The 72,089-nt window shown below is 38.0% G+C and overlaps 1 long non-coding RNA gene and 1 other non-coding gene across 6 annotated transcripts; one reads left to right on the plus strand and one right to left on the minus strand.

Annotated features, from left to right (window-relative positions):
- Positions 1-557: 557 nt before the first annotated feature.
- LOC149080712 (uncharacterized) lies at positions 558-37,588 on the minus strand. Of its 5 annotated transcripts, XR_016193371.1 has the most exons (5): positions 27,136-27,609; positions 22,030-22,086; positions 12,631-13,430; positions 2,720-2,838; positions 558-2,205 (listed from the first exon to the last, which is right to left on the minus strand). It is a non-coding gene; the product is annotated as an uncharacterized LOC149080712 (long non-coding RNA). The 5 variants fall into 5 exon arrangements; XR_016193375.1 differs by lacking the exons at positions 558-2,205; positions 27,136-27,609 and adding an exon at positions 37,504-37,588 and having other exon boundaries at positions 2,217-2,838; XR_016193374.1 differs by lacking the exons at positions 558-2,205; positions 27,136-27,609 and adding an exon at positions 36,502-36,588 and having other exon boundaries at positions 2,217-2,838.
- Positions 37,589-56,518: 18,930 nt separating this feature from the next.
- On the plus strand, positions 56,519-56,590 carry TRNAA-GGC (transfer RNA alanine (anticodon GGC)). Its single transcript has one exon. It is a non-coding gene; the product is annotated as a tRNA-Ala (tRNA).
- The last annotated feature ends 15,499 nt before the right edge of the window (positions 56,591-72,089 follow it).

Consider the following 72,089-nt stretch of genomic DNA (forward strand, 5'->3'; position numbering starts at 1 on the left):
ATACATCCACAACACGAGTTCAAATACGTAATGAACCGAGACATCTAACAATACGTAATAAAGAGCAATATGCAATGAAAAAAATGCAACAATACCACCCAATACGAGTTACAATATGTAATAAAGCGCATAACACGATGCACAAAAATTCCACAACTAAGATACGCCCACAACACGAGTTCAAACATGTGTTAAACCAATGCATTTAACAATACGTAATACGTGATGTAAAAAAAATTCCAAAATATTGCCCAATACGGAATCACAATATACCTTGCACAATACAATACTCCCAACATGCAATAAGTTAAAATATGTAATAAAGCACAATACACAAAAAGTTCCACAATACGAGAGTCTGCTGGTCTGGAAGAGATCTCAGCAAAGTTCTGACATTTATTCATTCACGTCCAAGACCATGAAGTTTTCCATCCAGATAGAAGTATTTAATGACTACTATACTTGAGCCCTCATACTAAGCAAATGAAAAATTAATCAACCGAAAATGGCCCACATACACCACCACCACCCCCCCCCCCTCTAATAACCTTGAAAATTATACAATTTCTGCTTTGGCAGAATCATTAATTGTATTCTCTAACATTTGTAATATGATAATAATAGTAAAAGAGCATAAGTAATAAAGAGGATAATAATAGTAATAATTGCAAAAGAGCCACATACCACCCAATATAATACACCCCTCCCCTCCCAACACACGATACAATGTGTAATAGAGCATAATTCCATCAATACAATACACACCCACAACACGATTGCAAATATGTATTAAAGCGCAATATGCAAAAAGTTCCACAATACCGTCAAATACTAGATACACCCACAACACGCGATACGTAATAGAACGCAATACGCGATGAACAAAGAGTTACACAATACCATCTAATGATATACATCCAAAAACGAGTTCAAATACAAAATAAACCAAGGCATTTAACAATGCGCAATACGCTATGCAAAAAAAATCCACAATTTCACCCAATACAAGATATACTACTGAATAAAACGCAATACCCTATGCACAAAACATTCTAACAATACCACCCAATAAAATACACTCCCAACATGCGATACTTGTTAAAATATGTAATAATACGCAATAAGCTCCCCAATACTGTCCAATGCGAAATACACCTGCAACATGAGTTATAATACGTAATGAACTAAGACATCTAGCAATAGTTAATAAAGAGAAATACGCAATGTAAAAAAAATTCCACAACATCACCCAACACGCCATAGGAGTAACACTACGATACGGAGTAATAAAGTGCAATATACGATGCACAAAAATTCCACAATACCGCCGAATACGAGTTACAATATGTAATAAAGTGCAAAACGTGATGCACAAAAATTCCACAATACGCCCCCAGCATGTGATGACTTAAGTAATAAAGCGCAATCCACAAAAAGTTCCATAATACCGTCTCATGAGATACATGTGCAACATGAGTTCAAATATGTAATAAAGCTCGATACTCAATGCACAAAAAGTTCCACAATACCGTCAAATACAAGATACGCGCACAACACGAGTTACAATACCCAATGAGAGACATTCAATATATAATAAAGAGCAATACTGCAATTAAAAAAAAAATCCACGATATCACCCAACACGCGATACGAGTAACAATATGTAATATAGTGGAATTATGTGATGCACAAAAATTCCACATTACCGCTGAATAAGAGTTACAATATGTAATAAAGTGCAATACGCAATGCACAAAAACTCCACAATACTGCCCAGTGCTATACACCAACATGAGATACGAGTTACAATACATAATAAAGGGGAATATCACCCAATACAAGATGCATCCTCAACATGAGTTCCAATGCGTAATGAACCAAGACATCTAACAATCTGTAATAAAGAGCAATATGCAATGTAAAAAAAAAATCCACAATATCACCCAATACGCGGTACCACCACAAAGGCCACAACAAGCAAAACGCTCAAGTAGGCTGCCGAAAAAAAGATGCCCTTAAAAAACATGGATGTCAAATATAACAAAACTAGAACCCAAATATAAGAAATTATCACGAATTATAAAACTATTAAACACTAAAAAAAGTTATAAAAATTGATTATGTCAATACCACACAATAAATAAATCAGTACATAATTTTCACATTGAACGTGAATCTTTTCCTAGCACAGACAGCATGATTCCACTACATTAGAAATAAAGAAAAAAAATCTTAGTTACCATATTCACTGTTCAACATAGGTATAATGTAATAAATGATTATATTCATTTCGGGCCCAGTCAGCCTCTCAACATAACACGTCCCCACAGCATTAAAACAAACAGTTTCCCCTACTTCCCTTACCTAGAATAATCCTATTGTTTACATTGAAGTCCTGTTGGTATAGGCTACCAGTAATTTATAACTCAAAACAACATGAGAGACCAAGAGCGACCAATGCCTCCGATTCTCTTGGCGGCTGGTCGGATTCTGTTTTATGCTATACAATCACAAAAAATACATAAACATCTGATAATACAGCTGATGGCATCAAAAAATGCAGGCACATCCAAAAGAAGGGTACTGCACTGTTCGATCACAAATCTATCCAGTGGTGATAGCTGAAATAATGCGATCACACAATGTTCAAAACAGGAGCGAGAAAATATGAATTTGGTAGATGATTTAGATAGATTTTTTAAAAGAAACAAAACAGTACCAGTTGAGTACTAAAAAACAGTTTCTAGAGATGTGGTGTGACCCTCAAAACATATTCTGTACATAAGTCTGTGAACCAAAGTTGAGGGTGGAAATTTACTCATCTTGTCCATCAAGCTCCTGATAAAAAAAAAATAAAACAAGAATAAGAAACTATTATATTAATCTATATATACATAAAATTTATTTTCTGTGCGTGTATGTTATCTATACAAATCTACAATTTTAGATCGCTACTGAATTTTACCAAATGAGACCAGACTTAAACGATAGGCTACTTTAAAAATTTCTGGGCTTCAACAATCACTTTCGGAATGTTTATTTTAGTTGCCGTAGTTCCCTAGCAAGAGTTTCAGACGTGTATGTATTGTATGTCTTTGCCACATTTTCATTCCTCTCAGTAATGAGGACTTTTGAATGAATGTCAGAATCCTCATCAGCAAAAGATGATCCTCATAGAAATCAATGTTAAAATTGCCGATTTTAACTGTAGAAATGCGGAAATTTAATGTGGTTTTCCGCCACATCAATAATTTTAAAAATTGTATTGAATTCTTGATTTTTGAAATATTGAGTTCAATTAAAGATATACGAATCCCAGAAAATTAAATATGAAGTAATTAGCCTGACCTACTTTTGAGTTGGATATCCATGCAATAACATTGATTTCAACTTTTTATTTACATCTTCTCAAGCATGAAAATTAATGTCTTTGTATTGTCTTTTTATATTCAACTGCATAAATTCATATAGTTTAGGATATTTTAAAATTAATTATGGGCTCGTAAAGTACATTAAAGAAATTCCACAGCTGTAATTAAGTATTTTTTAAAGCAGAAACAAGCAGGTGGATGACTTGAAGTTCAAGGGGAGGCAAACAAAATACCTATAGCACCCCCTCAAAAAAGGAAAAAATACAGGGTGTTTAAAAAAGAATCACCCAATTTGAAATGCTTATATTACGAAAAATTACTTTTTTCTTTTTTTAAGCGGCATCAGGTATTTAGATCCCCCCCCCCTCCAGTTATCCATCTGCCTATTTCTGCTTCAAAAAATGCTTAATTGAAGCTGTAGAACTTCTTTGATGTACTTTATGGACCCATAATTAATTTTAAAAACATCCTAAACCATATGAATTTATGCAGTTGACTATTAAAAGGCAATACGGAGACATTAATTTTCATGCTTGAGAAGATATAAATAAAAAGTTGAAATCAATGTTATTGCATGGATATCCAACTCAAAAGTAGGTCCGGGGTTAATTACTTCATATTTAATTTTCTGGGATTCGTATATCTTTAATCGAACTCAATATTTCAAAAATCAAGAATTCAATACAATTTTTTAAATTATTGATGTGGCAGGAAACCCCCCACCCACTAAGTTTCAGCATTTCTACAGTAAAATCAGGAATTTTAAAACTAATTTCTATGGCGATCATCCTTTACCTGAACCCTCAAAGAAAAGTTGAATTGATGATTCTGACGTCTATTCAAAAAGCCTTATTACTGAGAGTATTGAAAATATGGTAAACCATTATAAAGGCATAAACTATTATACATATATACATGTACTAACAGGATTAAAGTGACAAACCGTTATAAAGGCATATACACGTCTGAAACGCACTGCTAGGGAACCACAGTAACTAAAATAAACATTTCGAAAGTGATTGTTGAGGGCCCAGAAACCATTGTTGCCCAAGTTTTTTGCCTATTTTTGGCATTTGCCCTGCTCTGGCTAACTTTTAAAGTCCTATAGTTCATGTTGGGCCTCACTTGTATATATGCAAAATTTGGCGGCGACGGATCTGAAATTGCAGTTATATATAGAGCATGCACGTGCATGCACACACACACACAGACAGAAAATCAATTATATATATATATATATATATAGGTACCCTTTACATTTATTTTATATTACATGGCTAATCATAAAGGTTTTTTTTTTTCTTCACAAACCAAATTAAAGGTGCTCAATATGTCGCCTTGGGATGCAAGGCATATGTCTATACGGGAGTCAAATTCGTCCCAAACTTCTGCAAGCATGTTTGTATCCACTGCTTCCACAGCTACTGTTATGCATATCTTGAGTTCGGCTAATGTAGCTGGAAGGGGAGAAATATAAACAGTCTTCTATAAACCCCACAAGAAAAATCGCACAGTGTTAAGTCTGATGATCTCGGAGACCAGTGATGTTTAACTGAATCTTTAGGTCCCTGGAAAATTAAGTCATTCGAATCGGTTTCTAACTGTGGGAAAAGCCAATCTTGACAAACACTGAAGTGGGTACAGGGAAGAGCGTTAGCGCTACCTGTCGACAACTGTGTGAAATTCAAGATTTCCCTCTTTCTACACTGGATTAAAAGCTGAATAGTTATGATTTTTTGAATTCGGATAATTCTTTTTGAAACACCCTATATATTCATTTCTACATTTCTTTAAATCTAGATTTGTTTCTTTCATGAGTCACACAGGAAGGCGTCCAATTTTTTAACTTGGACACAGTTTGTATGTCCCTCAAAGAGGGAGGAGGGAGATATACCGTGATCCAAAAAGCCTCATTGAAGAAACCCCTGGCAACGCTGGTTATTCGGTTGTTATATAGCTAATCTACTATATAATCAGGGTGATCATACATCCCAGATTGAACAAATGGGCCCCTGTTTAAAGAGCCTGTAGCCTGTCCCTGCATAAGAGAAAACATGCACTTCCAACAGGTTCCCCTCCTCCTCCTTGAATGGAAGGGGAGAATTTCCACTTGCCTATGCTGTCCCGAAAATTCACGGAAAACAATGCCGCGGAGTCACCTGGCAAGGAAATGAGCAAATAAGTGGCTGAACAAGTGAATAAATGAGTCATTGAGGAACAAGTTAATAAATGAGTCATTGAGGAACAAGGGAGCAAATAAGTCTTTAAATGATTTTTATTCCTTCGCTAGGACATTCAATTGGTCACTTGCTCACTCACTCTCTAGGTGGCTCACTCACTCAATCAATATATCACTCGTATTGATTGAGTGGTGATTGCATACCGCGATTCCCCCATGCTTTCAACCCTTTGGAGTCTGCAAGTCTCCTATCTATTTTTTGGGGGGTTTGCATGCTTTCTGCACATTTCTAGGGCAGTGGTTCTCAGAGTGTGCTTCACGCCTCCAAGGGGCGTCGCCAATTTTTCGTGATATTGTCTTTGGTGCGGAGGAGGGATCATTTCAGCGTAGTTCCAGTTCTACGATTTTCACTCATATAACGTTTTGACGTGGCCTCTTGAACGTTGTATAAAATGGGTTCCATTTGTGGTAAAGAATCTGTAGAGTGGGAAAAATTACCTCAGACCTACACAAAAAGTAAAGTTTTAACTTTTCTGTGTCTTTCGACTGCTATTCAGAAAAGCGATAAGAATCCGACATCATGAAGCTCAATTGGACATCTGAAAGAAGAGACGCAGGAGACCACAGAGAATGAATGCAAAGAAACAATTTAAAAGTTCCACATCCTTCGAGGAAGACCCTCATAAAATACGCATGTAGGTCTTGAGTTTCGGGAATACTAATTCCAAGGAAGTGTTCTTATTAAAAATTACTTCAGGTGAAACAGTAACAAGACAAATTTCAGAAAAAAAAAAAAAAAAAAAATCAGGGTTTATTACAAAAAAATTACTCAAAACACCGTGCTAAGATTGACATGCATTACTGTTTCTTAAATCTCAAACACTCTTATGATGTTTTTGATCAGTTTTGAATAAAGATTTGAAAATAAGTTCGTTTCAAAGTTTGTTTGAAATTAACTAGTTTTGATAAAGATTTAAAATAAAAAAATTGTGTTATATATATATATATATATATATATCATGTTTTGTTGTTCGGTTTCTATATAAAAAAAGCAAAAAGTCAACAAAGCATTGAGCTCAGCTCTTTTAAAAAAAAAATCAGATTTTTCAGAAAGAACGTTAAATGCGGGTAAAATGGTTTTTCCGCATTTAACGCTGTTCTTTCCAAAGTTTCCTCAGAGTTTTGAATATCTCTGTGAATATTGCATTAAGAAAACATGGAATTTGTTTTTGGCATCAGGAGAGACAGGACAACAACTTTCTAATTGGAAGTTATAGGACAGGGGATAGTACAAAAATTCAGATTTTTTATTTTGTGACACTGTATTTTAACTCTCAAAATTGGTACAGGGTAATTTTTGAACGCCTTTCGAGCATTTTTCGAATTAGAATCGTTCCTCTACGATGGATGGTTGATGAGATAAAGGCCGTATTAGCACTTACAGGACACCTGTATATAGATAATACTGAATTCTGATGTTATTTACAATAACTATGAATTATTTCGAAAATACTACAGTAAATAGAAATGAAACACCTTTTAAGTGAGACAATATACTGGGGAAACAACGTAACTATACCCAAAATGAGAAGCGACCAACAGCTAGACGTGTTTTGAAACTGTATGAAGTTCCTTTTTTCAGTAGCAAAGAAAAATTAAAAGATAAACACTCCTTATAGCGGGAGTTACACGCTGTTCAAGAATCGAAAAATGATGTTTATCCTAAATATTTATATTTTTCTTTGCTACCGAAGGAACTTTATACAGTTCCAAAACGCGTCTAGCTGTTGTTCGCTTCTCATTTTGGGTATAGTTACGTTACTTCCCTAGTATATTACTACAATAAAATAAATTTTCGACAATTATTTACAATACAAATACAACGCCACAACAGGCAGATTGCCCATCGAGATGGCTGACTTAAGAACATCATGGATCCCCGAGCCCTACCTACTACTGCTACACCACATGTGCACCCCCCCCCTCCCGCGGAACCCCCCAACGAATCGGTACATGCGGGAATGTGCGTGTACGTGTAGTGAAACCTGACGTGTGAAGTCTTTTGTTTCTCTGTAATGCTTGTTACGTGTAGTGCTGCCATCTGCCACTAGTTTTTCTAACTATGAGTGAAGTGTTATGATTGAATGATTTATCGTTGTAGGACTGTTGCTCTCTGTGGCGAGACTTTTTAACGGGGAGATCGGCTCGCATTTGCGTCTTGAAGTTGGGAACCACAGAAAACCAACTTCAGCCGACCGCCACTGTGGGGTTCGAACCCGGATCCTCGCATCGCGAGTCCGTCACTATAACCACTCGACCACCACAGCGGCAAACTCTTTACAATGATACTTAATTCTAATGTTCCTTATACAATCCCCAAAGCAGAATACGCCGAAATCTGCAACGTACGCGCAGAAGAATTAGTGCTACTGCAGAACAATCTAGAAGAGTTTTAAGAAAAATGTAGAAAATTTTAGCAGGGGAGCAACTAGTGGAGAGCAGTGGGGTCTGGTACTGCTAGCGCTGGACTAAAGGGTGCCCCAATTTCACCCTTTAACCTCTCCTTAAACATTAAAAAGGGGCGTAAAAGTGCCTGTGCTTGTCCCGGCCGACAATACATCTAGTTTCGGCCCTGTATGAAACTGTCATTCATAATTATTTCAAACTTACATTATTCACATAAGTTTGAAATAATTTCGCAGCAAGATCTTAAGTGCTGTGTTTTTCTGTCAGATTTTAGCAACACCTTTCAAAGTTGAGAAATACCTCAAGTTTGCATGATCATACATTCTGTTTTCAGGGGCTCGTTAGCCCAGGTCGATAAGATACTCGCCCAAAGTGCCAAAGGATGTTTAGAGGTGCCACGAGTTCGATACCCGGTTCGTCCTTGTCAGAAAACTTTCCTGACACAGGGGTACAACAAAAATGGTGACATGACAGCAGAAAAAATTGCTACCACAGGGAGTCCCCCATCGAGGGGTTAGCGCACCAACCTCTCGATGAGTATAAAAAACAAGCCTGCCATTCGAAATCGGCAATAAGTTTTAGACCCCGGTCTAATTAGCCCTCGTGTGCAGAAAATGACCGAGGTGCAATAAAAATGATCAAATGATATTCTGTTTTGAACATTGTCCCGTAACTCAGTGGTTCTCTGCATTTTGTTACCAGCGGCCCAGTCTTGCCCAATTCATGGTTCATTTGTGGCTCCCAAGAATAGTTTGGTAGAAACTTTTACTTATAAAAGAACCACTTCAAAAAATAAATAAGTATACAAATCAATATCTCCAGCTTGTCGCGACACCCCTGACAAAGGACGGAGCTGGAGGGACAACTGCCCCGGGCGGCAAAATTTAAGGGGTGGAAAATTTCAGGTGGAAACAAAGAACACTATTTAAACATTATCAAATTTTAAAATGGGTGGGGCGGCAAAAATCCTAGTTACAACCTTGCCCCTGACAAAATAGCTACGCCCCAGGAGCCACGGCGCACACTTTGAGGAAACACTGCCGTAACTCATAGTTATTGTTCCACTCGTTTTCATCTTAGCAGAACATAGTTTAGGGGGAGAGTAAGACAAAAATTGATGGAAGAAATTCACGTAAAAAAAAAATTCAAGCACTCTTAAAGCACTTGAAAATTATTATAATGTTTTCAAGGACTGCTACGATTTTTTAAGGACTTTTAAAGAACTTTTTCTAGGGGGATACGAACTCTGCCCCTATACGCCAAAGCTTGACAAATCCCAGACTCCAGGCCATCACGGCGACTAGAATATCGATATTGGCACCAAACATTCTCTGCATGTGATTGCTAGATTGGAAAATCACAGGATGACAAAAAAAATTTCCTATTTCACTGCAGTGTGCCTTTCGACATGAGAAGGAGGTGGGTAACACTCCAGTTTCCCAAACTTTTTGTTCCATCCCCACCTTCTGAAAATTTTTTTCTCTCATCACCCCCCAAGGGACGATATTGCCCATTTTGGGAAACACTGATCTAACTGATCATAATAATATATTCATAATAACTTCAATAATAATATATTCTGTTCTCATTTTTCTAATCATCATCACCGAATAATATTACCCCCCAACTACTTGAGTTGTCTGAGCAATAATTTCATGCTTGGCTTCGTTTTTTTACTAAAAAAGTAGAAAAAGTGACCTGGGCTTGAAAATACTTAATAAAAGTGACCAGTTTCTAAAAAAGTGACCCGTGCCGAGCCCTGAGAATTGTATAGCATATAGTGTTTACTACTTGAAACAGATTGAGGAACAGAACTAGAGCCCAGATTATATGCACTAAAAAAGTTGTGGAATATGCTCTAAAAATACCCGCTCAAAAATTCCAAAATATGTACGAAAAAGAGGAAAATATAAAAAATAATCACCATGCAAAAAAACATGTTTTTAAAATGAATTTCTTAGAGCACATTCAATTAAAAAAAATATCCCCACATATGTATATATTGGATAGGAAAATAACTTTTACATATTTTTTATATAGGCATTTTTAATTTCTAGTTAGTCGTAACACTGCTCAGAAACCAAACACCAGTAACTAAAGAATTTTGACGCTATTTCTAAAAAAAAAAAAATTAATATTTTTGATGGTATCTCTAAAAAATATTTGACTTTTTACCAGGGCCGGAACTAGAGGGTGGCGAGGGCAACTGTACCAGGTGGCCAAATTTAGGGGGTGCCAATTTTAGGTGGAAACAAAGAAAACCATCATAAAAAATTGTTGAATTTTAAAGTTGAGGCCAGTGGCAAACAGGACCGTAACTAAGCGGGAGCAGGCACGTCTGGTGCCCAGAGTGCTAAACCAGAAAGGTGTGTCAAATTCACCCTTTAACTGCTTCTTCTACATTACAAGGAGAGCCAAAATTCCAGCTTGCCCCAGTAACAAAATATTTAGTTGCAGCCCTGGTGGCAAAACCATGTTTCCTCTGGGCGGCAAAAGTCCTAGGTATGACCCTGCTGTTTTAGCATTAATGCACATAAATGCATAAAATCAAAGAATTCTCAGAATTAGGGTTGGCAGGTTTTTGACACGTGGCAGTTTGATGGTTTAAGTGACTATGCTATACAAAGAATAAATATTTAATATGATTGTAAAATAATTTTCTACTCTACACAAAATTTTGCACAAAAATTATATATGGTTTTTTTTTTTATAAAATATACAATTTGAATAAAGCATAGCATAAACACTGGAAGGAAAACTGTAATGATGTGACCTTTTCTAATTCAAGATGATTCTTGACCTTCCAAAATTTCTGCAACTGCTTATGTATATGTGTGCTTTGATATAAACCATCTGGTATACTCTTTTTACAACAGATAAATGTTTAAAAAAGTTTATTACATCATGTATGTAATGGTGTGATTTCTTTTATTATTAAATTATCTAGATAATCACTGAGATACTCTTATTGTGCATAACATTGAAATATATCTAGAGATCAAAATACTAAATTATAGAACTAAAATGTCAATTAGTTTGGCAATGCTAGCTTGTACATGAAGTTTAAGAAACTCCTGTAAGTCAAACTTAGTTATTCTTACTTCTGCACTATGATATGGTATATTTACTAGCATTATAATGCAATTGTTTTCCAATTGAAGCTGTATGTAAATGTGCAAAACAAATGCTTTTTGGGTATCAAGTCCTCGGCTCTGCTTAAGTTGAAAATACTCTTAAAAACTGAATTTATACATCCTGAGCTCTTAAGAAATTTTTAAATGAAAATAAATGAGTTTAATTAATGTATTAACAGATTCTGTGCGAGAATTTTTACAGGGAATAAAATTTTTGGCAGATTAAGAGAATTTAAAATATCAAAATAAATTCTCAGTAATTACAATTCCGAACATAAAACCCTTTAATCTACATATAAAAGTTTATTTTTATTTAGTATATCTATCAGGTTAAAAACTATTTGACAATATTGACAATAAGTGTTTTAATACTGATTTATAGTTTCTGAAGTCTAAAACCTAACTCTGTGCCCCTATCATACATATTTTGAATAAGCAGCTCTATTCCACTTAGCAAATTGAATACAGGTAATCAGTAGCTTATATAAAATAAACCACAAAATTATATTTTATATGTTCTAGACTCTCATGTTGAAAAATTCAATATGGCAAATTATAATTAATATTTTGTTTTAATTATTGTAATAAATTAATGTTTAAAAATAAAACATTGTAATACACAAAAAAGTAAGTTTTTCATCATTTTATATACCTATTCTATTGTGTTCAAAACATTAGGGGTCATTCAAGTATTACATCATCATCGATGGGGGGGGGGTTTGGATACATCAACTACCCTTTATGAAAATATGAGTTAGGATTCATAGGGGCAGAGCTGATGACAAAATTTTGCTGATAAGGGGGGAAAGGAGGGAGGGACTCAAAAATGGCTAAAAATTTGCTTACGTAATACTCAAACGGCCCCTTATCAAAAAGCATTCATTTAGGCTTTTGATGGTTTTAGACAGTTTTTGACAGTTTAAACCTGTTTTTTACAATTGTCATGGTTTTTGACGTCAAAAACCCAACCCTGCTCAGAATAAGTGCACATTTTTGAAGGTTTATTGACGCTCAGTTTTTTAAAATATTTTTGCAAAATATTACTCATTAATATTTTCATAACATCGTTTTTCTCCTGCAGGTTGGATGTAGTGAATTAATCAAGATTTTTGCAATGTTTTGTAAATAGCAATAGTTTTAATCTCACCGGCGGGGGAAAATAAACAATATTAAATAAATACTATGAGCAATACTATTTTGAAAAATTATTTAAAAAAAAAACTGATTGAGCTTCAATAAACCTTCAAAAATATGCACTTATTCTGAAAATTCTTTAATTTTATGCATTAATATCAATAATCAATACTAAAAAAGGCCAAAATATACAAATGCATATAACTTGAGCTCTACTCATAACTAAAAAAACGAAATCACAGAATTCCAAGACATTTAAAATCACTAAGAGCCAGAGAAGAGGGAAAAAAAAGATTAAACAATGTCATTCAAAAATATAATGATATCAGATTCCACAAATACTTACCCAGATATTGCAAAAAATCCTAATAATTAAGAAACTTTCAGAACCACAGTGATGAAATTAGAATGGTTCCACTTTGTGATCATCAAATATCTTCCCCTCTCATGAATAACAGATGAGGACTTTCGTACCAACATTTTTCATCAGCAACTCGATGGTATTTGACAAATGGAAAGAAAACAAACAATGTGAGACATGGCACCAACAAAAAACACATAGAAAGATGAAAAGAAAGCTTTTATCCATCTCCTTCATATAACAGGAGACCACACAACCCAAAAAAAACCCCACAAATCACAAGACAAGGACAACACACACATTCATCCCTTTCATACAACACAAGACATCACAACACAAAAAACACAAATCACAAGACAAGGACAACACACACATTCATCCCTTTCATACAACAAAAGACATCACAACACAAAAAACACAAATCACAATACAAGGACAACACACACATTCATCCCTTTCATACAACACAAGACATCACAACACAAAAAACACAAATCACAAGACAAGGACAACACACACATTCATCCCTTTCATACAACACAAGACATCACAACACAAAAAACACAAATCACAAGACAAGGACAACACACACATCCCTCTCTTTCACACAAAACAAAAAACATGAATCACAAGACTAAGATCATGCACACATCTATTCCTTTCACAAAACATGAGACATAACACAAGATCATAAATTCAGTATATAGCACATACATAATTATGAGATATGATCTCCTCTCATCTTTTGAATGACAATTCACATCTGGTTTGTGGATTCGAAAAACCTGAAAATAAAATGTGTGTTACAGCAAATAACTAAATACATGCAATCACATCTCAGTAACGTTATGGTCATTTGATGTATAGGAGGACAAATTAGAGCAGTAACTATGGTATACAACTCATTTTCTCTGCAGTTTTTCTTTTTCCATAACTCTGTTCTAGGTCTTGTCAGCTCACGCTTCACAAAATTGAAAATTGTATCAAGCTCATTATGCTTTTGACAATCCTTTGTCATAATAGATGAGTTTCCTCAATGCATGGTGGTGTTTGTTTCAAAAAAATTTTGAAATAATTTACCTTGAAGTTAGTAATCACTAGCTCTATTGTTCAGTGTTGTTTCCATATGAAGGTCTTTTTTCTGGATATGTAATATATACTGGATTTTTCTTGGACCTCTAAGCTGTATCAAATGTAGAGGCTAAAAGTATTATTTCCCTTCGATTTCAGTACATAATCCACATGTTAGAAATATACAGTACTTTGGGATCTACACGATTTTTATTTGTTCACTACTGTTATGAAAAATAAAGGAATGTGTGTACAGAACGGAAGATAAAGTTTATATTTGTTGTTATAATAATTATCTAATGAAACTCCTTCAAGACCATTTGTGTGTTACGCAAAAAAAATGGCTGTCTGCAGAGGTGACCGCCAAATAGAGGTGGTATGAAATAAACACATTTCAGGGAGTGTGTCAGAATAACAGTTTTCAATATCACAAAAAAAAAAAATCTTATCCTCAATTTGTTTACAATGCACAAAAAACAGATACGTTGATATAACTAAAAATACCACTACAACAGTATTTTTTCAAATCTTGTTTGGAATAACCTATAGTCTTTCTGTAATGTTAAACTTTTCCCAATATAACAATATACTTGACTATAATAAAACTCTTGGTTAACAATATTTTTATGAGGATTTTGAAATCACTACAATATTTTTTATTTTTATCCATTTTTTGCTCAAAATATCTTTCAGTATATATTTTTACTCAGTTCAGTTCTTCGGGAGGAGTCTAATAATATTGGTATTAAGCATCACCTAATCATAGAAAATGTTCGGTATTACTTCGTTTTGTGTGATACACCAAAATGTAATGCAATAAACCCCCTTTACAGAGGCAATAAATCTAACTGAATTTGTTTTATCAGCTAATCAATTAAAATATTTTTCAGTGAATAAATACTTAATATCAAAAAAAAAAGCTTTTAAGAACATTGATTTAGAAACGTTTCCAACAGCAGCATAAATTTGATGGCACATGATGATAATGTTGCTTCTTGATATAACAATATAATTCCTCTATAAAGATATTTTTTCTTGGTCCAGTATCATTATGTATATTTGGATTTCACTATATTTTATGCAGAACTCGAAATACCAGATCATGGGAATTGTCATTTTTTAATCTGTATTATCCAAGAGAGCACTGGCGTTAGAGCCGGGGGTACTCGAGCACCCACGGAAGTTTGTAGAACAGGTCCAAGCACCCACAGAATTGATTCAGAAATTGAAATTTCCTACATGTAACTCAAGACGAGCACCCACAGGTTAGAAACCCTTCCGACGCCTCTGCAAGAGAGAGAGAGATCTGTTCTTTCTTTTTAGCAAGTACTTCCGTGTTATTTCCTCACACTTTTTCACTCCCTCACTGTTGTTCTACTGAATCTCTGCCTGCTAAAGAGGGAAGAAAATACCTGCAAAGCCAAAAAATCCACATCTTGTACCCCACCCCCAGTTGCACATTGATATAGAACGACGTAGGGATTTTGATACCGTTCGATGTTGTTTACCGATATCGTTCTATGTAAAATGGCATATATTTGTCTATATAGTTTGGCGAGGAGAATCCGATGTCAAACTGTACTTGGATGGTGAACTATATTTGACCCAATATCATCCGACGTAATAGATTACGCCATGTGTGCTGACAAATTGTTCCAAAATTGTAATGTAACGTTCAGTAGTAATCGTTTCTCGCACGAAGAAGAGACCGATAATGCCTCTGGCGCATACCGCAGCCCATGCAGTAACTTTAGGCGAATGCAGTGGTTTCTCTTCACACAAATGAGGATTTTCGGAACCCCAAAATCTCCAGTTTTTTTTTTTAAATTTTAAAAAATTAAAAAAAAAGCAAAATTTTCAAAATTTCTGTACAACATTCTTACAGTTTTGCTAATAAACATACCGTTTATCGCATAATTCTATTGATCTTTGTTGTAGAGATATTTAATTTTGAAATAAGGGCTTATTTGCTGATCACCCTGTACATGCCATTAATACTGTAATTTAAGATACATTATAAACGCAAACGTTTTAAAAGCCTATTTGAGTCTCGTTTCGATAGGTGGCATGTTCAGCAACGTGATGTATCTTATAGAATTTTTGTTTCTTTTGATGAACTTTACTTTCTTTGATGATATACAGACCAAAAAAAAAATATAAGGTAACAAAAGAAATGGAATATTTGTCAAAATTTTAATTGAATCAACGATAACAACTGCTTTTCAGGGTTTATCTCAATGTAATGTCACATTCAGTTGGTCACATAATTGAATTTTTACACTTCACATAAATTACATATGTTATCATAGGATTCTATAAACACATTAAAAAAAAAAACCCACATACATACACACAGTTGTATCCGCTTATAACAAAGTTAGAAAAAACAGTGAATGTATTCAATATACGCGAATTCCATTATATCCGTACCAGCTTGGAAAATGATACGATTAAGGGAATAACACATTTTGCACGAGCGATACGCATTTTTCAGTAATCTGAACATTCTTAAAATGAATAGATTAAAATAAAGATTAAAAATTTAATTGATGATATAATATTCCATATGAATGTTATTATATCATCAATATGTGATTATATAGAAAATAATATGTACCGATTATTATTTTTCTTGATATGATTGTAAATGTCAACCGTATTGCATTTAAATCATTTTTGCCAAATAAGCATGCACAAAATATATCTTTTATTTTAGTAAGTGCATAAACACCAAACAATTTTTGGTCTTTTTTTTGAATCATTCAAAGAGAATGAAAGAATTATACAAAAGGAATTATATTATCAAATCCGGACCACAATCATCCCATTCTTTTTTGCATGCATGGTATGTATTACGAAAACTACTATATATATAGAGTAGCTTTCACATCAAAATTATACTAAATACAACATAGGCATTCTCAGGATTTTCTCAAGAAGGGGGGGGGGGGAAATCAAAATTTTTTTCTTCCAAAGGAGGGGGGGGGGAGTGAAGTTTTTACTGAAAAATAACGCTTTAATCTCGGCCAAAGCTTGAAACCCAAACCCCGTTCTCCCCTTTTCATACGCCAACGAAACATTCTGTATTTGGGGGGGGGGGGAGATCATTTCATGCCTTGACGCTGCTCAGAAAACATGTCAATTTCAATATTATTTTTGACAAACCGACATCTCTCTCTGATTTTTTTTCTTTCAAATTTCACATAAAAAAAGAAAAAATTCAGGAAATTAAGATGTCGGATAAAACAGATTTTGCTTTCGAAGCCAAATTAAACATGCAGCACAATGTTTCAAAAAGGCAACCTCACATACGTTTTCAAATAAAGAACGTCTTGGTTTTGACGTATACCGTGTACGAGCAATTTCTTTATAAAATTTAGTTCCCTTGGTAGGGTGCAATTCACATAGACTATTATTGCTTTCAAAAGAGAAAAAAAAGTTTTTCTGATACGGTCTTTCTGATCGGTATATCGATATACTGATTTCTTTTATCGTTAGAGTTGTTGTCGCTAGCCATAATTATAAATGGTCACAATTATCACCAAACACTATGCCAACGTGGCGATGACCCTAAATCATAGGAATCGATACATGAGGCCGGTCAAAGCACAAAATTTGGACATTGGCTGGGCAAACTGCCCAATTTCGGGCTTCGCCACTATTATGCAGAGTCGCAACTAGATGCTTGGTCACCCGGGGCAAGTGTGCATTTTGGCACCCCCTTGTAATGTTGAAGGTAAGGTTTGAGAATGAAATTTGCGCCCCCACCTCTGGTCCAGCGCCCAGAGCACGAGACCCGCCTGCTCCCAGGGCTCGGTTGATTGCGCTGAAAATGGGAGTGTTTGTATTCCCCCAACAGGTCGATTGCGCAGAGTCTGGAAATTGGGTTGTTTGGATATCGGGGTGAGCGCAATCGACCTATAAACGGTTTATCTTCTGCGCAATCGACTTACACCCCCTGTTCCCTAGTTGCAGCCCTGCTATTATGTGTATATATTATTAATTAACATTATTATAATAGCATAATTATTATATTTATTTATGCAGACCAAGAAAGAAATATCGTTTTATATTGGTTATCGTTATATCGAGAGGCAGCACTTTAACATTAGAGTAGTGACATTTCCGCACAAAACTTGAAAAAATATCATTGTTGAATTATTTATCGCTTATCGTTGTAGCGGGGTTTCACTGTATTTAAAAAATTTGTAAAATATAATTAAAACATTTATAATTAAAACAGCAATTGTGTATTAACAAATAGCACGAAATATTATGCAAGTCTCAAGTTAAATCTATATACATATAACTTAGAATAAATTCTAAAAAAAAATAATAAATTCTGGAAAAAAAATTTAATTTTAATTTCATCTTCCAGTCAATAAACTTTTTGTTGGATTTTAGTGGATTGCATACATTTACTTATGTGTTTATATACAGTGAAATCTCGTTACAATGACACTGATACAACGATAAATCCTACTACAACTATATTTTTTCATCTTATTTAGCAATGCCTATAGCCTAATATTAAAGTGCTGCCTCTCGATATAGCAATAACCCTTCTACAACGATATTTTTCATGGTTTCGAGAATATCGTTATATCGAGATTTCACTGAAAAATTAAAATTTTTAAAAAATATATTTGAGAAAAATTGACGTACAGCTTCACATGTTGTGAATATAAGTGTGGAAAAAACAGTTCCCCTCCTTAGAAAGATAAACAGTTTCTCTCTCTCTCTTTCTCTGTACCACCCCTCCTTAATTCCATTTTAACAATCTAGCATTCTTACTTTCAAGATACCAGTAAAAAAGCCACACCTTATCTGTACTTATTCTGTACAGACGGTATTTATTGTGATGGTCTATAACCAATTCATTGTACTGTTCAACCGAGCACTTCATTCATTTGAAGGATTAGGAGGCATTGAAGGTGTCAGTCAAAGTACAATAGGTCAAGGGGGAAGGAACAGGTCTTCCATGACCCATATATTCGTCACCACCGCTCAAGGATTGGAAAAAGTTTGACCCATATAGTCGTGATCACCACTCAAGGATTGGAAACATTATGACCCATATATTCGTCATTGCCACTTGACTGGTTAAATTTAGGCCTTAGGAAACCGTTTGTGTTTTCATTTGTGATGTGTCATGTGCGATCATTGGAGCTGACTTTTTTCCTTATTTCAACTTATTACCCGATCTTAGGAGTAGAAAATTAGTTGATTTAAATACCAAATTGGAAGTTTCGGGACATTTAAATCAGGGTTGGCAGGTTTTTGACACATGACAGTTTTTGACGGTTTAAACCGCAGTTTAAACTGTCACATCAAAAACCTCAAATATTGCTTTTCGATATAAAAATTCCCATTGAAAATGCACACGTTAATTGCATGTAATGTTTAAAGCGACTATGTTATACAAATAATAAATATTTAATAAGATTCTAAAATAATTTTCTACTCCCGACAGAATTATTTTGGACAATATATGTTTCTTTTTCTTATAAAATTTGAATAAAGCATAACATGAACATTGAAGGGAAAACTGTGGAACGATTTGACATTCTTTGATTCAAGATGATTCTTGACCTTCCAAAATTTCTGCAACTGCTTATGTATATGTGTGCTTTGATATAAACCATCTGGTGTACTATTTTTACAACAGATAAATGTTTAAAAAAGTTTATTACATCATATATGTAATGGTGTGATTTCCAGGGCCGCAACTAGGGGGAAGCAGGCGGGTCTCGTGCCCTCGACCAGACAGGGGCGCAAATTTTATTCTTAAACCTCTCCTTCAACATTACAGGGGGTGCCAAAATGTGCACTTGCCCCCGGGTGACGAAGCATCTAGTTGCGACTCTGATGATTTCTATTACTATTAAATTATCTAGATAATCACAGATACTCATTGTGCATATAACATTCAAATATATCTAGAGATCAAAATACTAAATTATAGAACTAAAATGTCATTTAATTTGGCAATGCTAGCTTGTACATGAAGTTTAAAAGTCCTGTAACTTATTCTTATTCAAACGTAGTTATTCTTACTTCTGCACTATGATATGGTATATTTACTAGCATTATTATACACTGAAGAGCCGAAAAAACTGGTACACCTGCCTAATATCGTGTAGGGCCCCCCCCGCGAGCTCGCAGAAGTGCCGCAACACAACGTGGCATGGACTCGACTAATGTCTAAAGTAGTGCTGGAGGTAATTAACACCATAAATCCGTAGGAGTTAGAGGGGTGGAGATCTCTTCTGAACAGCTATATGCTCAATAATGTTCATGTCTGGGGATTTAGGTGGCCAGCGGAAGTGTCTAAAGTCAGAAGTGTTTCTGGAGCCACTTTGTAGCAATTCTGGACGTGTGGGGTGTCGCATTGTCCTGCTGAAATTGTCCAAGTCTGTGCCAGAGTCGTATCTAGACGTATCAGGGGTCCCATATCACGCCAACTGCACATGCCCCATACCATCACAGAGCCTCCACCAGCTTGAACAGTCCCCTGTTGACACGTAGGTTCCATGGATTCATGAGGTTGTCTCCATACCCGTACACGTCCATCAGCTCGAAGCAATTGGAAACGAGACTCGTCAGACCAGGCAACGTGTTTCCAGTCCTCAACAGTTGTCTGTGTTGTCGGGCCCAGGCGAGGCATAAAGCTTTGTGTCGTGCAGTCATCAAGGGTACACGAGTGGGGCTTCGGCTCCGAAAGCCCATATCGATGATGTTTCGTTGAATGGTTCGCACGCTGACACTTGTTGATGGCCCAGCATTGAAATCTACAGCAATTTGCGGAAGGGTTGCACGTCTGTCACGTTTAATGATTCTCGTTGGTCCCGTTCCTGCATGATCTTTTTCGGCCGCAGCGATGTCGTAGATTAAATTTTTTACCGGATTCCCGATATTCATGGTACACTCGTGAAATGGCCGTACGTGAAAATCCTAATTTCATTGCTACCTCGGAGATGCTATGTCCCATCTGTCGTGCGCCGACCATAACACCACGTTCAAACTCACTTAAATCTCGATAACCTGCCATTGTAGCAGCAGTAACCGATCTAACAACTATGCCAGACACTTGTTATGTTATATAGGCGGTGCCGACTGCAGCGCCGTACTCTGATTGGTTCCATATCTCTTTATTTGCATACGCATGCCTGTGCCAGTTTTTTTAACTCTTCAGTTTAATACAATGGTTTTCCAATTGAAGCTGTATGTACATGTGCAAAACAAATGCATTTTGGGTATCAAGTCTTCTGCTCTGCTTTGGTTGAAAATACTCTTCAAAACTGAAGTTATACACCCTGAGCTCTAAGAAATTTTTAGATGAAAATAAATGAGTTTAATTAGTGTATTAACAGATTCTGAGTGAGAATTTTTACAGGGAATAAAATTTTGGGCAGATTAGAGAATTTAAAATATCAAAATAGGTATTTTTTCTAAGTAATTATAATTCTGAAAATAAAACCCTTCAATCTACATAAAAGTAAGTATTTTGTTATTTAACATATCTATCAGGCTAACAAAAACTATTTGACATCATTGACAGTAAATTTTTGACAGTTTTAATACCAAGTTAGTTTCTGGGGTCAAGAACCTAACCCTGATGCTCCATCATACATATTTGGAATAAACAGCTCTATTCCACTTAACAAATTGAACACAAGTTAAGATAAGCTTAGATAAATAAACCATAAAATTATATTTTATATGTTCTAGATCAGTGATTCCCAACCTGGGCGTTAACGCCCATGGAAAGTTCAAGGGGTGTGGTGGAAACTACGGGTATAACATAGGATCCTATGGGTTAGATTGCGTTGGGGGGCGGTGGGAGAAAAAAATTTCTGAAGAAGGGGGCGATGGGACAAAAAAGGTTGGGAAACTATGTTCTAGACTCTTATGTTGAAAAATTCAAAATTGCAAATTATAATTAATATTTTGTTTTAATTATTGTAATAAATAAATGTTTGAAAATAAAACATTGCAATATGCAAAAAAGTAAGTTCTCATCATGTTATAATTTGAAGACAATAGGTATATAAACATTATCAAAAGGCATTCATTTTTGTTTTTGATGGTTTAAACCAGTTTTTGACAGTTTAAACCAGTTTTTGACACTTGTCATGTCTGACGTCAAAAACCAAATCTGCTTACTACCTAGCAAGTTGTGCCATAAATGTAAGTACCTAAACAGTCTATATATAGATTTGCTGCAATTGCAATATATATATATATTTTTTTTCAGTGGGGAATTTGAAATATACTTGAAACACAAAATACTGAAATTTATTCTGTACTTACGTATCCCAACGCATCTCCAGATGGAAAATTTATAGCTGGTTTGAGAATTTGAATGATCTGAAAATAAAGTAAAATACAGTATAAGTGCTACAATAGATATAAAATTTTATATTTTACAAAACAGGTGCTATGCAGAGGGAAATATTTTACCCAGACAAATCTGATTATGAACTATTTATGTGAATACATCACCAGTTTTGTTTACCAAACCAAATGAGTTATACAGTCAGACCCACCAGACCAGAATAGAATGTAGAGTCGATTCCCATCCAACTAGGACGACTGTCGGCATACGAAATGGCCAGGAAGGCCTATGAAGAGGGAAAGAAAAAGGGAGTGAAGAAGAAAACGGAAAAAGAATTTGAGAAAACATATAGTCAGACCCACTTTTAGCAAGATTTTGAATTCAATGAGCAAATAAATTGCATTCTGTTTGGTACAATGCTAATTGTATAGCAATTCTGCCATTTATAGAAAGCAGGTGTGTTTTTTTTTTTTTAATCATGGAACGAGAGATCAAAAACTAAAACTTGGGGGAGAAAAAATACAAGTGAAAGTGAAAAGTACATAAATGAAAAGAGAGCAACAAAACTGAGTTTTGGTAGCATGGAAATGATGCATTTTAAAGAGGAATGACTGTCAATCAAATGATTCAGCAAAAGACCTATCAGGCTATCACTTCCGACCCTCTGGGCTCGAGTGTATTGTGATGCAATGAGATAGGTGTAAAAAATGCATTTGCGTTGTGGATGGTACTTCGTTTAAACCAGGGGTATCTTTTCAGTCTGAACTTCCTCTCCTCCTCATTAAAAACAAATTGATGTCATATCTCGTTATCTTGTTACAGTAGAACATCTCAATAATCAGACATAAGAAAATATTGTAGGTCCCGGTCTAATTAGCCCTCTTGTGCAGAAAATGACCGTAGTGCGACAAAAATGATCAAATGACATCCGAAAATTTCGTCTGCTAACAAGAAGTGTCTGTTAAGGAATAGTAAAATACCTTTAGTTCTGTTGACGTAATATTCAAATGAATGTTCGTTACGGGAAGTTCTATTGCATACTATATACATGTTTCCATATACTTCTTTTAGAAACATACTTCTGGGGCCCAGGTAAGGTGTTTCCCCACACACTAAAACCCTTATACTACCTGAATGTGGTTAAAAGTAAATATAACTAGATGGTTACCATCTGTTTGTTTGTTGGATATTTGTGGGATTTATTTTTTTCAAAAGTTAGTCATATTTCTTATCTATTACACGTTTTTATTCAAATGAATTGAAACGAAAATTTTGGAGTTTGAAAATGAACTAAAAAAATGTTATGAAGGTAAAAAGGCTATTTAAACATTGAGAAAAATAAACAAATTCAAAAGACTATTTGTTTTTCCATCATTGACAACTTTGCTTCCTTTGACTATTTGTTGGTGGTAATTAACAACTTTGCATGTCTATTTTTTGGCTGTAATAGACAACATTGCTTGCCTTAGATTATTTTTTTTTTGCTGCACCAACTTTACTTGACTAACAATTTTTTTTGTGCGTTCTAGCATTTAGCTTATTGATACTGTTCCAGCATTTTTTCCCACTTTTTTGTCTCTTTTTAGTGCACTTTTGTGTCTTGTGTGTTTTTCTTCGTTTTCGTGAGTCTTACTTAGCATGTTTTTTTTCTTTTTGGGTCATACTCTGCAGTGTTTTTTTCTTCTAGCACATTTTTGGATTTACGAGATAAGTGGTTTTTTTTAAATTGCTCTCAATTTTTTAATTTTTGTTGGTGACAACAAAAATTAAAAAATTGATATTAAAATCGTTGATACAAATACAACGCCACAACAGGCAAATTGCCCAACGAGGCGGATGACTTAAGAACATCATGGATTCCCGAGCCCCCCCCCCCCCTAGCGGAACCCCCAACGAATCGGTACATGCGGGAATGTGCATGCACGTATAGTGCAACCTGATGTACAGTTTGTTTCTGTGTAATGCTTGTTATGTGTAGTGCTGCCATCTGCTACCAGTTTTCCTAACTATGAGTGAAGTGTTATGATTGAATGATTTATCGTTGTAGGACTGTTGCTCTCTGTGGAGAGACTTTTTAACGGGGAGATCGGCTCGCATTTGCGCCTTGAAGTTGGGAACCACAGAAAACCAACTTCAGCCGACCACCACTGTGGGGTTCAAACCCGGATCCTCTCATCACGAGTCTGTCACTATAACCACTCGACCACCACAGCGGCCATTTTCGGTCTTTTAAATTTTATTTTCTCTCTCAGTTCATTTTCAGTGTTTTCATTTCAGTTTCATACTTTTGTCAGGTACGCGACCATTGCTTTTTTTTTGATAATCTATTTTTTGCACCATTTTTTTTGTGTTTTTTCCCCATTTGATATATTTTCGTGAGTTTTTGGACATTAGTGTTAGCGAACGTTTTCCCGGGATATTCTCATAAATTTGTTTTTTATTTCGGGTCCTATGGTTTTAGGTTAGTGAATAGATAGTTAGATAATTTTAATAAATATAAATTGTACTTTGTAGCTTAATACTTTTTTAGTGTGTTGTATTCTTTATATACATATATATTTTCTTCGTGATTTAGTGCTGAGCATTCTATTTTACTTAATTTTTTCGTACAATCTCTTACGTATATTTCGTATTGTAATGTATTTTACGTTTTTTTAATTCCCTGTTAACGTTTCTCATTTTCCTATTTTTTAATATTATTATCTAGTTTAGCAATAGTGTTAGTATGCCTCAATCTCGACTAGTTTTGTGTAGAGCTTGTGACGGGAGATTTCCCTGGTGTAAGGGTATAGCCGCTGATAGTTTTGATTGTAAAGGGTGCTGGGATAGAGCAAGGTTGGAACTCGAGGTTGAAGCATTGCGGAAAAAAAGTTAGGGTTCTAGAGGACCTGGTTATAATGGAGCCACTTGTCGTCGAGCCACCTGTTAATGAAGAAGCAATTTCCACGAACAACGACAGTTTAGAGGGTGAATGGGTGGTCGTACATGAGGTAGAGAAGGATAGTGATAAGGGTTTAATCATCAGCGATCCTATGGTTAGGGAACTTGTGGAAACAGAGTATGTAGGGATTTTCGGGGTTTCGAGCATTGTTGTCTTCCTGGGGAGAAGATTGGCAATGTTTCAGACGTTTTTCATCACCGAAAGTTGCCCTTGCGGGTGATTCTGTGGGTGGGAACGAATCGGGTAGGAGCGAATATTAGTGAGTCTCTGACAGAGAGTACCAGGTTTTACTATTACTCCTCACTTGGGGTCACGTTCTTGAAGCTTCCCGCATTTACCGATAGGTGGCTACGTTCGGATGGGATCCATCTAAATAGGAGGGGATCTAGGAGGTTTATGATAGTCTTAGGTTAGGTTTTTTACTCCCAGACCACGTAGTCAGGAATGCGGGTTAGTTAATGATAATCACAACACTACTGACGGGGAATTACCCACCTCTGACTTGGATGGCTTCTCGATTGACACTAAATCACCGGGCAAATTAAAATGTATGTTAATAAATGCCAGGAGCTTGGGTAATAAGAAGGATTTTTTAGAAACTATGATAGTTGTGGAGGGCTTGGATCTTATAGCCATTACAGAATCTTGGGCAAACGATGGGGATGAATCTTTCTTACACATCTCAGGATACAATACTTTTTTGAGAAATAGACCTTATAGGAAAGGGGGTGGAGTGTTGATATACGTGAAATCATGTTTGAAAGCTAGAGAGTGTAACATGAAGAGAAGTGATATTGAAACTATATAGGTTGAGCTTGAGAACAAAAGACGTCAAACTTATTGTTGGGGTTTGATGCAATCAACCGAATAGGGATCCAAACTACATCGCCAAATTTCATGATGAAATTTCCTATATGTGTAAGCATAAGAGAGTTCTCATACTAGGGGATTTCAATTACCCAGGTATTGATTGGGAGAAACTTTCATCTGGAAATCAGTATGAAAGACTAAGTTGGTGCTGTGTTCAAAAAGTTTTTGTATTAACATGTATCAGAAACCCCTAGGGGTACTGCTATTTTGGATTTAGTTCTTACTAGTTCCGAGGATCTTGTTGAACATGTTTTTGTGGGGGAAGTTTTCTTCCAGTGATCATCGTAATGTCAGATTTCACTAACTTCTCCTTGGGTAAGGTTGAAGACTGGTTCCTTGTTTTCGAGAACTGATGTTTTGAGGAAAGTCAGCAGAAGTTTTCAAAGACCGGTTGGAATCAGTAGGGGTGATAAGTCAATGGGAAGAATTTAGTATGAAGTTGTCCTCTGTTTTGCACGACGCCATACCCTTTGTTCAAAAAAAGTGTGTTTGTATTCACGGATAGCATGCGTAACCTTTATCTTGAAAAGAAAAGAGCATTCAGAGAGTATAAAAGTGGACGAGGTGGCCTATCACTGTTTACTGATAAAAAAAGTGTTGAAGAAAGCGATAAGGGATAGTAAAAAGGAAGTTGTCAGATATATATATATATATATAACATTGACCCAAAATCATTTTCTCGATACATCAATAATGGATGTAAGGGGACAGTTGGCCCCCTCTCGATAAGTTAGAGAGCAATGTAGGCATGTGTAGTGCTTTCAATAACTTTTTCCCGTCGGTTTTTAATGGAGATAATGATATTCAATATACGGGTGTTGCATGGGGTAATAAAATCCTCAACGATATTCAAGTGAAAGACGTGGAGGTCCTGAATCTTCTAAAAAATGTATGTGCAAGCAAGGCACCAGGACCAAATGATATCTATCACAGGGTCCTCAGGGAATGTGCTAATGAAATGTTAGGGCCAGTCGCACAGATATACAGGAGTAGTGTTGCTAAGGGTATCATCCCAAGGGATTGGAAACTTGCTAATGTTGTTCCGATATTTAAGAAAGGTAGTAGAGAAATCGTGTCCAATTATCGTCCAGTGAGCTTGCTGAGCTCCCTCTCGAAAATTTTGGAAATTATCATCAAAAGGCAGTTTGTGTGAATAATGTCGGATAATCAGCATGGGTTCAGGAAGGGGAAGTCATGTGTGACTAACCTCCTTTGCTTCTATGATCATGTGACAAAGGCTTTGGGTAAGGGCAAAAATGTAGATGTTTACCTTGATTTCCAGAAGGCATTCGATCGTGTCCAACATGGTAAACTCTTGAAGCGTTTACACAAGATTGGGATTGGGTCAACTTGCTGAATTGGATAGAATCATGGAAGAGATAAGTTGCAACGAGTTATGGTGAATGGGAAATTCTCTGGTTGCACAGGCGTCACAAGTGGAGTTCCTCAATGAAGTGTCCTTGGCCCCATACTTTTTTCACTTTTTGGTCAATAAACTAGATCAGAGTATCGATGGGATTGCAAGCAAATTCGCAGATGACGTGAAGCTAAGCTAATGGGGTGAATCAGGAATTAAAACGATAGGGAGTTGCTACAGACCAACATAAACAGGATTGCAACATGGGCAAATGAATGGAGCATGACGTTTAGCGTTGATAAGTGCATGGTCGCTCATTTTGGTTCGAACAACCCACTTACGTGTCAAATGGTATCTATCCCGGATGCAAGTAGGGTCACAGATTTGGGAATTCTCATTGACGAGCGGCTTAGGTTTTCTGAACGTTGTTCAGCGGTGGTCAAAAAATCGAATAGAATGCTTGGTCTCATTTTCAAAAAGGTCTCTTCGCATTCTCCTAAAGTCATTCTTCCGCTTTTTCGAGGCTTAGTTAATCCGGGACTGGAGTATGCTGTAAGATTTTGGAGACCATACCTACAGAGAGAGACAGACTTGGTTGAAGGGATGCAGAGAAGAGCTACACGTGTCCTTATTGCATAGCTGCCAACTTTTGAAAATGAAAATTCGGGAGATTTTCGCGCACATTCGTATTTTATGCTAAAAACACTCCCTAATAAATACAATAGGGATTTTTCCAAATAAAATAGGGATTTTCCAAATATAAAAGTTAGAGCATAGGGAATAAAATACCTACTCAAAAACTGAAGTCAAATTAAAATAGGGATTTTACACACGTGGAAGTTAAACCCTTGGGAATAAAATTCCTACGCAAACAACAAGTGAAATTGGAGGCCAAAACTTCAATGATGTAAAAATAAATATTCTGTTCAATCCGAAACGCTGTGAACAAACATTCGGCGCGAATGACCCCAAAATCATCGGAAGATGAAGGAAAACACCGTCAATTTTTGAAGAACACTGACTTTTTGTGACACTTGCTTGATGGGTTTTTTTTCATTTCACGAGTGATGATGGTAGTCTTTCCATGACCGATGTTTATGTCCGTAACACAACTTGTACAAAAAGGGAAAGTCGGCCCTCTTCTGGAACGTTTGATGAAAGGAAATTCATCGGAATAAGTATCTTTAAAATTGATTAGATATGTTTTTGCTTATATCGCGTTATATTGCTTATTCGTGTTTTGTTATATCGCACGTTATAACAAAAGAAATTTTGACCACATGCGCGTGACTATAATCTTCAATTATTATCCAGGACTATTGGCTGCTAAGCCCTGCACGATAAGACAAACAACTTTCTTGTTACCATCAGAGGGTTTGTAAAACTTCCTTAAAAAGGGAATTTCCCCATTTACGACGTGTGACGTCATTTCGAAAGGGGAAAAAAGATACCCCACAAGAAATTCCTTAGGGATTGTTTTCATAAGCAGGGATTTTTTTTAATGAAGTAGGGAATTTTAAGGGACAATTAGGGATTTTTGTGATTTTCGTAAAAATTCGGGAGATTTAAGAACTTTTCCGGATGTCGAGCGATGAAGCTAAAATTCGGGAGATTCCCGAAAAATTCGGGAGACTTGGCAGCTATGTTATTGGCACACAGGGCTTGAGTTATGAAGAGAGACTTCATTTTTGAATATGTTTACATTGGATGAATGCAGGTGTCAAAGAGATAAGTTCAAAATTTTCAATGGGATGGATAGGATGGACCAAGAACTTTTAGTACATCACCAATCGACTGCTTTTACAAGGGGACACCAGTATCGATTGGAAAGGGACAATGCGAGGTTACGGTGTAACAGGAAATTTTTCTCTAATAGGGTTGTTAATAAATGGAATAGCTTACCCCAGGAGGTAGTAAATTTTAACACAATTGACACATTTAAAAAGAAATACGATGAGCATGTTGGGGTAAATCGAGAAGCTATCCATACTTAGAATAAGACAACCATAAAATATTATACAATACCCATAAAGAATATCATCATGTGTATATATTGTTTATAATTTTTGTGATTGTGTTTTTTAATTGGGTTACTGTATTTTTGAAATATATGACATCTATATTTCTTATGGGCATCTTTTTCTCAGCCACTTCGTTGAGCATTTTGCCTGTAGTGTTGTATTTGTATAATTGAGTTCTGGGAGCCAGTTTTCAAAGCACGAATCTCTGAATTAATAATGGTCTTGTAAAGCTTTCTAACTTATACTTGGTGTTATAGATCTTAATAATTATATGATGACATTTTATTCAATGTGTTTTAGTCTTCCCCCTCCCCATTTTTGACACATCTAACCATTTGAAGTAAGAAAAACATGAGCAAGAGCCCATTACTGTTGGCCGTCCCAAAAGGGTTGTGTACTATGCATTATTGTAGGTCCAGAAAGGGGGGTGGGGGTTGGCAGATCTCTCACAAAGTCTATTTAAAAAGTTACTGACTAATGAAAATGGGATATCGTAGGTACAGTCGGCACCGCTTAATCAGATAACAACAATCTCAGTCAACACCTACTAGAGAATTTTCAGTGTGTGTTGTCCCAGCACACAATATCCGATTAAGCGGGGAACAATTCAATTGTCATTTTACTACCTTAGTGTATTTTGCATATTGAAAACTAATGAAGGATCAAAATTAATAAAGCTTCTCGAAAAAATCTGACATCAAAAGAATGAAATTAAAATTATGTAAAAATATATTTTGTTCATTCTAATGTACCTATTCGCTGCATGTAAACAAATATAGAAATGGATTAATAACTTGAGGTTGCCCTTTCAAAGCAATTTGAGATACTGCACATATATTTTAATTAACGGAAATTGATATTTAATGAAAGAATTCACATTGAATTAAAATAATCTCAGAATTTTTTTTGCAAACCAATATGGCTTTCAAAAAAACAAACACTGAAATGGCTATTGTTGAATAGCCATTTCAGAAGTAATTTATAAACAATGGGTTTAAATAACAAATACTCCATTAGTCTTCGTAAGATTTAAAATGTGAATTTGATTATGCTGATTTGTATATTCCAACAAAAAAACTTTTTTCAGCAGGCATAAGAAGAAATGTACTAAACTGGTTTAAAACATACTATTATGATAGGCAACAACAGGGGTGTAAACAGAAATTTCGTTCGGCGGGAACCACTTTCATTTCGGGGGGGGGGGGGGAAGTGATAGAACAATAGATTTGACCATCTCTTTCCCCTATTTCGATCATTTTCTCAGATTTGCTATAATGGTGAAATCAGCACATTCTAAAAAGTAATGAAAGAAGTCCTGCAAAGATCGGTCGTAGGGCCATCATTATTTCTTGTTTATATCAATGATGTATGTAAAAGGAGTTTAAATGGTAAATTAATATCATTCGCATATATGCCACTGTCCTTTATGTTGAAGATTCAGAAATGGCAAGTTTAAAAGAAAAAGTTGAAGACCTATTTCAGATAAATATATGGCTCGAAAAATACTCTGAATATTCAAAAAACAAAATACATTTGCTTAAAAACTGAAACTATCAACCATGAAACTGATATATACACATAAAGATACACAATCACTGCTTGTGCCAATTGAGCTTGCAATGCAATTGTCAAGAAATTGAATTAGTTTATGACTATGATTATTTGGGAAGTATAATACAGCATGATGTTAAATGGAATCTGCAGTGTGAAAAAATAATGAAAAAAATTAGGATCTATGCAGCAATCCTATATAAACTCAAAAACACGATTGATAAAAACTTTCTAAAGGATATCTTTAATGCATGGTTTATTCAATAATAATACATAGAATTTGCACCTGGGGTGGGGCATACGATACAAATATACAATGATTAAATAGCACTTACAATAAATTAGATCGCTAATAACAAATACTAACTCTAACAACAATAGAAAAGAATGTCACACTAAAACATAGGCAAATCTATATATATAGAATTATAAAATTTGTGATGTTGCTTTCAAGGCTAACCATGAAAAGCAATATAACAGAACATCTACTTGATATAGGAATATTTATCAAGTGCCAGGAGTCAATAAAACATTATTTAAAAAGAGTTTGTTACATTGCCCCTAAAATATCAAATCTTTTTCATGCAATGAACCGCATGAATATGAGCTCAAATTTCAATATTTACTCATTTCCAAAAGATATAAACTATGAAGAAATCATGTAATAAAAACAAATGGTGGATAACAGTAACAATATGCAATACTGATTACACAAATGAGATGGAAAATGAAAGTACACATAACTTATACAAATATGAGGCCACAACGGGCAAAATGCCCAATGAGATGGCTGAGAAAAAAATGCCAATAACAAGTAAGGATGTCATATTACTAAAATACAGCAACCCAATTAAAAATACAATCAAAAAATTATAAACAATGTATATATACACAAAAAATTATAAACAATGTATATATACACAAAATATTATACAATGCCCATAAAATGTATTTATAGTTGTCTTATTCTAAGTGTGGATAGGTTCTCAATTTACCCCAACATGTTTGTCATATTTCTTTTTGAACGTGTCAATTGTGTTACAATTTACTACCCCCGGGAGTAAGGTATTCCCTTTATTAACAACTCTATTAGAGAAAAATTCTGAGACACCATAACCTAGAATCGTCCCTTACCAATCGATACTAATGTCCCCTTGTAAAAGATGTCGATTGACGGTGTACTAATAATTCATGGTCCATCCTATCCATCTCGTAGAAAATTTTGTGTTCATCCAATGTAAACATATTCAAAAAATGAAGTCATTCTTCATAACTCAAGCCCCTTGTGCCAATAAGGACATGCATAGCTCTTCTCTGCACCCTTTCAACCAAGTGTATGTCCCTCTGTAGGTACGGTCTCCATACCTTACAGCATACTCCATATTAAATAATCCTTTTTTATATTTTTTATTTTAATATAAAGAGAGCAAAAATTTTAAAAATAAATTAAAAAGTCCTTGAAAAATGAATGACGGTTGCCATGTGCCAACAGACAATAGATTATTTTCGTAGACCAACTGGAAGGACACCCACACAAGTCCCTTGGGGGAATTACAGAGTGAATATTCCTAATGTGTTTTTTTGTTTCTGTTTTTGTCTTTTGTATTAGATTGTATTTGTAGCGTTATCAAAAAAAAAAATTATTGAAATTGAATGAGCGAAATAATGCCAGAACTAATGCAAATTCATAGTAAATGAAACTTCAAAATTAAAGCAAATTGAATGGAAGAAATATCAGAATTAATGAAAATCCACTATTCAATGAAAACAATGATTCCAGAATAGAAAATATTTAAAGAAATCATTTCAAACTTATGAGAATTGATATTCAATGAGGAAAATGAATATTTAATGAGAGAAATCACTCATCAGAACTAATGCAAATTGATTACTTATCAAAGGAAATTTCAGAAACAACTAAAATTGATACATAATGAAATAATTTCAGAACTGCTGTGAATTCATATTCAATGAAAAATACTTCATAATTGATAAGAATATATACTTAAATTTATATATTTATTTTAATATAGTCTGTATGGAATCTGGTAACAGTAGTGAGCGGTCAACCATGTCGCAGTCTGAATTTTTATTTATTTTATTTAAAAAAAAGAAAAAAATTCCCTGTATAATGTAAAATTTTAAAATCACACCTATATTCTCGATGTAACTTATTTGGATTAATTGGAGCCATCAAGTAATCTCTCTAAAAATGTGCTGTATCATGACCGATTCCAAGTGTTTCTTATCCTCAGAAGTTCTAATCTCAATAGAGAATGGTATGAACTGCTCGATTTGTGGAAATATTGCTCACTTTTATAAATTTATCAAAATTTATTTTGCTCATTATCTTAGTCATAGATCTCAAATAGAGAGAGAGAGAGAGTCAAAGTTGGAAATAATTTTAGTGATCCATTAGAAACAATCAAAAGGAGTACCTCAGAGCTCTGTTCTGGGACTATTAATATTTAATATATTCATAAGTGACCTTTGTGACATTGAATTAAGTGGTAAAATCATCACATTTGCAGATGACACAGTATTGCTTTATTCAATTGATGATGATAATTCACTAGCCAGTTTGATAAACACGATTTATTGTTAATTCGTAATTGGTTTATCTGTAACGACTTACAAATAAATGTAACAAAAACTAAGTTTATGTACTTCTCTTCTATGGCTAATATAAACTTCAACCATATAATTTGATATTCCATAATAATTGCCAAAATATTTCAACTTGTAATTGCCAGTCAGTCTCCAACAGGTTTCCACGATTAAATACCTAGATATTCATATTAATCATAACCTAATGGAAAACTCATGTAAAATATTTGCAAAGTAAACTTTGCTTGACATGGAATGACCTTAAAGTTTTGAAGATATGCGAATAATATTTCACACGGTTAATAAGGATGGTAAAAGCAACAAAATAAATAAAAAAATCATTGAAATCTGAGACTGTGTCACTTTGCAATGTAATTTACAAATTACATTAGGGTCATTCCATGTCAAATTAGCCGGCCATGACACCCAGTCTCAGGTTTCAACGATTTTTTTTTATTTTGTTGCTTTTACCATCCTAATTAATTGTGTGAAATATTATTCGCATATCTTTAAAACTTTGAGAAAAAAAATGTTGAAATTTATCAAAAAATGATACAGATGACTTTTCAAAGGTTCAATTTTTAAGCGGCATTATTTGAGAAAGTAAATATAACTTTTCCAATTTTCAATATATTCAAGTGAAATTTTCACCAAAGTGTTCATAAAAAAAACATACAAAATATGAATAAAAATAATTCATACACTTGCATTTGAAATTTACATGCAAAAAAATTATGTAAACTTTGTTTTTGTAGAATTTTTCGTTAAAAAAAATAAATTTTTCTAACATTTTTAGACCAGGGCACAGCAGTTACCAAAACAACTTTTATTTTAAATTTCTCCTAAATATATGAAGTAACATACTGGAGGAAAAAAATAATGGTTTTTTCACCGTTAATATGTTTATTCTGGCTCGCAACACAAAATTCATCAAAATAAGACTGGATCACTAAGATTTCAAATCATTCAACTAGATACTGAAATGCAACCCATCATCCCAGATTCCAATTATTATTTTTTATTTATTACTTCTAGTATCATTGTTGGCATTGTAAAATTTCATGTACATATCTCAAAAACTTTAAGAAACAAAATTTTTTCTAACCTCACAAAACCTCTTAGGCTTTGAAAAGTCATCTGCATCATTTTTTGATAAATTTCAACATTTTTTTTCTCAAAAAGTTTTAGAGATATGCAAATAATAATTCACACGGTTAATAACATAAGGTTGGTAAAAGCAACAAAAATAAAAAAAATCATTGAAATCTGAGACTATGGGTGTCACTTTGGCATTTTGCCGGGTGATTTGAAATGGAATAACCCCTTACCTAAAACCATATATAGATCACTCATTCATGTTAACACTTTATTACTCATTATTTCATTCCCTTCTATTATATAGTTTGGCTATCTGGGGTGAGGACTTCGTTTCAAATCTTACACCAATAATTAAACTCCAAAAAAGAGCAATAAGACTCATCACAAGTGACTATTTGACTCCTTCAAAAAAACTTTTTCACTGTCTTGGAATCCTTCTCCTACGTCAGCTTTATTTCTACAAATCTACTATAATTATTTTTACACGAAAATTTGCTTTACCTTTGAACAGTTCCTGTTTCTCAGATTGAACAATATATACTCTCTACCACTTATCCACAAACTCTTCTGAAGAAGCATTTTACTTACCTCATCCCAAAATTTTGAAACTCTTTATCACCTAATATCCTTAATGTTACTAATTTATTACCTTTCAAAAGACTATCTTTTTTCAATCAATGTCATCAAGTTTTTCTTTTGATTTGCCCTATGCTCCTCAATCAGTTAAATTATGAATCTATTTTATCTTGCGCATTGCAACATTATATTGATTTTTGTTATTTGTATATATATATATATATATATATATATTATCTGAAAATCATGCAATGTGTATTTCATATAATTGCACTCCTTGTTGTTGCCAAAAATACTACAAATTATGTGAAAGTTTTATTTTGACATTTGATTTTTTTTTTAAACCCCCTCCTCATTTTCGTAAAACTGTGCGTGTGCATGTGTGTGTTTCTAATATTTTGTTTTTCCATTTTAGTTTGTTGATATTGTTCACTCATAAGCAACTGTGTTCCTTATTATTCATTAGAAACTTGCAATGTATCATCCAGTATGGGTCTCTAGACCTCTTGGCTGAGTTTTTTTGTTTCATCTTGTATTTATGTAAAAAATTAAAACAATACATTCAAATGTTTTTGACAAATGTTCTCTACTTGAGAAAAATATCATTATAGATTTAATTCAGATTGATATTTGCTGAAATAAATTCCATAATTAGCATAAATTGGTACTTAATTGAAATCAGTTCAGAATTAATAAAAATTCATATTTAATGAAAGATTACTCCACAATTAAAAATTTAAATTTAATTAACAAATAATTTTCAAATTAAGGCAAACTTGTATTTAATGAAAGAAATAATTTCAGAATAACTCCTTTAAACACACAGCTATATTAGTCTACTACAGAGGGTCTCAAAGTGGGTAATATCACCTCCTAAGGGGTGGTAAAGGCTACCAGTTTAGTATAGGATGCTATGAGCTGACTTGAGTTGGGGGGGGGGGCAAACGGGAATAAAAGATGGGAAAAACAGGAATCTAAAGGGGGGGAAATGGAACAAAAGTTTGGGAGACTATGCTCTATTATAACTGGCGAGGGTTGAACACTGGGAAATTAACCCCCTCAACCATTAATTTTTTGAGGGGGGACCCCCCCCTCCAGGGTTCTTCAGAATTGTTACAAAGTACTGTTGTCAACAATTATTATGATGTTCACTTTCACAAAACCATCATTCATAAAAAATTGTAAGAGCCTCAGCAAGTATGTTCAACAGTTTAGGGCCTCATTTGTTTATGCAAGAAAAAGACACTGGTATTCTAATTAAAATAACATAGAAGAGTCTATTTAAAAGAAAATTGATATTTCTATTCCATAAGGAATATCCTGAGCATGCAAAAGAGTTAAATCCATTAACTAAATACTCAATTTTGCAACGCATATTCAAGAAATTAACAAAAAGTATTTGTAAATACTTGAAATTATTACTTACAATTGAATATGTCGTTAATTTTACACTTTAAGGGTCATATATTCTCAGAGCTGCCCTTAGGGGTGGGCAATAGGTGTGGTTTCACCTACTCTCACGCTTTAAGAAGGTCCAGAACTCCTAGAAGTGAAAAAACAAAACACAATCACCGAATTAACCCTTTTTTCAACTCGAGAGATCACAAAAATTTGTTTTCCCATTGGTGAATTCATTTTGTTTCTAGTTGTGGATTGGAGAGGGCCAAATATCCCGAATCAATTAGGGATGCCTGAAAACTTTCACAAATTATTCTGGAATTGTTTCTTTCATTAATTCTGAATTTTTATAAATTTTGGAATTGTTTCTTTCATTCATTGATTCTCAATTTTCTCCATCCATTGTGAATTATATCATTTAATAATTCTGGAATTACTTATTTCAATTATTCTGCTGAAATAATTCCGAATTTTCATCAAATTATGGAACTATTTTTTCATTAATTTTGGTCCGCAAAAGTGGTGACCGTTAATCAGGGGATTGAAATGCATACTTTTATTATACACTGGGGGAAATTATTTCTCCGTAAAAGAGCGGTGACCGCATCTGAGGTGGCGTTTTTGCTACATTTCTTTTATTACTTCCGAAGCAATAAAATAAATGTGGGTGTGTGTGTAATATATATATAACATTAGGGATACGACGACGACGCCCCCGAAAATGTCAAGACACCCTCGTCCCCTTTTATTCTCGCACTGAGCACCACGTCTGGTAGAGGTGACTGCATATTCAGAGCCATGCCCCCCCCCCCTTAAGGGAGGCCGACAAGGCTCCAGCCCTCGGGCAAGGGGCAACGTTCACAATTTTTCCCCCCTTTTTCATGCTATAAATTCGTGACAAAGGGCCCCGCGAAAGATCCCAGCCTAGGGGCCCTGCTCCAGGATGTGGGGGCCATGTTCAAGCACTGTTTTCTATAAATTTCTCGGATTTACAAAATAAGTAAATTTAGAAATTAACAGCAAAACTCACCAGAAATTGAATTTCCTCTGAATAAAATTCTTTCTCGGGAAAACAACAATACAGGAGGTGCGGGAGGCAGCAACGTCACTGATGACGCTTCCAAATTCAACTGCGCAGTAGAATTTTTGCGATCGTCTGCTCTGGAATCTGGCGGGAAAACTTCAAGCCTTCTCATTGGTCATCGGGCCGGCTTTCACATCCGGGAGCTCTTACTAATTTGTTTATACTGCTATTATGAAAGACAAACAGCTGGAGCTAAAGTCGTCTGCTCCTCTCTCTCTCTCTCTCTGACCGCGAAATTTCAAGCCCTACGATTGGTGGATTGTCGTTCCGTGGAAGCCGGGGATTTTGAAAACCAAAGAGCAGGAGGAGGGGGAAGGAAAAAGGAGAGGCCCGAAGAAAGTCACGTGTGGGGGGGGGGGGGAACTCAGCTTAAGCATATTTCATGAAACATTAAAATAAATTAGGAATTTCCTTTTTTTTTTAATTTTAGCAAATTAATGAAAGAAACATCCTCAGTTGATATTGGGGTCGCCTTTGCCGGATCCAATGATGTCTTAATAATGTCGTGGCCATAGTCCTCTCCTGACTTTATATATTCAGTGACCCAGAGCCATTGCCGCAACTAGGGGGGAGCAGGCGGGACTTGTGCCCCGGGCGCTAGACCCGAGGGAGCGCAAATTTCATTTTGAAACCTTTCCTTCAATATTACAAGGGGGCAGGCCCGTCCGTCTTAAGAGCATCATGGGCCCCCGGGCCAAGTGATCTTTCTGAGGCCCTACAAGGCGAATTCTCGTAAATTTCCACCGGATCTCATTTTTGTGATGCCCTTTTTCTGTTGAGGCCCCCGGGCCGTGCCCGGGTGGGCCCATGCCTTAAGACGGCACTGCAAGGGGGGGGGGCGCCAAAATGCGCGCTTGCCCCGGGTGACCAAGCATCTTGTTGCGGCCCTGCCCAGAGCCACCCATAGGGATGATCGAAACGTGCGGTTGCATCGGCCCCACAGTTTGGGAAGCACTTGCAATATTAGGAGGGGAGAAAAATATACATAGCCTACATAACATGCATGAAGGTCATTCAAGCATCAATATGGGGGGGGGGGGTGGTCCGGATTTGTTAACTTTTGATGACGCGGGGGGGGGGGGGTTTGAATGATATTTACGTCCATCAACCACCCTTCATAAAAATATGAAATATTCTTGATGGCGTCTTTAGTGGGAATGCCAAAAAACGAGTTCTCTAAACAGCCACTTCGATGGTCTCTAAACGTTCGATGTTCCCTCAAGTGCTCTAGAAATGTGTCGCGGGTCGCTTAAGTGCTCTGGACCTGTGTGCCACGCGTCTCTCAAATGATCCGTAAATATGCTACGGGTAACTTGAGTGATGTAGAACTGCACTGCGGGCCGCTAAAGTGCTTCTGTTCAGCTAAAACTGTTCAACACGTCATTTAAGGGATCCCCAAATGTACTACGGACCGCTCAAGTGATCTGTGAATGTGCCACGGGTCGCTAAAATGATGTGAATGTGCCACGAGCCTATTTGAGTGATCTGAAAATGCGCTAGAGCCGCTTAAGGGCTCTGGAGCTACGTGTCACTTAAGCGATCTGTAAAAATTTTCCACCTAGTTCATTTTTACCAAATTAGGTTTGGGGTGGCAGGGCCGTCTTAAGAGCATCATGGGCCCCCGGACCAAGTGGTTTTTCTGAGGACCTACCAGGTAAATTACAGAAAAATTTTAACCAAATATAATTTTTGTGAGGCCCCTCTTCTCTCGAGGCCCCCGGGCCGTGCCCGGGTAGGCCCATGCGTTAAGACGGCACTGTGGGGTGGCTGGTCACATCAGATAAATCCCGCGCACTACGAGGTAAGCCTATATGGCTCAGAGGGTGGATCGCAATGAATTTCTTAAATAAAAATTTTGAGTTCTTAGCCCTCAAATAGCAATTAACAGAAATTGATTATAAAAACACGTGAAAAAGTATTATCTCGCGATATTTTATTTTAAATATTTATTGCATAAAAAATGAATTTTTGATCATTTGGGGGGCGTAGGGGCTGATGTCCCCCCCCCCACGCGTACGTCTCAGATGTCAATATTCGTTAGGAGGTAGGGGGCAGAGAAGACGAAATTTTGCTGACAAGGAGGGGGGGCTCAAAAATGGCTAAAAATCTGCTGACGTAAGGACTACTTGACTACTACTACTAATGAGTACTTGAAGGGCCGGTCTAACGAGAAAGAGAGGCCTATGGCCATCGAGCTGCTATTACTGGTCGGAGCATCCAGCTGCCGCGACGTCGTAGACATCAAATGCAAGGAAATCACGTGACTCGGTGAAAACAAACATCGTTCGCCCACAGAAATGTACAGTTCGGTCTCTAAATATTTCGTTTTAAAGATTAAAAAAAGGATAAAGAACTCATCTATAAAGATTTAAAAAAAAATTAAACTATTTATTTCATTAATACTGGAATAATTTCTTTCGTTAATGCCGAAAAATTTCTTTCATCAATACTTGAATTTTCCTTCATTAATTCTGGAATTATTTCCTTTATTAATTATTATTTCTTTCATTACGTCTGGAATAATTTCTTCCATAAATTCTGGATTTGTTTCTTTCATTAATGCTGAAATTATTTCTTTCATTAATGCTGAAATTATTTCTTTCATTAATGCTGAAATTATTTCTTTCATTAATGCTGAAATTATTTCTTTCATTAATGCTGAAATTATTTCTTTCATTAATGCTGAAATTATTTCTTTCATTAATGCTGAAATTATTTCTTTCATTAATGCTGAAATTATTTCTTTCATTAAATGACCCGCTGAACATTTACAAGGCACTTGACTGACCCACGGCACATGTCAAGATTAATTAAATGGTCCGTGACATATTTACAATTCACTTGAGTAACGTGCGGCACTATGTGAGAGGAATTAAGTGGGCCGCGGAGCTGCTTAAGTGATTTGTAAATGCGCCGCGGTTCTCTTAAATAATCTGCAAATGTGCAGCGTGTCAATTAGGTGATCTGGGACTATGTCGTGGAGCACTCAAATAATCTGGAACAGCATACCAGGTCACTTGGGTTACCTTTAAATGGGTCGCGGACAGGGCCGGATTAAAACGTTTGACCGTAAGCCATCTTCAACCAGTTACTCGCGAGCAACACTGTGCTCCCCTGAAGCACCTAGAGCGCTCGATGCTCGTGTTTGATTTCGTGCTCGCGAGCACTTGATCAACGTTCCAATAACATTACGTCGCACAAATTACATTCAAGGACTGAAATCGTCCTGATTTCATGCATTTGTATGTCAAACTTGCAGTAAGGGTGCTCTTCTTTTGATGATGCGTACAGGCAGTGCTCGCGACTAGAAAAAGGTTGAAGGTCTCTGCCCTAAGAACTTTTGGTGCCCCCGGGTCCCTAAAAGCATGTTTTACTCGATATTGAATCTATAAATGAAAAATAAATTTACATATGAAATTTTATGTTTCAGAAGTAACTGTAACTAAGAGGCAGAATAAGGATTTAAATATTTTTCACAAGAACAGCTTCAAAAGCAACCACGGACTATCGACCTGGCCGATATTACTTACGGGCACCTTATTTTTGGTGAACCACAATCATTGGATACCTGTTCTTTCCGATACATTTTCGAGTCGTTAAATCTGTTAGGCCGTCCGCACACGGAGCGATTTCCTGGCGTGCGAGCTACACACACACACAACAACACATACACACACGACTCTTTCCCCCCCCCCCCCTCCCTGACTTCTCAACTAAATGGGTTGGGGACCGCCAACGCCGCGATTGCTTGGCAATTTTTACGCATGGCAATTGCCGAGCGAGTGATTGGTGTTTCGAGCGACGTGAAAAGAAGTGCGATTCTAATCGAATCACCCAAATCGTCAGGAAAAAATGGAGGTCTTCAATCTGAAATTCCTCTGTCTGGTTGAGAAGTATCCAGAATTATACGACTACGCGAGGCCCAGTTACTCCAGGAAGGATGCTGTTGAGAAAGCCCTGGAGTGAAATTGGCAAGGAAGTAAATTTGTCAGGGGGATTTTATGTAGCATTTTTTTTCATACAATAAACAATACTTATTCGGCAGTGTAGCTGTTTTTTCATTGTTTACATATATGAAATTGATGAAAACTGGACACATCTTCATGGCATTCAGTCAGCATGGGACGAATTTCTATGTATTTCTTGGCTTAATATAAAGTAGGCTTTGGGTTTTGATGGGGGTTCGTGAGAAATTCCAGCCGGGAGGTAGGCCTAAAGCATGTGCTTTGAGCCCGGTTTGCAATGTTATCATGATTAAATTTTTCGCTAAACATTTTAAAATGTGATTTTTTACTTTAATGATTTAATAAATGTATTAGGTGGGCATAACAATTTCCTCGTTACATTTTCTAAAAATGTTTTTAGAAATCCCAGCCCTTTTATTATATTAATGTGTTTAAAAATAAATGTGTGCATGTGTGCAGTAGGTCCTTGATAAGTGACTACCCTGATAACTCAATATTTGTGATGACATTATCATAGTCGGCACAAAACTAAATTCAATGGGGAGAAACCTGTCTATATATACTCAACACAAGAAGTTTAAACCCTGTTTAAGTCAACTAAAATTTGTGCTGTATTATTACCATTAATTTGTCAAATTACCTGTGCATTGGTTTCATTGTGTTTACACGCAGTTGCGTCGGAGCTGGGAGTGCTGTGGATATTCCATCACCCACGATAATGTGTGGCCAGGGTCCGAGCGCGCACTCGGTGAATATCGGCGCAATCTCCGTTATTTTATAATAGCACATCCACAGGAATTTAAAACAATAAACGAAGGATATAATTTCAGCATCGATGAAATACAGTAAAACCTGTCTTCAATGGAATCGTAAGGGACCGAGATTTTTTTCCCCGTCGAACACAGGTTCCGTTAAAGACAGGTTTCTTTACTGTAATTCCAAAATTAATGGAAGAGATAATTTCAGTATTAACGAAAGATAATTTCAGTATTAACGAAAGATAATTTCAGTATTAACGAAAGATAATTTCAGTATTAACGAAAGATAATTTCAGTATTAACGAAAGATAATTTCAGTATTAACGAAAGATAATTTCAGTATTAACGAAAGATAATTTCAGTATTAACGAAAGATAATTTCAGTATTAACGAAAGAAAATTCCCGAATCAAGGAAAGAGATGATTCCAAAATTAATGAACGATAATTCGAGCATATGAAAGGTAATTCCAGATTGATGAAAAAGTGATAATTCTAAAATTAATGAAAGTGATAATTCCAGAATTAGGGACAGAGATAATTCCAGCATTAATGAAAGATCATTCCATGATTAAGGAAAGAGATGATTCCAGGATTAAGGAAAGAGATGATTCCAGGATTAAGGAAAGAGATGATTCCAGGATTAAGGAAAGAGATGATTCCAAAATTAATGAAAATGATAATTCCAGCATTTATGAAAGATAATTCCAGATTGATGAAAGAGATAATTCCAAAATTAATCAAAAAGTGATAATTCCAGAATTAAGGAAAGAGATAATTTCAAAATTAATGAAAAAAAAAATTCTGGAATTAATGAAGGAGAACTTCAGTATTGATGAAGTGATAATTACAAAATAAATGAAAGCGATAACTGCAGCATTAATGAAAAAGATAATTTCAGCATTGATGAAAGTGATAATTCTAAAATTAATCAAAGAGATAATTGCAAAATCAATGAAACATAATTCCAAAACCAATGAAACATAATTCCAAAACCAATGAAACATAATTCCAGAATTAATGGAAGATAATTCATAATTTGAGTATTATTGGAAGATAATTCCATAATTAAGAAGTGATATTTCCAAAATTAATGAAAAAGAAATCCACAACTAATAAAAGAAAAAATTCTAGAATTAATGAAAGAGATGATTTCAGCATTGAAGTGATAATTGCTGCATTACTGAAAGATAATTCCAGAATAATGAAAGATAATTCCAGAATAATGAAAGATAATTCCAGAATAATGAAAGATAATTCCAGAATAATGAAAGATAATTCCAGAATAATGAAAGATAATTCCAGAATAATGAAAGATAATTCCAGAATAATGAAATAAATAATTTCAGCACTGATGAAAGTGATAATTCTAAAATTAATCAAAGAAAAAATTATAGAATTATTGGAAGATATAATTCCAAAGTCAATGAAAGAATGAAAGAGGTAATTTCAGCATTAATAAAGTGATAATTTCAAAATAATTGAAAGCGAAAACTCTAGAATTAATGGAAGATCATTCTAGAATAAATGAAAGATAATTCCAGAATTAAGAAAAGAGATAATTCCAAAATTAATGAAAGCAATAATTCCAGCATTAATGAAAGAAATATTTTCAGCATTAATGAAAAATTGATAATTTCAGCACTAATGAAAAATTGATAATACCCAAATTAATGAAAGAGATAATTCCAGAATAAATGAGATATAATTTTAGAATCAATGAAAGCAATAATTCCAGCATTAATGAAAAGTAATTTCAGATTGATGAAAAATAATTTCAGATTGATGAAAGTTATAATTCCAACATTAATGAAAGAAATAATTTCAGCATTAATAAAAAATTGATAATACCAAAATTTAATGAAAGATAATTACAGAATTAATGAAAAAAATAATTTCAGCATTAATGAAAAAGTGATAATTTCAAAATTAATGAAAGAGATAATTCCAAAATAATGAAAGAGATAATTCCAGCATTAATGAAAGAAATAATTTCAGCATTAATGAGATATAATTTCAAAATCTATGAAAGAAATAATTACAGAATTTATGAAAGAAATAATTACAGAATTTATGAAAGAAATAATTACAGAATTTATGAAAGAAATAATTTCAGCAATAATGAAAGTGATAATTCCGAAATTTATGCCAGAGATATTTCCAAAAATAATGAAAGAGGTAATTCCAGAATTAATGAGATATAATAATTAATAAAGGAAATAATTTCGGAATTAATGAAGGAAAATTCAAGAATTGACGAAAGAAATTATTCAGACATTTATGAAAGAAATGATTCTAGTATTAATGAAATAAATAATTTATTTCACCTTTAGATGAGTTCCCAATCCTTTTTTTTAATTTTTAAAACCCAATATTTAAAGACCGAACTGTACTTTCCTAAGGGTAACTTGCCAGTCGCGGGGGTTGGATGCTCCCCCTAAGCTCAATGGCTAGAACTCCCAATGCTACCGCACATGGAAACGTGGGTATAGTCTTTTTTTTTAAGATATCGTTGGTACTGCCATCTAATGTCGAAATCAAAAGTGACTTATATGGTGTGAATGAAGTTCAGGTTGAAAAACTATACTCTTTATTCGACTCAGTTCCTTATAAACAAAGCTCATAAACCGAGCTGGATGTTTGAACTAAAAGTTCGGTTATTTTATCTGGGCATAAGGAGAAATCCAAAACAAACAACCTCTTAATGAGCAGACGACAGGCAGAAAGTCGCTTTGTTTGGTTCCTTACAGGCTAAGCTCATAAACTGAGCTGACTATTCGAACTAAAAGTTCAGTTATTTTTCATGATACGAGGAGACGTCCAAAACAAAGAACCTTGGAAGAAGCAGACGACAGAGAATCTGAGGATTAATGAGAAAAATTGAGATGGCAGTACTGTCGGTGCTGCCATCTAATCTCAAAATTATCAACAACTCAAACGGTGATGGAAAAAGAGCGAGAGCAAAGAGAGAGAGAGACATCGGGATTTTTTTAGAATATTAACCATCATTGACTTCGTAATAAATATGAACCAAAAAATCATTGATCAAAATGGGGGAAAAAAAGCTTTTATGATAATTTACTTACGCATGCAAATTATTATTATGATAATTACTTATGCATGTAAATTATCATGAAATTTTTTGAGACGAAAATTTCGGGAACTTGTAATAATCAATAGATTAATTATATTTTTTAATAAATAATTATTTTTTCTAGAAAGAATGTAATTATTTCTTTCCATAAAAATATTCCGACAATTTGCATGATCGAACACATAAGTGAAAATACGGATTATATGTGGTCTTCCGATAGGGTTACCAGATTCGAAACTGAGCAAGGAGGACACCTGGCACTCACCTTAGATAACGCTAACTTTTTCAAATGTTTGAAACAGATGGCGCCACTATACTGACGGTAAAATTATATAAAAACGTAATTAAAGCCAGGTTTTCCTAGGCAGTGGCGTAGGAAGGCAGGTGCAGGGCCGGTCTTAGACCTAGTGGCGCCCCCCGCCCCAGGCGTGAATTCAGAGTGATGTGTCACAGGAGGCAATTTTTGACGGGACAGATTCATTCTACCATATTATCAGAGTCTTGGTGTGGTGATCGTTCTCATCCCCCCACACCTCTTGCCAGAACGGGATTACTGCTATTTTACTAGTAAACAAGCATAAAACCCCAACTTTTTTGATTTAATTATGAGATTTAAAAACGTTAAAAAAGCAAAACGTCACACATTTATGCAGGATACTCATCATCACAAAGGATCTATCTTCATCACACTTATTTTAATTGAATTTTATGGTAAAATGCATGTAGTGCACGCATCACGTACGGGCAAAGCTGATAATAAAAATGGTTAAATTAAAGTGATATTTCCGCGTACGATTTCTTTCATATTTATAAAACTCACGAACTCTTCATTTGAAATTATCCCCTTTCAGACCTAGTACTAAGAAACAGAAGGGGGTAGGCAAACACTAGCTAAAACACTGGGCCCTGCAACTTGGGCAGGCCCGTAACTGGGGCAACTTGGGCGGTGCCCAAGCCGAATTGGGAGGGGGGGGGCCTTGTAACTCCTTTTTCTGAGCATAACCATTTCAAGGAGACCCCAGGAAAAGACTGCTCCCGAGAAAGCACGCTACGGCCCTGGGGAAGGAGCAGGGCCGTCTTAAGAGCATCATGCCCCCCCGGGTCGAGTGCTGTTTCTGAGGCCCTACCTAGTAAATTCTAGGTCCTACTTAGTAAATTCTAGAAAATTTCAACTAGGTCTTATTTTCGTGAGGCCCCTGTATACTCTTGAGGTTTCCGAACCGAGCCCGGGTGGGCCCATGCGTTAAGACGGCACTGGGAAGGGGGTTGTTTTTTTCTCTCTGTAGATTTTTTTTAAACCTCAGGGACTTCGGCTTTAATCATTTGATCATTTTTGCCACAGAACGGTCATTTTCTGCACATGAGGACTAATTAGACCGGGACCTACAATTTATTGCCGAATCCGAACGGCAGGCTTGCTTTTTTATACTCGTCGAGAGGTTAGTGCGTTAACCCCTCGATGGGGTACTCCCTCCGGTAGCAATTTCTGTTGTACTCCTGTGTCAGGAAAGTTTTCTGACAAAGGCGAACCGGGTATCGAATACTTTACGCGAGTATCTTATCGACCTGAGCTACCGTGCCCCTCGGCTTTAATTTTAGCGATAACGCACAATTCTTGAAGTTTGGGCTGAAAATCCCTGAGGATAAAAAAAGAATATCTAAAGTGAAAAGAAGCAACCCGCACGTTTGTGCATACACGGTCTAAAAGGATTATGCATAATCGCCGGTAAAAGTGATAAATGTTGCGAAATTTATCAAATTTACGGAGACGATTGGTGTTTGTGAGACTTGTACAGCGCGAACTGTTCTGAAAAAGGAGTTCAATCTATGGTTCTATCGAATTTGCTCAGCTAATCGTGTATTGTGCAGTGGAGTGCGCGAGAGGTGCTGTTATGTCCTGTATACAAAGCAGAGAAACAAAGTTAATTTCGAACAAGAACTTTCGTTAATGCTCAGTTTTTGGATTGAGAAATTTTGTGCTCTATTTCCATAAAGTAAGCCCAGAGCTATCTCAACAGCATCATCCCCCCAGGTGAAACAAATTATTCTGAGGCCCCTATCTAGATATACAGGGTGTCCTGTACGTGCTAGTGCTGCCTTTTCTTATCAACCGTCCGTCGGAGAGGTATAGTTTCAATTCAAAAAATGCTCAAAATACTTTCAAAGAATACCCTTTACCAGTTTTGAGAGTGGAAATAGTGTTTTTTTTCAACTGTTAGCTGATGCGAAGATGAATTCAGGAAAGGAAGAACATTCAAAACTGTCTTTGCGGGGAATCGAATCCACGTTCTCTCACTTGCCGGGTGAGCGCCTTAGACTGCATTGGCAACGAATATCTCAATCTTTCGTTAGAGCTTGTGAGCGCTGAACGGGACCGTACATGGACTGGTGGCAGTGTAACTGGCACCAGAGGCCTGAGTTAGGTCCGACCGTTCATCGCATACAAGTTCCAAGAAAAAATTGATATTCTTTGCCTTTGTAGTCTAGTGTGCTCACCCAGAAAACTCGAGAACGTGGGTTCGATTCCTAGTAAGAGCACAGTTGACTTTTTCTTTCCAAACTTCATCTCGCATCGGTCAACCGTTGAAACCTTCGTATGGATAGCGGAAAGTGATATCATCCTCGGAAAATACATTGTGTGTCTCAAAATAAGAAATCTAAATTTTTCTTCGATTTCCCGTCCTTTAACTTCCAATTAGAAAGTTGTTGCATTGTCTCTCCTGATGCCAACAGAAAAAATTGCATTTTCTAAGTGCAATATTCGCTAAGATATTTGAATTCAAAAACTGGAGAAAAGTTATGAAAGAACAGCAAAAACTAACCGACACGCAACGCTCCTTCCCCTCATTTATGCCTTTCCATCTTTCCTTCGAATTTTGAATTCAAATATCTCAGCGAACATTGTACTTGCCAATTTGGATTTTTTTGTTGGTCTCAGGAGATACGGTGCAGTCACTTTATAATTAGAAGTTTTAAAAATTTATATATTTTTTATTTTGTTACACACTGTGTTTTGTGTTTTTTGAATGCCTTTGAGCATTTTTTCAAACTGAAATCATATCTACCACGGATCATATCTACCACGGAGATCAAATTGTCACGAGGTCTTCCTGACACTCGAGGCTCTTCAACAGCAGTGGCATCATAGATTGCTCGTGGTAAAATTATTATTCTCAACCCCACATAAACTATCTGCTTATCAAAATTTTCATACTTATAGTATAAAATTGTAAACAAATCTAATTATCACGGGGGAGGAGCATGCGTTGAAGTCAAAAATGGGGGACACCAAAATCACTTTAGTGCTTAAGGCCTTCATATGGGTTAATTCAGCCCTGCTAAGCTGCCTTTTACACGTTTAACTTGCTAATTTACTTTTTTCTCCATGATTGCAAAAAGGAAATGCAGTAAAACCTGTCTTCTCAACGGAAAAATTTCGTGTTCCCATGATTTCTTCACTGCCAAAATACACATTAAAAAAATCTGCATTACCCATTTGCATCATAAGCGCATATATGCGCGGAATTTTCCTGGCCATTATCACCAAAGCGCAGATATGCGCTCCAGTTTTTTATGCATAAGAAGAAAACACTATAATACTATCATATACTGTATCAAACTATTAAATTTAATTTTTCAAATTATTTTCAATGTATATCTTCATTGAACTAAGTAAAATTATAAATTCTTTGTGTACGCCATTTTGTTTTCCGCTTTTTATCATTTTGAAATATTTCTAACTTTATACAATCAAAAAATTTTGGTGATGTGGACCAATTTTCCACTTTTTCGAATGATGCAAATGGGTTTAAACGGAACCTGTTTAACGTGGAAACAGAAAGAAAAATTGCATCCTTTAACGGAAAATTTCACACACGGCGATCAATGGACTATAACCATCAGAATGATATAAAAATGGTATCGGAGGACAATTTATGAAGTAATAGTAAACATTTTTGAGTAGGTAAAATTTTTCATCTCAATCTATGCTCGCAAATGAGAGTTATACATTATCAACACCTTAGATTAGCATAAATCTTTTCTGTACTTAATGCAGTGGTTTTGATAAGCCATAACCATAGTAAAGCAGTTACTTTCTGAAATTTTAACAAAATTTTTCGGAAGAGCAGGCTTTTCAACAGCAAAAATCAGTGTAAGGCTTGAATTTTCAAATGTTATGCAAGACTTACAAAATTGTGTGCAAGCTGTGTGCATTCCGTGGTCGCAAGGCTTAGCAGGGCCGGAATTATTTAGAGAGAGGAAAGGTGGGGGTGGGGCTACTACACTAGTGGCAAGTTCAGGGGGTGATAAATTTTAGGTGGGAACAAAAAGACCGCTACAAAATCTTCGAATTTTACAGGGGGACAGCAAGACCATGTTGCTCTTTCCCTAACAAAATTCCTATTTAAGGTTCTGATGCTGAGGATTACAAAAACGTTAACCATAATGTAAAACCTGAACCTGGCACGACAGACAATGACACCCTGATCGAAAATTTTTGAGACAGTTAAAATGAACGTAAATGTGTCGTTATTTTAGAACACAGTGTAGGTTGGAACTTTATAGAGGTGCTGCCAGAACTCAAATATGACATGAATGTCGCTCTCCACTTGTTAATACAAGATATACAGAAGACTGGATGTTGTGAAGATATTTATTATTTGAGATGTTAATTTTTTTAAGGAAGGAAAAAACTCATCTCTTGATGAGTATATATGCCGAACGGAACCGTGCAATGGACGGTGAAACCGATCATACGCTCTAGCGAAGGGAAATCTCTATCTCCTCCGTAGCTTAGCGGTCAGAGCACTCGTCCGGCAATCGAGGGACCCGGGTTCGACTCCCGGTAGAGACCGAGATGAGTTTTTACCTTCCTTAAAAAATTAACATCTCAAATAATAAATATCTTCGCAACATCCAGTCTTCTGTATATCTTGTAGAACTCAAATATATTATTTAGTAATTATAGACTGATTATTCATTTACATTAAATTATTTTGTTATGGAGAATGGCAAAAATGGAAGGTGTAGTGTTATTATTTTTTATGATTATTATTTATTATACTCATTCTTCACACACACACACACACACACGTAAATACTCCCTATTCATATGTGGCCCATGTGTCGGAAGTGAAATGAAGTGATGTATAATAATCGGATCGGGTGAAAAGGCCATGGAGCCGAAGAGATAGAAGGTTGATGACTGTTGGTCATGAGAGATGGCGGACGCTCTGGTTTAGGCGTCTGTGTAAATAAATACACTGCTGGCCACCGTAAATGCAACACCCTGAAGGAAGCATGCAAATAATATGAAATTTACAACATGCATTAGCGGAGGTGAGATATGCAAATGATTAGAATTTCAGCGCAGATGCACATCACGCGCGCCTGTGGCGCCACTTCAAAGCACTATTTAAGGCTTGGAGATTTCGACGATTTGAAGTACGGCAATTGTGTTTTTCTTGTATTTTTTCAAAAAAAACGATCATCTTTTGATCAAGTATCCGAGTTCGACAGAGGAAGGATAGTGGCCTACCGAGATTGTGGATTATCTTTCAGGGAAATCGGTAGTCGTGTTGGACGAAACCAAACAACTGTAATGCGGATATGTGACCGTTGGATGCAGGAGGGTACGACGGACCGACGTGTTCGATCGCATCCACCTCAGTGCACCACTTCACGTGATGACAGGCGTATGGCAGTGACGGATCGCTCAGCCACATCACGAACCATAGCACAGCAAATTCAGTCTGTACCGCATCATCCAGTGTCTGCGCGTACCATTCGACGGCGTTTACAGCAGAGTGGTCTGTCCGCAAGACGTCCATTGCTTCGTCTACCCTTGACGCAGAACCACAGACGTCTCCGCCGCCAATGGTGCGATGAAAGAAGGATGTGGACGGCACAATGGAATGAAATTGTCTTTACTGACGAGTCACGCTTCTGTCTGCAACACCACGATGGTCAGATTCGAGTCTGGAGACACCGTGGAGAGAGGATGCTGAACAGCTGCGTTATGCACCGCCACACTGGTCCTGCACCGGGTATTATGGTATAAGACGGTATTGGATATCACTCTCGCACTCCTCTAGTACGCATTGCCGGTACTTTAAAAAGCCAGCGCTACATCTCCGAGGTGTTGGAGCCAGTTGTCCTTCCTTACCTTCAGGGCTTGCCCACAGCCATATTTCAACAGGATAATGCGCGACCACACGTGGCACGCTTCTTCGTCAATCGCCAGATTGAATTTCTTCCCTGGCCAGCTCGCTCTCCGGATCTTTCGCCGATAGAAAACATGTGGTCCATGGTTGCTCAACGATTGACCCAGATTACATCCCCAGCTGCCACACCAGATCAACTTTGGCAACGCGTGGAAGCTGCTTGGTCTGCTGTACCCCAAGAACACATCCAAAGTCTCTTTGAATCAATGCCGAGGCGTGTGGCATCGGTGATCTCCAACAATGGCGGCTACTCTGGCTACTGATTTTGGCAGGAACCACACTTCACAGAAGTCTATAAATTTAATCATTTGATGCTTGGTCAACATGTTATCTACAAAATAAATATTGTTGCGATATCTCTTGTCTTTCTTGGTGTTGCAATTTGGGTGGCCAGCAGTGTATGATTATAAGTTATTCTCGTTGGCTCTGGTGTATACTTAATTAGTGATATGTCTAGGAGACCAAGCGAAGCATGGTGGCAGCTGCGGGATCCAGAAAGATCCGCCGATCCAGTTTTCGAATGTCGTTGAGTAAGTCTTAGCTTGATTACTAACGTTCGAATAACTAAGCCTAAATCGCCGCTTTACATAAGTTTATGGTTAGGGCTAAGAACATGTCGTCGACGTTTCAAGTGCCGTGTCCCGAACCGTTTTCATTTGCAACGCCATCCGAATGGCCGAAATGGAAGAAACGTTTCGAAAGATTTCGCGTCGCGTCAGGGCTAGCGAAGAAGGCCGAGAAAGACCAGGTCAACACGCTTCTCTACCTGTTGGGTGATCAAGCGGAGGACATTTTCACCTCGTTTCATCTGCCATCAGCGGACCAGGAGAAGTACGATTTGGTAATAGCGGCATTCGACGGACATTTCTTGCCCAGGAAAAATATCATATACGAGCGGGCCAAGTTCAACAACCGTGTTCAACACTCCGGAGAACCAGTGGAGGAGTTCATCTCTGCTCTCCGTGTGCTAGCGGAGTTATGCGAGTATCAAGCTCTCCGAGAAGAGATGATTCGCGAACGCATCGTCGTGGGTGTCAGCGACCGAAGATTGTTCGAGAAGCTTCAGCTCGAGCAAGGTCTGACGCTGGAGAAAGCTACGACCATAGCAAGGCAATACGAATCGGTCAAGAAGCAACAGGGGGAGTTACATTACCCTGCGTTAAACCAGCTCAGAGCTAGCCAGGAACTTGGCCAGGGTCACAGGAATCCATTGGGAAGCCATGGCTCAGCGTTCAAGAAACAAGAGCAATCAACGAAGGAAAATCAGGGCCAGGCTCGCAGTAAGAATGAAGCTTCATCTTGTTTTTGGTGCGGACGAGCAAAGTTTCATGACAAGAATTCTTGCCCGGCCAAGGACGCCACGTGCCGTAAGTGCGGTAAGAAAAACCACTTCGCTAGGGTTTGCAAGTCAAGGGTAGCTGCGAACATTTCGTCAGTGCGTAAAGTCGGGGTGAAGACGTCGAGGACATTCCTTGGCTATTTAGTATCATCCGCGTCATCGCACAAAGAGACTTGGAAAGAAGACGTTTTAGTCGGAGATGTCCGAGTCAACTTTCTGCTGGATTCAGGAGCAGATGTGACAGTCATCCCAGACAGTCTCTACAAACGGAATAAAAGCAGATTTCCGAAACTCAAGCCTCCTGACCGGAATCTTTCGAGTCCCGGTGCAGTGAACTTGAACGTCAAGGGAATGTTCGAGTGCCAGCTAACTTGCAAGTCAGTCTCTACGTCAGCAAAAGTCTATGTGATCAAGGGACCCGATCGTCCACTATTGTCAAGAGAACATTGCGTCCAACTAAAGTTGATTCAACGACTCAATGAAGTGACGGCTCACAGCCTAACTCAAGTCGACCCGGAAAAAGAATTTCCACGAATTTTCGATGGGCTTGGAGAACTGAAGGGAGAATACGAAATCAAGCTGAAGCCCGGTGACGTGCCCTTTGCAGTTCACGTTCAAAGGCGAGTTCCTATCCCATTAATGGATAAAGTAAAACAGCATCTCGATGCGATTTTGAAGGATGGAATAATCGAATCAGTGACAGAACCGAGTGAATGGTGTGCTCCGCTTGTATTAGCAGCAAAACCGAATGGAGACATCAGGCTCTGCGTCGATCTGACCACCAGAGGCCAGGATCTTTTCCAAGCTGGACGCCACAACAGGGTTTTGGCAGAAGAAACTGGCAGAGAAGTCCCGAAGGCTGACGCTTTCATCACGCCTTTCGGAAGGTTCCGTTTCTTGAGACTTCCGTTCGGAATTTCTTCAGCTCCAGAAGTTTTTCAACGAGACATTGCAGACCTTCTACAGGGTATCCCAGCCGTGACGAACCTGACAGACGACACTTTAGTGTGGGGCGTCACTCAAGAAGAACACGACAGACGTCTCAGAGAAGTTCTTCGACGATTCCATGATGCGAACGTCACCCTCAACAAGGACAAGTGTGTCTTCGGCGTCACTGAACTAAGGTTCTTAGGTCATCTGATAGACCACCAAGGAATCCTGCCTGACCCGATGAAAGTAGAAGCCATAGAAAATCTTCAACCACCAAAAGATCTACGTGAAGCGCAACGTTTCACTGGAATGGTGATATATTTGGCAAAGTTCATACCAAATTTGAGCGAAATTTTGGCTCCAGTTCAAGCGCTAATGAAAACAGCCAATGACTTTGTGTGGGACTCCGAGCAAGCTCGATGCTTCAAGGAAATCAAACGCTTGCTTACATCGGCACCAGTCCTAGCACGGTTTGATCCTAAGCTATCGGTCATCGTTTCTGCGGATGCATTGTCTTACGGCTTTGGAAGTGTGTTGCTTCAAGAACACAAGGACGGTACGGTGCGCCCTGTGGCCTACGCGTCAAGAACTATGTCCATTGCAGAAAGAAGATACGCTCAAATCGAAAAAGAAGCGCTAGCACTCACTTGGGCTTGTGAGAAATTTGAAGATTTCATTATGGGACTGGAAGTGCGTCTTGAGACCGATCACAAACCACTCCTGCCCATATTTTCAACGAAGCAACTGGATGAATTAACGCCTCGTTTACACCGCTTCAGGCTACGGATGATGAGATATTCATTCACAATCTCATACACTCCAGGTAAACAGCTCTTAGCAGCAGACGCCCTCTCAAGAGCCCCTCTTGAAAGTGACAACACCGGTGAACTGGAGGAAGAGACTAAGGCCTACGTGAGACTTGTCATCTGTACACTTCCTGCTTCGGAGGCTAGGCTATTAGAGATCAAAGATGGACAGAAAAAATATGTCACGATCTCGAAGATAATGTCTTTCATCGCTGGCACCTGGCCAGATAAGAAGACATTGAGCCAAGCAGAATTATCATACTTCTACGACAAGGACGAGCTGTTCATCGAGGATGACTTACTGATACGAAACAGTCGCCTTGTGATACCACCAGTCTTACAGCAAGACATTCTAGAACGACTTCACTGTGGTGACTTGGGAGTGAACAAGTGTCGTGCCCTTGCGAGAGAGTGTTATTTGGTGGCCCGCTCTGTCAACGCAAATTGAAGACAGGATCAAGAAGTGCGCTGTGTGTTGTCAGAATAGGAGCAACAGGCATGATTCACTAATTCTGACGAGCTTCCACCCGTTGGTGCGACATTTCGGGATGACGACACCACGCCGAGAAGGCCAACTGGAGAGTCGTCAGGAGAACAAACATCCGTCCCCATCAGAGCAACACGATACGGTTGTGGGGTGCGGAAGCCCCAGCACTATCCGCTCACTGACACTATAAACTAGAGTCATTTTTATGAAAAAAAAAAAACATAAAAGGGGGGATGTGTCGGAAGTGAAATGAAGTGATGTATAATAATCGGATCGGGTGAAAAGGCCATGGAGCCGAAGAGATAGAAGGTTGTTGACTGTTGGACATGAGAGATGTCGGACGCTTTGGTTTAGGCTTCTATGTAAATAAATATGATAAGTTATTCTCGTTGGCTCTGGTGTATACTTAAATAGTGATATGTCTAGGAGGCCAAGCGAAGCAGTTACCACGTGCCGAAAATTAAGCTGCTGTTGACATCTTTTCTAAATCCGCGTTTATACTACAATCATAAAATGCGCTTTAAAGTATTTATTCGCCGCAATAAAACAACTGTGTAATTGATTGGTTGATTGATAGAATTCATTAAGTTGCGTTGCCCCTGCATAGAATTTTACTTTATTGCACTTATTTGTCTTGCTCAGAAATTGCCGACACCAAAAACTTCAACAATACTTTTGGTGCTCGTATGGGTTTCAAAACACCGCTGTTATGAGACGCCCTTGGAAGAATGAGAACGAGTGACAAAGAATAAATTAAACTTAAGACGATTTTGAGCGAAATATAAAAAAAATATCGTTGTATTGTCTTTAAAATATCTTGAAAAATATCGTTATAGAGGCAATTCCAAGATTTGAAAAAAAATATATATATATATATATCGAGTATAGTTGTAGCGAGGGTTCACTCTATACTTCAAACAGTACTTTAATAACTATCTTCTAACGGGGGGTAGGAAATTAATTCATAGTCGTAAGGAGGGCACAGGAAATGGTTGAGGGCATGGACAAGATAAGGTTCAGAACTACTGGCTTAAACGACCTGAATCACGTTTCTAAGTTACTTGAGTGACCAACAAAACGCGCCTCCAGTTCACTTAATTGCGCATTACAGATGTAGGTGGCTGGCAGGCATTTCCAGATCAATGACATGAATGTCGCTCTCCACTTGTTAATACTAGATATACAGAAGACTGGATGTTATGAAGATATTTAGTATTTGAGATGTTAATTTTTTTTTTTTTTTTTTTTTTTTTTTTTAAGGAAGGAAAAAACTCATCTCTGCCTCTACCGGGAGTCGAACCCGGGATATTCGGATATTCGAGGAGATAGAGATTTTTTAGAGATAGAGAAAATCTCTATCGCCTCTGTAGCTTAGTGGTCAGAGCATTCGTCCGGCAATCGAGGGACCCGGGTTCGACTCCCGGTAGAGGCAGAGATGAGTTTTTTCCTTCCTTAAAAAAAAAAAAAAAATAATAATAATAATAATATATTAACATCTCAAATACTAAATATCTTCACAACATCCAGTCTTCTGTATATCTAGTATTTCCAGATCACTCGACAAAGCCAGCGCCACGCTTCGAAATATTTTGATTATCTTGCAGCATATTTGAAGTTCACGTAAGCACTCCCCCATCCCTCCGCATTTTTATAAACCCCCAGTTATAATACCCGGCACTACCCGGGTTTCAGTTCTTCAAGTACTGGGAGGATTAATAAAGTGGCAAATCATTATGAAGGAATGAACTATTATACATAATACTGACAGCATTAAAGAAGTGACATTGTATGTCCAAAAGCACGTCCGAAACACATCTCTAGGAGGTAATGATAATACTGGAGAGAGCAGGGCCGGATTAAGACGCTCGAAGGCCCTAAGCACTTGAATGGTTTTGGTGCCCCCCCCCCCCCGGTCCCTACAGGTATATTTTACTCTCGACATTGAAGCTATAAATTAAAAAAAAATGAAATTTTATACTTCAGAAGTAATTAATCTAAGCCAGAATTATGACGCATACTAATTAGTATGTTATTAGTATGAACACTGAAAGTTTGCCCCCCCCCCCCTGTGTTTTCTACTTGCAAAATCTAATATCTCCTGATTGTTTTTTGGTTTTTTTTTGAACATCTTAGGAGGTTTTTGGAATTTTTCTTTTATGTTTTCCAAAAAGACAGACGTTCGATTTTTAGATTTTTTTCTTCAAAATCTTTTAAAAAATTGAAAAAAAAATGTCCCCATCCACTGCTTGTTAGGATTTCATAAACCGGCTTCAAAAGCAACCACTGAATCTTAGCATATCCGATATTACTCACTTCACGCGCTGACATGAAGAAGACATTGGAGGAGGGGCTGAAAGTTGCTGGTCGTCCCGTATATACAGGACTCAAGAGTGTACATAGAAGAGGGAAGGTGCATTGCGTTGTTTTTTCAGAAATTAATTGGGAGCCCCAGTCTCCTTACAAAATTTATTGGGGGGGGGGGGGAGGAGGCGCAAATGATCCCAGCCCCTAGGTTCCGACGCCCGTTGGCATACGCAAGGGGGGTGGGGTTTGGGGCTCTGACCCCCCCCCCCCCCCCAAGCCAAGACTATAGTGTTATTTCGCAGGTAAAAAAAGTAAAACCCCCTCAGAAGGAAGAAAAATCGGAACCCCCCCCCCCCCGAGAAAATTCGGCGTACGTCTATGCCGGCGCCTATGCTCACAGGTACCTTATTTTTGGTGAACCGCGGTCATTGGTACCTTTTCTTTCTGATACATTTTTGAATTGTAATCTACATCTGCAGAAGCATTTCTTTTACTTTTACGGTAGATGGAACTAAGGCTTTTTTATACCTATATTCTAGGGCTCTAGATAAAACCACAAAAGGTTGTGTAGCCTATGCGAACGCACGGAGCACCAAATCAGGGGTGAAAGAAGAAAAATAGTTGCAAAAATTGCAATAAAAATTACAAAAAAAATTTTATGTAAAAATTTCAAATCATGAGTGCAGTGAACTGAATGATTCGCAGTGAAAATCGTGATTTTTGACGCAATTCATCCGGCTGGAAAAACAGCAGCGAATTTTCGGGATTATTTTACTGGTGCGGCTTTCACGCTAGAGGGGCGCCGCACCTGTCCAGCACGGGTAATAGTGATTAACGATAAAATAACGTTCCTAAATTCATCATCACCCATTCACACCCCATTCATTACAGATATCCATTGCATTGCCCCTGAAACCATGCAGTGGATCCGCTTAATGACTCGTAAAGATTTGCGCATTTTTGAGTTCTACTTATTCTGTAGAACTTGGATTACACCTTAGTGTTTGGGTCTCACCCGGATACAGTCCCGAGCACCTCATTACAATTAGATCGGCTCAGAAAAATCAGTTTGTCCAAGGGCCGCCCCAACGAGATGTTAAGAAGGCCCACGAGCCTACTTTATGGAAATTGCACGAAATCTCATTCCAAAAACTCAGCATCAACGTGGTTTCTAGTTTGCAATATTAGAAGTTTTGTGCATTTCTGCTACCCTTTTGAAATGGTCTTCAATTATACAATCAATTGAAACTTCTAGGATTTTTACTAGGAATGCTGGAAAAAAGAAATGTCCATTTGATAGCTTTTTTGTGGTACCCCTTTTTCCCCTGGTGCCCTAAGCACGTGTTTATTTTGCTTAATGGTTAATCCTTGACGTCAGCGGTCTTCGCCTTGGCAGTGCTGAGAACATTGACCGAAACATCATTCATCCGAAGATCACGTGACTCGGTGAATGTCGGCGCAATCTCCGTTATTTTCTAATGGTATAAATCAAACTTTAAAACAATAAATGAAAGAAATAATTTCAGCATCGATGAGATAATTCCAAAATTAATGAAAGAGATAATTTCAGAATTAATGAAAGGTAATTCCAAATTTAAGGAAACATATAAATCCAAAATTGAGAAAAATAAGATATAATTCCAAAGTTAATGAAAGCAATAATTCCAGCATTGACGAAAGATAATTTTAAAATTAATGAGAGAGATAATTTCAGAATTAATGAAAGATAATTCCAGTATTAAGGAAAGATATATTTCCAATATTACGGAAAGAGATAATTCCAAGATTAATGAAAGAGATAATTGCAAGATTAATGAAAGGGATAATTCCAGTGTTAACGAAAGATAATTTCAGAATTAATGAAAGATAATTCCAGAATTAATGAGAGATAATTCCAGAATTAATGAGAGAGATAATTCAAAAATTAATGAGAGAGATAATTCAAAAATGAATGAGAGATATAATTTCAGCATTAATGAAAGATAATTCCAGTATTAAGGAAAGATATATTTCCAATATTAAGGAAAGATATATTTCCAATATTAAGGAAAGAGATAATTCCAAAATTAATGAAAACAATAATTCCAGCATTGACGAAAGATAATTAAAGAATCAATGGAAGAAATAATTTCATCATTGATGAAAAAAAGTGATAATTCCATAATTGATAAAAGATAATTCCCGAATTAATGAAAGAGATTATTTCAGCAATAATGAAAGTGATAATTCCAAAATTAATGAAAGTGATAATTCCAAAATTAATGGAAGTGATAATTCCAAAATTAATGGAAGCAATAATTCCAGCATTAATGAAAGATAATTCCTGAATTGAAGAAAGAGATAATTCCAAGATTCATGAAAGGGATAATTCCAAGATTCATGAAAGGGATAATTCCAAGATTCATGAAAGGGATAATTCCAGCATTAACGAAAGATAATTCCCCGATTAATGAAAGATTATTCCAGAATTAAGGGAAAAAAGATATATTTCTAAAGTTAAGGAAAGATTATTCCAGAATTAATGAAAGATTATTCCAGAATTAAAGAAAGAGGCAATTTCAGAATTAATGGAAGGCAATTTCAGAATTAATGGAAGGTAATTCCAGCATTAATGAAAGAAACCTTTTGGAAATGAAATCTGGTCACCGCGCCATCATCCATAGATTCCAGCAATAATATTACATCAGCAGGCGTTGGAGAATCAGTCACACTTGTCGGCACAGGTAGCCTACTGAAAGCATCAGCATTAGCATGAGAAGATCCTTTCCGATACACAATGTTGTACGAGTACCCTGATAGTACAAGCGCCCATCGCTGAATGCGAGAAGCAGCCATTGGAGCCACTGATTTAGTCTCAGAAAACAGGCTCACTAGGGGCTGATGATCGGTTACCAAAGTGAATGTTCTTCCAAGAAGATATTTCCGATACCGTGTAACCCCGAAGACCAACGACAAGGCTTCTCTTTCGATCTGGCTGTAGTTCCTTTCCGCTTTCGTCAGGGATCTAGACGCAAAAGCAATAGGACGATCGCCCACAGCTGAGGGATGAGACAACACAGCTCCTACTCCGTACGGACTAGCGTCACACTCGAGACGCACTTCCTTACTTTCATCGAAGTGGACCAGCAACGAAGACGTAGACAATCTTCTCTTTGCTTCTTGGAAAGACTTCCTCTCCTGCTCAGTCCATTTCCAACATGAATTCTTATTCAACAACTTATATAATGGTGCTAGCATAGAGGACATATTTGGAAGGAATTTTGCATAATAAGTCAGCAAACCTATGAAAGACCTCAGTTCATCCGCATTCTTTGGCTCAGGAGCTTTCTCAATGGCTTCCAACTTCGTTTGCACTGGATGTAGCCCTTCTGCATCGATTCTATGCCCCAGATATTCTACTGACGTCTGCATGAACGAGCACTTCGAGGGATGTAGCTTGATACCAGCTTCCTGCAAAGTACACAACACTTTGCTCAGATTCCTTAAATGATTTGAAACAGAGCTGCCTGTTATCAGCAAGTCGTCTAGGTAGCACAACGCATTTTCATGCCCCTGCAAGAGTTTGTCCATTTCTCTCTGAAAAATTGATGGAGCTGACGCTACCCCAAAAGGCAGTCTCGTGTACCTGAACAACCCTTTATGAGTGTTAATTACCAATAAGTCCCTGGAAGCTTCATCCAATTCCAATTGACAGTACGCATCCGATAAGTCGATCTTTGAAAAAGTCACTCCACCTGAAAGACGAGCAAACAAATCCTCGACCTTGGGTAACGGATACCTCTCGAGATCTGTAGCAACGTTGACGGTGAGCTTAAAGTCACCACACAGTCGGATCCTACCGTTCGCCTTCAGGACTGGTACTACAGGTGTCGCCCATTCCGATGACGACACTCGTTCCAAAACTCCTAAATCCAAAAGTCTACTTATTTCTTCTTCTACCTTCTTCTTATAAGCGTAAGGCACGGGACGAGCTTTGAAGAATTTCGGTGAAGCACAGTCTTTTCTTTTCAGACGAACCTTCACTTTTTTCAACTTCCCGAGGCCCCCCGAAAACAGTTCTTGATGTTCATCCAAGACGGCCTGCAAGTACCGTGACGAAGATTTCACGTCAACCTGGATCGCGTTTGTAGAGATAGCCGGATCAATAGTGCACAATACCCCTAGTTTGCGGATCCAGTTTCGCCCCATCAAGATCACGGAACACTGATCCACCACCAGGATCGGAAGCATTTCACATTTGGATTCGTACTTCACAGAAACATCCATTGCGCCCACTATCTTCAGACTATGCCTTGTAAAAGATCTGAGCTTTATACGAGTGTCTGTCAAAGTTGGAAATCGACATCGGTGCTTCTTGAACATCGAATAAGGCATCACCGAAAAAGGTGCTCCCGTGTCCGCCTGCATTACCATAGGTAGCCCTTCAATCGGTACAAGGTGGTGGGAAATCAGACATCGAGTTCAACGTCAACACATCGAACGCCGGAGACGAGTTATCCAGCTGGTCGACTTGATTCACTCTGTTCGCACAACGTCCTTGGCCTTTGACTCCAACACTCCATTTGTTCTTCACTGACTTGCATACTCTGGCTAAGTGTCCCGTCTTCCCGCATGAATGGCACGTACTCTTGGCAAACTTGCAAGTTGAGGACTCGTGTCCACTTGCACCACAAGCATAGCAGGAAAACATAACCTTGGCTTGTGACGGTTGATGACCTCTGGAACTTTTCCGTTGCTGCTTCGCTTGCGTCTGCTTTACAAACAGCACTTCCGCTGGAGACGTGTTGTCACCACGCAGGTTAGAGGCGTTTTTCGAGGCCGCTTCCATCGACATCGCGATCTCTGACGCCCGATCGAAAGACAGATCTCTTTCCGCCAACAGCCTTCTCTGAATAGCGTCATCATTTATCCCACATACGGGCCGATCTCGTAGCATTTCCGCTAAAGTACGCCCATAACTGCAAAACCTGGCGAGAGTTCGAAGTTCGGCTATGAAGGTTGGCACAGACTCGCCCGGCTTCCTACAGCGACAGTTGAATTTGAACCGCTCAACGATCTCCGACGGAGCCGGTTCAAAATGATTCCTGAGAACGTCTATCAGTTCTGCTAGCGTTCGTTCCGTGGGTAAGGCTGGGGACACCAGACTTCTTATCAAGCCATACGTCGGTACATCCACCAGCGATAGGAATATCGCACGCCTGGGACGTCATCCGTAACTTCATTCGCAATAAAATACTGATACAACCGCTCGGCACATTCCGAAAACGGTTCTTTCGCGCGGTCGAATTCTCCGATTAAACCGAAACCCGCCATCCGCAGCGTATGAGGAAATCGCTTGACGAAACTAAGCCTACTCACTAGAGCTTGCTTCTATCTTGTTCCTGTTCCGCCGAGACGATGATTTTCAACTCCTGCAGACTGACGTTAGATCCCATCCTCGTCGCCACTGAAATGTCACTCACTAGACATTTATAAGAGTCAGACTGAAGGAGCATTCGGAATTACACAATGTCATGAATACGCTTTATTCCAACATTAGTACAATAGCTACGGAGAAACACAACCGACCGCCATGGCCGCTAGAACTCGAATCCCACAGCAATCGAACGGCGCGCGCTCATTGAAGCTCGCGCTGTGCGCTGTTGCCAAGTCATACATATAAATATAACACATATATAACAACTCATTTATTACATTTATCAGAAGGTTAAATATTCAGAACGAATAACATGATTAATTAACGTGAACTATTGAATGGTGGTTATACAGATGAACGAATATAATGCAATGCGAATGTACAATGGAATTCGGCAGTATTTATAGATCCACGATGTGACGTATATTTCACGGTTATGGTTAAAGTCAAAAAGTTCAGTTCACCACAAATACTCCCCCTTGAGTCGTGAAGATAATCAAGAAGTAAAATGGACAACCGGACGAGAACGACGACCAGAGCGTGCAATCACTACGCCGTCCCGAACTTCATTACTTGACTCTTGAACCAAGGAATCGCTAAGTAAGGAAGGCTGGTTTTAGCCTGTCGATGAAAATTGTTGCTTTCTTGCCGTTGATGTCCAAAGTGTAGAACTTTTCCGTTCTCTGCAAGACACGATGTGGACCTTGATACGGCTGTTGCAGTGGGCGACGAACGGCGTCATTCCTGACGAAAACGTACTTGACCATCGGTAGATCTTTGTGAACAAAGCATGCTTTAGAGGTGTGGCTTGAAGTAGGAGTTGGACGTAGTCGCTGCACATAAGCTTTCAGACTGTCCACGAAATCTTGCCTTGAAGAGATGTCTTTGGAAGAGTTTCGGAAGAACTCGCCGGGCAAACGAAGGGAGCAAGCATCCATTCACCAAATCAGCAGGCGTAGCTTCCATATCCTCTTTCAAACTTGCACGTATCTCAAGCAGCACGCTGGGAAGAACTTCTGTCCATCGGATGTCAGTATGGCACATGATGGCGCTTTTCAACTGGCGATGAAAGCGCTCTACGCAGCCATTAGACTGCGGATGGTAAGCAGTGGTTCTGGTTTTTTCAGCTCCAAGGAATCTGCAAAAATATTTGAAAAGATCACTTTCAAAATTTTTTCCTCTGTCAGTTGTCACGGTCTCAGGTACTCCGAAACGAGCTACCCAGCCAGAATAAAATGTTTCAGCTATTGTTTCTGCAGTTTGATTTGGAATCGGAAATGCCTCGGGCCACTATGTAAAACGGTCGATGCACGTTAATATATATAACGGTTATCTCGAGACGATGGGAGAGGACCTACCACATCCAAATGCACATGTGCAAATCTGGCTGTAGGTAATGGATAAGTACCGAGAGGAGATTTCACGTGCCGTTGTATTTTGGATTTTTGACACTCCATGCAAGTTCGACACCATTCTTTACAGTCTTTATTCAAGGATTGCCGCACAAAACGCTTTTTCACCATGTCTATCGTACCTTTAATTCCAGGATGCGATAGCCCATGAATCATGTTAAATACTTTACGTCGGAATTGGTCCAATTGGCGTAATGACTGCGGTCTTGGGGATATCTTCAGGTTCCACTGGGATTTGATGGTATGCTTTTACTAAATCTATTTTCGAAAAAAGGGTTTTGCCAGAAAGAGAATTTGTAAAATCGTGAACATGTGGGATAGGATAACGATCAGGGATCGTAATTGCATTTAGACGCCTAAAATCACCACATATTCTCCATTCTCCATTTTTCTTGGGAACAAGGTGTATAGGACTTGCCCACTGACTTTTAGAGGGTCGTATGATGCCCTGTTGGATGAGAGACTGAAATTCCCATTTAACTGCTTGCAACTTTTCAGGTGAAAGTCTCCCAGGCTTGGAAAACACTGGTGCACCCTTTGTTTCGATGCAATGAGTGATGTCATGAGGTTTAGGATTAGAATTTAAATTAGAATTAAACAATTCAGGGTATTTTTTTTAAATGTTATGGTACGGTAATTCTGCAGAAATCGGAGTTAATCCGCACGAGGGACCAGAACAACTCAATCCTTTCGATTGAAGAGATGTTTTGCTATCAATAAGTAACCTATTTTTGACGTCAATCAATAACTCATTTTTTCCAAAAAAATCGACTCCCAAAATCGGCTGAGATGTCTCAGCAATGACAAACGTCCAAGGAAATGATCGTCGTAGTCCAAGATTTAATTCGTTTTTTTGTGCCATAGGTAAACATTTTTGAACCATTGGCCGCGTACAGGGTGAAATCCTGTTTTTTTGAAGCCGTAGTTAGTGATCTCGGGAAACAGCTGATAGCAGCTCCACTATCCACAAGGAAACGAAATCCTGATTTCAGATCAAGAACATATAGACGGCTGTGTAAGTGGCCATCGTCTGCCGCCGTTAAAGCAGGCGAGGCTAGCAGTTTTCCGACCACTGACACGGCTTCTTCTTCTTACCAGGCAGGGACCTGGCTCTGTCCCGCTAGGGATATTAGCCATTTACTCGGTTGAGTTGGTCCGCACTGGAGAGTGCTGAAGGTGTCCGACCGGGAAGCCCTCGAGATACATTCGAAGACCACCCGGTCCGGCACATCCAGCCCTCTTTTTATCCATGATGAGGGCACTATCCAGTCCCTCCCCCTCCCATCAACACTGACACGGCTGGACACACCTGGCGGCTTTGGCGCCAAAACGGCTACGATACCAACTGTCAACCCGACCGGTCGGGCTTCTACTTAATGTATACTAAGTATTTAACTACTAAGTATTTAATGAATTGGTAATTCTCAAAATTCGATCGTGTAGTTGTTTACATACATTGCGTTGTGTCTAACCTATAAAACCTAATTAACATACAATAACCCAGGAATAAAACGCACGGAGGCAAGTTAGAAGTTTAAAAGTTATTTAATAGAGAAGTTTAACACAGCAGACATCAATATAGACTATAATGTATCTCCTTAACAATTACTGTTTTATGCGATCAGCACCAATGCAAGTAACCTGTACTGTATTTGAGACGTTACACGCTATATACGAATTCAACAATTACCTAACTGGACATTACGGGTTAAGGGAACGATAGAGTGGTGTACTCACCCCAGTCCTCGTGTGTGATCGCCTTGCCATCTTAGCTGCTGCTGTTTTTCCGCCCGGCACTTCTTACACCCGGCACTATATCCTTTTCATATTCCGCGACTCTCCACTATATTTAGAGTCTGACTCTCTCTCCTCAAACCGATGTTCAACTCCCATATCCTCTGTCGAAACCCATTTCCAACTTACATTTCACTTTCAATCTCTCACTTTCTATCTCTCTCTTACTATATCCCTTTCATCATCGGGCCTCCTGATTATACCTCCTCTTCGGCTCCTCCTTAGAACCCAGGATTCGCTCCGTCTTGTAATTTTTCTTTTCGTGCTACATTTTAATTTGCGGCCTCAAGCAAGGGCAATTTGATTGGACCTTCGCGTGACCATTACGGAGAAGATCGGTGCTATTCATCCCTAATAAATTTCGCCCCTTCCTAAATAATCAGAATGCCTACGTGCACCGGTCACCTTCATATCAATACCTAAGGCGACCTCCATGTTACAAGCAGAGTACAGGTGCTCTAATTGGCAATGCCGCTTTGTATTTATATTTCCTCTCTTACATCCATTTCTAAAAGCGAGCAATATCCTTCCTATTCATTAATTTCGCCATTTCATTATTCTCGCTCTCCATAACTTCTCCACACCTACGCCTCAGGAATCGAATCTCATTCCGTAACAGCTCCTATTCACGTATTTTAGAAAAACACCTTTCTCCTGTCACCACGCCTTGAGCATGCCAGGTGACGGTTATACACCCGTGTGAAAGTCGTACCGACAGTTTGCTTAAGGGTAACCTATACATGACGATTCGATCTCTTTCTAATATCCTCATTCTTCAATACCCTCTCTCTTTTCAAGTTGCGTTCAAATTGCATCTTCCTTTCAGTGAAGGTCCCGAATCCATTGACATCCACTATTCAGGTATTTTCCATCTTACATTGTTATTTCGTAGCTTCATAGCTTGCCAGATGAATTGTGCTTCATCGGCAGTTGGCCTAAAGCACGTTCTTCCTTTCTTACATAATCTTATATCACTCGTGGCCGCCGTGCACGTGTTCTTTACAACTACCCAAAGCCAAGTTACCAAACACAAAGTCTCAATACCACACCTGTTACCTAGTCACCTTCCAATTAATCTTTTAAATACAAAATAATCCTTAAACAATTAACCATTTCAATAAATTAACAATTTTAACTAATTACCTTTATATTCAAATAATTAACGAATAATTATGAGCGGAACGGATCCGCTCATATTCCTCCCTTCCCAGAAAAGAAACCAACAACACCAGTTTTGGTTTCGCTCAAGAACCCCCCTGTGGGTGCGCGAGTGAGCCACCGAACAGACAAGTAAAACCTCCCATTCTTAACGAATGTCTTGGGGCAGAGTAACACCACATCTCCTTTCCCTGCTTTTCGCGTGTGTCCATTATAAGATTTCTTCTCCAGCCCTGGGGCAGCTAGAAGACTCTTTTCTTCTCAGTTCCATTGATAATGCTCTCAGATACATGTGTTAAGGTTAAAACATATGCAAAATAAGTACAGAAAAATATATATACACACAGTACACTTATATTAGAAAACTGTATCATTCGTGATTAATCAAGTGCACCATTAAACATGATTAATGCAAAAAATAATAATAATGCAGAAACACACACAAAAACAAAGGAAAAAAAATATATCTGTGAATATTATGCCCTGAAAAAAAACCATATATATATCTCGACAAATATACAAATATGATGTACTGACACCCTTCCTTCCTAAAATCAGGAACCTAAAATACCTAGTGATGCTTTCAAACAAAATACTTTTTCTTTTCGATAAATCAAATACTATAATATGAGCATAATTCACTTAAAGTGATCATCATTTCCCTCTTAAGCATGTTATTGAAACGGAACACATCATTGCTGGATCAATCCCACACTCGCTCACGGACTCAGTAGCTCCCTCGATTACTCCCTCACTCACCCACTATCCCACTCACTTGCTCCCTCACTCACCCACTATCCCATTCACTCGCTCCCTCACTTACCCACCCACACAAGGTAGTTCGCTCGCCCACCCACTTGCCCAGTCACTCGCTCCTCACTCACAATTTTTTTCGCTCATTCACTTGCTCACTCATATTCTCACCAATTCACTCGCTCGCTTCTTCGCCCAACCACTCGCTTACTCACTCGTTCCTTCACTCATCCGCTCAGGAAATCGGTAGCTCACTCATTCAACCAACCCAACCACCCACTCGCTCGCTCACTAATTCACTCACTTGCTCACGCACCCTCTCTCAAACTCAGTAGCTTAATCGCCCACTCATTCGCACACCTAGTTGCCCACACGCCCATTCGCACACCTAGTTGCCCACTCGCCCATTCACACACTTACTTGCCCGCTCGTTCGCTCTCACACACTTCTCAATATTTCACTCGCTCACGAACTCAGTAGCTCGCTCAATCACTCCCTCACCCACCCACTCACGGACTCAATAGCTCGCTCCCTCACTCATATTTCACTCGCTCACGTACTTCTAGCTCGCCCGATCACTCCCTCACTCACCCACTTGCCCTCTCACTCGCTCCCTCGCTCACTCAATAGCCTACTCATCCACTCGCTCACTCTTCCACTCACCCACTCATTCGCCCACCCAGTCACCCGTTAACTCACTCACTCGCTCACTCCTCACTCGCTCATTTATCCGCTCGCCCATTCATGCGCACCCTCTCTCACCCACTCACGGACTCAGTAGCTCGCTCTCCTACTCATTCGACCATAAACCATGAGTTCACTCGTCACTCATTCAATCACTCACTAAGTCACTCGCTCACTCGTTCGCCCATTCACTCACGGTCTCAGTAGAGAGAGAGAGAGAGAGCTCACTCACTCCCTTACTCAATATTTCGCTCGCCCATTCGCTCACGGACTCGGTAGCTTCTTGACAAACCGTTGTCAGTGAATTGTTGTCGGTTAATTTTCCGTAAACCATTCGGCTCGGGGCAGTGTCCCGGTTGGCCCAGGGTGTTACGAATGTCTGATATTAAAATGCAAAATGAAACTTCTTCACAGCCATACAACCCGGGTTTTAATTTTCGTCAACAGATAGCAGATATCCCAGAAAACTTCCCCATGAGGATTCCCCAGACTGGAGGACCAAGGACTTTGGACCAAGAAAAATTTTCAATGGTATTCATTTCACCATCATATAAATTCCGAGGACCCGGGACCCGATTTGCAAATTTTAGCAGAGCACAGACTGGGTTTATCTCGGTCTTCCACTGTTGCAAATTTTACAGTGTAAAACAATAGGATTCCACAAAGGCCCTCAAAATGAAACATGTCAAGTACCACATGGGGCTCCCGATCTGGTAGCTTGTCGGACATCCCCTCTGTGAGGGCCACGAAAAATTTTCACTTGTATTCAATTTACCATCAAATAAATTCCAGGGCCCCCCAATCAAGGACCCGGGACCCAATTCGCAGAATTTTTGAATGAAATTCTTCTAAGACCCTCAAAATGAAACCTATCAACTTCTACATGCAGCCCCCGACCTGGAAGTTTATCGGACAACCCCTTCTGTGAGGGCCAAGAAAAATTTTCATTTATATTCATTTTAACAACAAATAAAATCCAGGGCCCTAACCAATTACCCGGACCCAATACGCAGATGTTTAGTGGAGGCCCCAAACGGGATTTATCTCGGGCTACCGCTGTTGCACATTTTACAATGTTAAACAACAAAAATCATAGAGATTCATCCAAGGCCCCCGGAATGAAACCTGTCAACTTTTCCATGGGGGGGGGGGCGACATGAAGAATTCTCGGACATACCCCCACCCCCTGTGAGGGCCACGAAAATTTTTTATTTGCATTCATTTTGCCAATCAATAAAATCCAGGTCCACCCATTCAAGCAGCTGGGACCCAATTCGCAGATTTCTATGGGGGCCCACAGACTGGATATATCTTGGGCTTCTGCTACTTCAAATTTTTCAATGTTAAAGTAGCAAGAAGACATTAAGATCCATCAAAAGCATTTGGAAATTAAAACCTTTTAGTTTCCCCATGAAGGCAGGCCCGTCATTTGGAGGGGGGGGATGGTCAGGAGGACCGTGGCCCCCTGGCTTTTGCAAATACACTAAAAATTGTATATATACACAAATATATATATATATATATATATATATATATATATATAATTATAAATACATTGAGTGCATGTTCTTTGCCCCCCTGGAAAAAGTTGGAATGACGGCCCTGCATGAAGGTATATGTGCAATGCCACGCCCTGGGTACCCCGACCTTGTGTGCTGCGAGCACTGGTGATATTATACATATATATACCTCTCGGCATGGCCCCCCGCAAGGGCAGGGCTGACAGGGGACGGAACGATTCTTGCAACTTTTTGATTTCTCACACCATAAATTAACCACGGGGGGGGGGCGTGAAAAAGCTGGTTTGGGAGCCCGCCAACTATCCCAGCCTAGGGGGCCCTGCTGCAGGGTGTTGCGGGGAGCACGCCTCTCGGTACATATACATAATTTGATCCCGATGACTCAGACGGTTCCCGATATATTCAAGAGTTAAATGAAAACTTCACCGAAAAAGGGAACTGATTTCCGACGCATAGAACCAGGCCCTTTTCGAGTGTGTGTAGAAACGGGCTTCATTTCCCGAGATTGGCGACTTTTCTATGATTGTAGCACGAGTTGGCAAATATGCTTACATCTAACATCAATTTTGGCGATAATTGGCGATATTTCGTATTTCTGAGCTTAATTTGCCGTATTTTTCTCGAGCAAATATGGTCAGTCTACTAATGATTAAGTAAACAAATCAACCCCCCCCCCTCTATCAGAGCCTAAAACGTAGTAAAAGCCCAATATACTTCTCTAAGCTTATGTTAATGTCTTGGAATGTAGAGACTCACTAGATCAGTCATCCAGGGCCCCCCCCCCCAAAATGAAACATGTAAACATGGGGGCCCCGACTTGGAAACTTGTCGGTCATTCCCTACTGCAGTGCTATGAAATATTTTCATTTGTATTCATATTCATTTATCATTCATTTTACCAACGAATAAAATCCAGGGCCCCCAACTAATTACCCGGGACACCAATTCGCATACATTTAGTGGGCCTCAGACTGGCTTTATCTCGGGCTACCGATGTTGCAAATTTTACGATGTTAAACAAAATAAATCAATTTGATTCATCCCGGGGCCCCCGAAATGAAAACTGTCAACTTTTCCATGGGGGGGAGGGGGCGCCCGACCTGGAGGCTTGTTGGATATCCCCCCTGTGAGAGGCCGCGATGATTTTTCGTTTTTATCAATTTTACAACGCATAAAATCGAAGGCCCCCCCATCCAGTAGCCGGGAAAACCCAATACGCAGATTTTTAGTGAAGGACCCAGGCTGGATTTATCTCGGGCTTCCGCTGTTGCAAATTCTACAATGCCAAACAACATAAAAGAATGAGATTCATCCGGGGCCCCGAAATGAAACCTGTAAACATGGGGCCCAGACATGGAAGCTTGTCGGTCATCCCCCGCTGCGAGTGCTGTGAAATATTTTTATTTGTATTCATTTTGCCAACAAATAAAATCCAGGGCCCCCAACCAATTATCCGGAACACCAATTCGTATACTTTTAGTAGAGCACCAGACTGGCTTTATCTCGGGCTACCGATGTTGCAAATTTTACAATGTTAAGCAAAAAAATCAACGAGATTCATCCAGGGGCCCCCGAAATTTTACCTGTCAATTTTTCCATGGGGGCCCCGACTTGGAGACTTGTCGGACATCCCCCCTGTGAGAAGCCACGAAAATTTTTCGTTTTTATCAATCCTACAACGAATAAAATCGAGGACCCCACATCTAGTAGTGGGGACCCAATATGCAGATTTTTAGTGTGGGGGGGGGGGGGAGACTGGATTTATCTCGGGCTTCCGCTGTATCAAATTCTACAATGTTAAACAACAGAAAAGAATGAGATTCATCCAGGGCCCCCAAAATGAAACGGGGTTCCTGACTCGGAAGCTTATCGGGAACTTATCGAACTGAA

Source organism: Pholcus phalangioides, unplaced genomic scaffold (genome assembly GCF_987345545.1).
Source record: "Pholcus phalangioides strain wild (caught in Gottingen) unplaced genomic scaffold, Ppha-v1.0 ptg000010l_1, whole genome shotgun sequence".
NCBI classification, from domain to species: domain Eukaryota; kingdom Metazoa; phylum Arthropoda; class Arachnida; order Araneae; family Pholcidae; genus Pholcus; species Pholcus phalangioides.